Source organism: Tinamus guttatus, unplaced genomic scaffold (genome assembly GCF_059628265.1).
Source record: "Tinamus guttatus ecotype Peru unplaced genomic scaffold, ASM5962826v1 Tinamus_guttatus_pri_ptg000602l, whole genome shotgun sequence".
Lineage (NCBI taxonomy): Eukaryota > Metazoa > Chordata > Aves > Tinamiformes > Tinamidae > Tinamus > Tinamus guttatus.
The window spans coordinates 5861297-5933102 of NW_028289136.1; the positions used below are offsets into that span (position 1 = coordinate 5861297).

General features: G+C 45.4%; 1 protein-coding gene across 1 annotated transcript; it reads right to left on the bottom strand.

The window, feature by feature from the left end:
• Positions 1-11808: 11808 nt before the first annotated feature.
• Positions 11809-24917, bottom strand: TSKU (tsukushi, small leucine rich proteoglycan). The gene is made up of 2 exons (XM_010215854.2): positions 24845-24917; positions 11809-13015 (listed from the first exon to the last, which is right to left on the bottom strand). Exon 2 carries the CDS (start codon positions 13006-13008, stop codon positions 11950-11952), a length of 1059 nt encoding a protein of 352 aa, XP_010214156.1. The 5' UTR covers positions 13009-13015; positions 24845-24917; the 3' UTR covers positions 11809-11949.
• Positions 24918-71806: the final 46889 nt, after the last annotated feature.

Here is a 71806-nt window from a genome sequence, read left to right on the forward strand (position 1 = left end):
GCTCTGCGGGAAGGCAGCTCGTCCCGCTTGGCCCGTGTCAGCGAGCGAGCAGCCAAGCCCGTGTTCGTGCCCGGCAGGCCCCAGCGGTTGGGGTCGGAGCTCCCCGGCGCCGTCAGGAATGTTTTGGTGCACAGACATGCTTGTTCGACACTGCCTCAGCTCTGTGCTAATTAAATCCAAAGGGTAATCATTATTTCATTGAGTTTCCTCCAGCGCTGTAATTCCATCTCTGCTCTGGCAGAAAGCCCTGAACTGTGAAGCAGTTACAGGGGCAGTGTTTTAGGCTGATTTTTTTCCTCTCCTTCTTTTCTCTCTTTTTCTTGCTTCTTTCTAAGGACAAAGAGCAAGAAGTGGTTCTTCATGCAATGAGTAATTTCTTGCTGAGGACCAGTGGGAGTGTGAAAAACTCACACATGGTCACAGGGAGACTGGCGAGGTTCATGGAAGAGAAATAACATCGAGAATTTCTAAAACCTACCCCATCTTTGGAGCTTCTTGATACAGAAATATGATTCGAGATGGAGGAAGTACTCTGATGAAACAGCACCTACACTTATGCTCTTCTCATACTGTTCCCTGGGGTGCTGCTAATGACATAATACTAGGTGGACTTCAGAATATGCTTTTATTTGTCCTTCCATCCCAACAGGACCACGCCAGCTGACATGACATGGTCACCCTGTGACATTTGCAGGGTCCCTTTTGCCCTGTTCTATGTAGCTGAATCAGGCGGTGGGACCAGCGTCTTCTGCAGAGTGGCCTCGCAGCACCTCCAGCCATGCAGCATTATGCAGGAGAGGTTTAAAATGCTGCTGCTGCTTTTGGGAGCAAGGGAACCTGAGACAGCAGAGAAAAGAGTCTGGTCTTAAAGAAAATGCTGGTGAGACCCTGCAACTTCAGCTCTGAAACAACAGGAACCAATGAGATGCCAATCTACACTCAGACTGGCATCTGCACTGTGGTTTTGGGTCATCTCAGTATTCTGGTCTTGCAGTAGGAAAGCAAGGGAATTAATTTCAGCTGAAGTAGCTGGTACCTCCCTATGCATTTCTGATCTACACCAGAAGACATGTCCTCAATATTTGAGCCAACTTTCCTCTTCCCTCCCGTATCCCAGCAGTTTTCTCTGTCCAAGAGGACATGGAGCCGTGGAGCCACCTCGGGACATGAGTGACTCTATAACACACAACATTGTTTGCTGCCTCCTTGCAAACAAATTCCTGCAGGATGTGAGTGTGTGTTGACCAAGACTGCTCCATCCTCACTCTGTTCCTGCCTGGAAAGGGACACATGTTGAGTTTGGGCCTCTGGATCATTAATAACTGGAGCGCTCTGAGAGCCGAGCAGAAATTGGGTTTTTTGGTTCAGTAGCTGAAATTAAAAAGATTTTTAAAACCCCTGCTTTATTTTAAGCAAAAATGGCGTTTCTAGGGGATTTCTAGTGGAATGATATATAAAAAAACAAATCTAAAGTGACTTCATTGTGGGCTAATGCTCAGTGTTTTGTTTCTATCCATAATGAAATGTTTTATTTTAATTTTGTACTATTTAGTATGCTTTAGTCTTTTCTCTCTCTCTCTCTCTCTTTTTTTTTTTTTTAACACTAATCTAGACATTAGACACACTTCATTTCTGCCATGTCTGAAGTGGGACTTTTGACCAGCCTGCCAGAGCTGGAGGCTGCACAACAACCCAGTCTCACAAGTAGTTTTGGTCCCTGTGAAATTCCATTTTCTACTTAAATTAGTTGTAGGCTATTCTAGGTAGATTATATGGAAAGTTGAATTTATTTGTGCTGGGATTCAGGAAAGCAAGACTCTCCTGTAGCTGCCCTGAGTGTCCTGGACAACCCAACCCAGCTACTTCAGCCCCTGGCCTTTCCCTAAACCTCTTTTCCATGGGACCTTCTGAGCATAGATTGCAGATCAGGCAAATCATCTAGCCTTCTTACTCCTGAGGACAACTGTGGGTAAATAAAAGATGTACTAAATGATCCTCACCCTTCCTAGAAGGAAAGATATGGCATTTGTTTGGAGAACCTGAGTACCTCCAGGAAGCGCCATGCAGCACTTCCTAGCAGATACTATCTCAGGACTAACTTTGAGTGATTAGCAGAGTTAATTAGCTATGGCAAATCTCTTCAGTGCTCTGACTTTCTTACTTTAGAGTTAGAGATAATGTGCTTCATGCTGTTGGTGTGTCTCTGCCATATTTTGTCGTAGAAATATGCTCTGTCTGATTCAGTTTCCCGTTTGTGAGAAAGGATTCAATGCCCCTGCATTGGAGAAATGTCTTGCTGCTGTCATCTCTGTGCAATTGCTTCAGTCTGAGCCTCCTCTAGGAATTTTGTAATTCGTCTCAGGAAACTTCAGATGTCTCAGATGTTATTGTCTTGCTTAATCATCCTCAGTTCTCCCTATAGTCACTGCATAAAAACAGACACTTTTAAGAGATGCTTATGACACATTTTGCCCCTTCCCTATGGGGTCAGATGAATCTCAGCCCTACCTGTTGGTGGCTCTTGACCGTTCTGTGCTCTAGAGATAACAAATATCATCCAGCAGTTTGCCTTATTTTTCTAGATCCTACCATTGGCCATGTCCTGCTTCTTTTCTCCTTCATTACCACTTATTATTTATCTGCTTTTTTCAAGGCTTGCCTGTGTTTCCTCCTCTGGTGTTCTCTTGCTCACAGTTGGGCTTGCTGGATCTCACTGAGTTGCTGGTTCACTGCTCTTGCAGCCTGCCACAAACGGGGAGCCCCATGAGTTTTTTCGTGCTTGCCTTGTGTTCTCAGCAAGATTTTAAGCCCTTTTGGGTCAGGAACTGCCTTTCCATCCTCTATCACTTTAGTGCAGTCAGGCCGCATCTCTTTAGTGCTATTGCAATGTAAATACCAGGCAAAACCAGAAACCCCCAAGTAGTTCAGTGATTCAAATGAGGTTTGAAGAAACAGGGAGGCTTATCTATCTTCTAGTAGGCTAATGGGATAAAAGCCAGGAATTTCTGAGCTCTCTTCCCAGCATTGACTGCATGCTCTTGAGCAGGGCTCAGCCTATATTGCACATTTCTCCTTGATTTGCCTGACATGTCATGCACCAAATGAAGATAGATTACTTACACAGATCAGTTTTTGCTTCCTAAATTCAGAGACTGTATGATCAAAAGGCACCATCAGGATCATCTTATCTGACCTCCTCTATAGAGAAAAAAGATTTTTCCCAGAAACAGGATTAGTACATCTCCTTTCAAGATATCTAATCTTTGTTTTAAGATATCAAGCCCTGGTGATTTGGCAGTCTTCCTGATAAGCTGTTCCAGTATTTAATAACCTTCATAGCAGTGAGCTGGTGTCCTCTTCAAAGTTCTAATTGATCTAGTTCTATCTTCTGATCATAATGGCTTCTTCTTCTTCTTATCAGCATGGTATCCATTATTCTACCCTAGTACCAGATAGCAGATACCTTTCTATATGCAAATACCCATATGTAATGATCAGGTCACCTCTCAGCCTTCTCTCTGATGAATAAACTTAGGTTCTTAAAACTGTACATTGACAGGTTATACTTCCAAACCTGGCCTTTTGTGTGACATTCTGCTATTTCTGGTGTGGGCAGCAGAATTGATTCACTACCTTCCAGCAGCCTCCAGTTTACCCAAGCAAGAATCCTTTCTTCTTTTACTGGATCTTTCCCCTTTTTGACTGCCCAGGTCCATTCGAGACCTCTTCCATCACACCAGTTTCTCTGGGAGCACAGGTTGGCCTCTTGCCCTGCCCTATCCAACTGCAGTTGAAGACAGTCTCTCTCTCACCCTTTAGGTGGAATCATTGAGCTTGTCCTCAGATGCCTTAACTTCCTTGAGGGTGCGTAAAATGGCATTTTATAGGTCAGAGATCCATTTAACTGGGCAACATATGCAATATCCAAGATTCCTCATCTATTCCCAGCCTCTATGCTGCCTGCAAGACACCTATGGTGCTTTGATGGCACCTCGATCTCTGGATGCATCTTAATACCACTGGACTGAATTTCCTACTCATCTCAGCCTTCTGATCTGGAACTATCTGTGTCTTTGCAGCCAGTTTGTTTCCTGATCTGCAGCCTCTCCTCTCCACAACGTCCTCCGTGTGTCTTTGTGGCTTTTCCTCCCCAGTCCAGCGCCTCCTGAGCACTGTGAGCCCTTTAATCCTCTGTGCCTTCCTCTGTGTCCATCTGGTTCGATACTGCTGTCTGTGCTAAGCCCTCTCTGCTAAGGAAATGGTTTTAACCCCATCCCTTAAGAAGCATGTTTTAAGATCTGTCAAGGGGCCAATTCTGACACCATTTAATGCATGTTTGGCCAATCTCATATAACGTAGTTTAGGAATATGAAATGCCTTGGAGCGATTGCAATGTATTAAACCACCACAGATGCCTTTATCAGCAAAGACTCAGAGGTTAAAACATAATGAATGCTGATGACGATTTTCTGCTCTGCCACATGACTGTGTATAGATGTATGTTCATTTGTCCAGATTACAGCCCTGTTGATGAAAACCCAAATTAATTGTTCTATTATTTTGCTAAGAACTGATGGCTCTCACTCTTCTGGCTGTCTTCTTTTACTCTATCCATACTGCTGTCACTCTGGCCCTGTGTCAGCCCATTCCATTTCCCTCAGGTTCCCTGAGACTTGTTAGATTTAATGTTAATGGCTCTTTGGGTCATTCCCCGATGGCTCCTGGCAGTGAGTTATCCAGACCTATTGATCTGAAAGATGTCATTATAGCAAATAATTTTCCCTTGCTACATATAGCTGGCTTTCTGCTCCATCCACCTCATCATGGTGCCTTCTTCCAAACAGAGACTGGAGAGGTCTATTAAGGATTTCTGAGTCAATAGTTACGATCCTGCTGCCGCATGCAGTGATCAGGTTAGTCCTGACCTTGTGCTCTTTTTGTTCATATGATTTCTTTTTAAAGATGCCCTTAAATGCAGGCCTGAAGTCTCCAGGGGCTGAGTCAGACTATCCTGTCCCATAAGGGATCTATCAAACCTCATCTGGTTTTAAAGGAATTCACACTCTTCCTCCAGTGCTTACCTAATATTTTCTGCCAAAAAAGGAGTTAACTTGAGCTGTGGGTTGAATCTTAATTGCGATTTATTCTCTATCTCCAGCAAATCAGTCCTCTTTAATAAGATACAGAAGGAGGAGAAGGTTTTTGCCTGGTGTCAGGGCAGAAGGAGTGTGGGTGGGTAACTTCTTAATTTCCTCACTGCCACTGCCTGTATCTGTGGTGGATACTCTCTTCCTCAGTGAAGTCACATTTGTTTTCATGGGTAAATTTGGTGACCACACTACTTCTCTGAAGATGTAGCTGACATGTCAGTATAAAGGACACAGATACAGACACCGCCTGAAGAAGTGATCTGAAGACCTCTCCCACTTCCCAAACACACATTCCCCTGGGAACGCTGGCCAGGAGGACGTGTGCATCCATGTCGTTGCAAGTAAACTGGTTTCCATAATATCTTGAAGTTTCTACTTCAGAAATGCCTGATGACTTGCTAAGCTTCATATTTCCCAATAACTTGCATCTGTGACACTCCTTCAGTTTTGCTCTAGAGTTTCAAACTTGACAGGTTTTGTGGATTTGGGAGGGGAAGATGAGCAGTAAAAACAAATACAAGAGGAAAGCAAAGTCACTTCTCACACAACCAGCACTCCAGAGAAGTCTGTGGGCAAGTTTCCACCAGGCAAGGCTGCATGGGCTGGCCAGAAGACTCCAGCTTTGTCTGATGGAGGGGAAATCTCTGCTCTTGAACAAAGCAGTGCTTTGCAAGGAGTCTTTGAATCTCAGAGTTGTTTTGATTTTTGAAGAGGGATTTTTGAAGAAGGATTCTTCAACGAAGCCGTCTCTATTATATCTGCTTGTTCTCTTCCTGGATTTCCCCTCTTCAGGGACAGCTTTGGCTTTGGATTCTCTCCAGTCAGGGCTGATTGCCCCCCACTTTGTTGTCCAAACAGCCCCTAGAGCTGTCCCTGTTGCTGTCCCAGGTGCACAGACTTATCCTGCCCATTTAAACCAGGAGGGAGGGAAATGTGATGTGGAGAGACCCAAGCTGGTGGGATACCAGCCAGACAGGTCCAGCTGCAGCCAGAATGCCTTGGCCAGGTGTCAGCTAAGCCCTGTGCCAAAGCTAATAAGCCTGCCAGGAGCCAGGACTTCCTTGCTTGGATGAAAATCTGGGCTAATTCTGCTTGGCTGGCTCCAGAGCTCGGCTGGAAACTGCATCGTTGCTCTCTGCCATGTGGAACTGCTGCTTCAGATGGTGAAACGAGCCCCTCCTTTGCAGCAGGGAAGAGGGGGATATGTGGCCTTGAAATGTGCGGATATCACCGGACACGAGAGTTGGGTTGGGCCCCTCTCTTCTTCCATGGCTTGAGGAGACGAAATGAAAAAAATTCCACCTCCTTTACATCAGGTTGCTTAGGCTGTTATTGTAATTCTGATCTCTTCTTGGCCACTGGGTTAGCATGGGGTGCCTGCCCATGGGGACACTTCTATTCTGTTTTGTGATGCTGGCACAATACAGTTTACCCCTGATTTTAGCTTCAGGAAGGGTGAATCTGAAGCAATTCCAGACAGAGCTTTTGCATGTCTACCTTGTTTTCCCAGTTTAACTGGGGGACATTTTTCATGCATATGTCACAGGAAATGCTGCTCCCTTTCCTTACCTTAGACACCCAGATACAGCACCTTAGGATGGTTTCTCATACAACGTTTCAGGTTTTGCAATGACTGAGGAGACAAGGAGAAATGACTGCAATTGAGCATGGGTAAAGAAAAAAAAGCCTGTAGGAAATATGCCAAAGGCTATGCAGCAGACTGATCTATTCTGTGGATAGGACTCAGATGTTTGAACAACTCAATGAGATTTTGTGAGTTACTGTGTAACTATATGCACTTAGCTTCTTGCAACCACAAGTTAAAAAAACCCTTAACTCAGATTTAAAAGAATATGGTCTCCTGCACTACTGCTGAAAGTAAGAGCTTAGAACTGCTTGGTGAACAGAGCTCCATGGACTTTTGGAGCTTTGTAGACCCTCAGTTTATTAAGTGAAGTTGAACAAAATGGATGTTACAGGAGCCCTCCTGCACTTAGTGCTGGACAAGGTGGACAAGGCAGGAGACCTTGACCAGCAAACAAGCATTGCCAGACAAGCAAAATTATGTGTTTCTACCAAACTCTTGGGGTGGACTCCTTTATCTGCAATCCCCTCTGAATGAAATGCAGCTCTACAAGGCCACTTTGCAACATACTGGCACCAATATCAGCGCTGGTGAAATTGTCATGTAATCCCCGTCCGAATGTGCTGAGCTCTCATCAAAAGGGGCTCTGGGAGGAAGAAGCTGTCTGCTTCCTCTAACCTACAATAAAGTGAAGTTCAAAGTTCATGGATCTCTTTGAAATACAAGCTAAAATTCCCAGCATGGCCCAAGGCAGTTACCAGAAAGCTCCATGACATTCATCCACCGCTAAAGAGGAAGCAGAGAGGGGCACGTGGAGTGGAACAAAGCTTAGAGGCCTTCACAGTGGTGGTGGGAAGGTTTCCAGAGGGATGTTTGTCCCTTTGCAAGGCTGACATCCTCCTGAGTTCACCGGTTGTAGAGGCTGGAGACACTCGCCTGTAGCACCCTGTGGCTACCCAAATCCACATCATCTCCTTGCACCAGGCAGGGTTTTCCAAAGGGTGCATAGCACCTAGTGCAGTGGGGCTGCTGCTTCTATGTCGTGTCAAAGCATTTGAACCACTTTCATATTAATATACATTGGTTTTGCTTGTGAAAGGATTATGACCAGCCACGTGGCATTCATTTCTGACATGGCAAGAGTGCATCAGTGCTTTCGAGCCTAACCAAGCTCGTGTGTGTGGAGCAAATGTGCTGGAAATAAAGCCCCCTGCAAAATGGGAAATATATGGAGCAGAAGCCATTTTTAAAAGGGATGGTACTTACTGCTGCTATAAAGTCAGGCACATAACCAGTCAGTGAGGAGCTTCTGGAGAGTGACTACTGGGAGAAAAAACTCCTACAGACCTATGGAAAGGAGAGTTTTGAATACTAGGAAGTGCATCTTTTTGACCAAAGAGGTGCCCTGTGCTGTCCCATAAACCCTGGGCATGAGGCAGATGGAGAAAGAGACCTTTGGTGTCTGCACAGGCTGAGATGGAGCTGGGACCCACCTGCCTCTCCCAACACAGTGGAAAGCAGCGTGAGACGCCGAGATCCCTCCAGGAGACAGTGAGCACCAAGCAAAACACCAGCTCAGCTACTTCTCCCCCCATTCCTAACCCAACCTACTCTTACTGCCCAGCCTCTGCTGAGGTTTTCCTGCTTCTAAAAATACTTAACCTCTAATTAAAGTGTCCATCTCACTTGCCAGCATTTTCATATGGCTGGACGGAGTGTCTCATCAAAATTTCCAAGCCCAGAGTCACTGCCTTTCCCTTTCCCGACGGTTTGTTTGCACTGTTTCAGGTGTCCCGTGGGCACCGTGTTCTGCCATGTCCACATGGATGGAGACTTGCATACTTCTTCCCATGCCAATGGCTACAGATAGACTATTTAAATAATAAACGACTAGCAGGATGAGAGGAGTGGAGGAATAACAAGCGGGACTAGGATCTAAAAAAGCATGAGGGAGTTGTGTAATCAGGACATTTACCAAGGAAATGGGAGAATCCAGCTCAGACCAAGGTGCTTCAGACATTTTACCTCCAGGATAGAACCCTCCCGAAACCACCATCTCTTTTGTCTGTCTCCCTCCCTGTTCCCCTGCTCCACAAGGGAGCGAGCCCCAAACTGGCCAAGTCCCAGAAGAGCTTCCCCACCAATCCAACAAGCTTTGCAGCAAATTCTGGAGCAGGAAATTTGCTCCAAATATTCCCAGGCTGCCTCACTGCCACATGTCCATAATTTCCTTTGAGTCAGTCCGTCTAGACGTAGCAAAGCTGTCACACCATCCTGCCAGCAAGAAGCCCAGGGATTCGGAGGCAGTGGGATAAATCCTGCTCCAACTTGGGGCTGCAATACACGGCACAGAAACAACTCATATTTCAGCTACCACAAGACTTTGGACCCAGCAGCCGCTGCCTCCTTCCCAAACAGTGTTAAGCAAATAAATACAGGAGATCTGGGGCTATTCTCCTCTGAATCACTTTATTACGTTGTGAGTAATCACAAAGCCTTACAATGTGGCAGAGATTTTCTGTAGAAAACAAACTAATACAGCGACAGTGTCTGCTCGCCTTTGCTAAGACGTGCTTGGCGAGCAGCTAGCATGGGATTACACCAGGAGATCTTGCAGTCCTCAATTGGATTGTCACATTGGGTTGTAGATTTACCACAGCGGCACCAAGGCAGTGACTTTGACAGCCTCTATATGAGCCCTGTAATGATTTTATCTACATACAGGCTTATAAAATTAAACATTTTTTTCTTAAAATCGTGTTTTCTGCCAGCAGAAAAGAATTCTCTTAAAAAGGCAAGAGCCACTAAAAAACACCCCCACTTCCAAGCCAACCTGCCCCCCGTCTTGAACTGCAGTTGGTTACTGTTCCCCTCTGTATCTCTGCCTGTAGGCAGTCCTGTTGCCTTTTTAAGAAAATCAGCATTTTTCTTGTGACCGTGAAGGGTGGTTGAGCATTTCAAAGGCTCAATAGAGGGAGGGGGAGAAGTCCTAGAAGGAAAGAAAGGGTTCAAAATTCCACCCTCAGGGCGGTGATCAAACCACAGAAAAAGGAGATGAATGGAAACATGGGGAGAGATTTCAATATCCAAACTAACTAAGGCATTGACTCTGGGTTCAGGCTCCCTGGCACAGGCTCAGCAGGTTTCAGCCATGTTGACGAGGTCTTCTTTGGGCAATGGGATTTCCATCAGCAACAGACTTTTGAGGGTGAGAGGAGGAAGCCTGAGCTTCGATGGGAGGCCCCATCGGAGAGGCCTCCAACACAGGGTAGGACCATAGCACCCTCCATCTTTTCCTCAAGCACCAATCCTGGCTACCCGTGGTCTCTCCAGGCATCGCTTGTGGCTGCCTAAAGGCTGCTGGGCCAGCAGAAGAGACCACATGGGGCAGGTCCCTTCTCTGCAGGTCCCCTCTGCTGCTGAGGCTGCTGATTGTGCATGGAAGGGGGAAGGCCCGTGTCATTCTCATGCTGCGACTGAGACAGCAGCAATAAATGGGTAGGAAGGGCTGCTGCTGTCTGTTAATCCTTTCTGCTCTTTGCAAAAATGCATGTGTACAAATGCTCACTTCGCCTGCTGCGACTGTGCCCATCCACGTCACTTTTGCATGGACCCACCTAAACCAGCTGAGAACATTTCATTCAAGGTCACCCCGATGCAAGCCTGTGCATAGAGACCAAACTGCAGCCTCATCCAAGCAGGATCCCCATGCATAAGCTCTCTTCCCATCTGCAGAACAGTGTGCCAGATTTGGACTGGACATCAACATCCACTGCAGGAGCTGCAAGTCAAAGGCTTTGAAAGCCACTGGGTTGAATTGTGTCCTGCTGCTTCCATTGCTTTCTCCTAACCTGGAAAGAATGAAGAATGAGAAGGGCTACCCTTTGCTTTGCCAGCATTTCAGTGTGGAGAAAAGTAAGGAGAGCTCTGAGGACCAGACTTGTCATCAGATTCTTTTTGGCAGCCAAGGAGCTGTGTGAGAGAAAGAAAAACCACAAATCTGGAAAAAAAAGAAACCCCCAAGATCCTTCCCATGATAAGCAACCAGCTCCAGGGTTGCAGGCGTCAGTGTTAATTCCTCCCCGGCGACGTTCTGGAGAGCATTTCTGCACTAGAAATTGCTTCCCATAAGCCCAGCTGAGTTGCACATGTTCTGTTCAGATGGGAACATCTGCATGAGAATATCTTATTCCAAAGTCGTCTGGGTCTGCCATGGTTTGATAAGGTAATCAAGAGAAGAATCCTTGTCAAGTATTCTTCCAGCTTTCCCAGAAAGGACGGAGAGTTTGATTTCTTTTTTTCTTTTTTTTTTCTTTTTCTTTTTTTTTTCTCCTCCAAACTAGGTGACATGATCTCTTTCATTTGCAGCTCAGTTAATTTGTTTCATGGGAGGGCAGTTCCCAGATGAGCTGTCAGCTGTAGGCAGATTCCTCTCTCGATTGCTCTCTCGTTACTTCTTTTTCCTTGCTACTCATCCTCGCTGAGCAGTGGCTCATGAAGGATAAAAAGACAGGAGGGTGCCACAGTTGGATCTAAAGTCATCTGACACAAAAAGACCATGAAATATGAAAATGGAGAGAAAAGAAGTGGGAGAAACAGTCTACTTAATGTTCATTGCACATTTATGCAAATAACATGTAAAAATCAGCGCATTAGGAGCACCCTGTATTCAGGTTAGTCTGGAAATGCTTCTTCAGACTGAAAGTGCATGACAAGGAACAGGGTGCTGCTAATAGAGGCAACATCCGGAAGGCACTTCTTGAGGAATAATACTTAAAAAAAGGGTAAAGCGTGGGTTTGCAAGCAAACAGCTACAGAGTTGGTACGTTTTGGTGTGCCCTCTGGAGAGAACATAGCTTTGCTCCTGCAAACATAACTGGTCCGTGAAGGTTTGCGCCAGACCAGCTGTTCTGTCCTGGGACCTGCAGAGCATCTTGGTCCCTGTTGTCCAGCAACACTGTTCTTGAGTTGGCAGTTTGGATGTAGGCCCTGAACACCCGGGGTGTAACCCAGAGCCTGCAAATGATGTGGGCTTCGGGATTTGAGAGTTTATAAAATCCACAAACAATCAAGTACTGGCATGTACAAATATATAAATTATTGACAGTTTTACAAAGGCACACTGCAAACCATCTCAGTCCGACACCTGTACATTTCCCGTGGTCCCTCGCCCTCCCAGCTCTTTCTTTCCCAAACCCTTCTTCCCAGCTTTCATCATGAAACATAAGGCGCTGCTGCTACGGACCCATGGCTGTCATGACAAATGAGGACCTCTTTTTTGGTCAGCCCAGTTTGTCGGTGGTACTGTCCTTCTCTGATGGTTTTAAGACATTGTATGTTCTTCCCCAAAGTGATGCTTTTGATGGAAGGCAGGTATTTCAGCACAGTCTTTGGCAAAGATGACACACCTGTCCCAGAGAGGTTAAGCTCTTGCAGGGAGTTGAGGCCAAAAGTAACTTCAGCACTCAATGACTTCAGATTGGGATTGCTGGATAAATCCAGAACTTGAAGGGCTGGTAGTTCCTTGAAACTGTAAGGAGATAACTCTCTAAAGTCATGCAAGCTGCTGAGAGATAAATGAATCAAATCTTTCAGTCCTACGAAGGCCCCTTTCTCAATCTTGACTAGTGGGTTCCCATCAAGATTTAAATATCGTAGAGGAATCCCCTGAAGATTCGGCACAGATGTTAGCCTGTTTCCAGAAAGATTTAAATTCTGGATGTTGGGGACTTTCTTTGCATGGTGCCTTGTAATTGTGCTCAGCATGTTATTGGAAAGATCCACATTCATGGGTTTTCCTTGACCTTTTGGCGCAAAAACGTCCATTGTTATATCCAAAAGTTTGTTATTGCTCAAATCTATATCCCCCAGAGGAGAACTGGAGAAACAGTTCTCTGGAAGGACTTCTAAAGAGTTATGACTCAGATCCAAGGACTCCAGGTACCGAAGCCTGGAGAAGGTTGTGGAGGAAATCTTAGCAATGTTGTTGTAGCTCAGGTCAAGGCTCACCAAGGTGGTGTATCCAGGCCCAGTAAGCATTGATTCATTGATAGTTTCCAGTTTGTTTGAGGATAGATCCAAGTAGGAGGTATCCAGAGGGATGGGGACAGGAACAATGTGTGAGCCAATTCCACTGCAGTCCACCTTGGTCAAGCTAAAGCTGTCAAAGAGGCCAAAACTTTCCACCTCACAATGGCACCCAGGGAAGCAGGTTTTGGTGGTACCAAAACAAGGAAGCAGAAGCAGCAAATTGAGCCAGGCTAAGAACTGCATTGTTGACCTGGAAAACAAAATAAGAAAGTAGAATTAACTGCTTTAGAAATCACTTTATCAAAGATGTGTAACAGTTGCACAGTCTTCTTTTTCTTTCTGAAGAGAGAGATGAAATACACTCCTATAACTCCTCAAGCTACCCAAAAGTGACATATTGAAACAGCTAGTGTGTTTTGGTAACTATTCAAGAATTTTAGCATTGAATATACCATTACAATCTCTTTAAGGTACTGGGTTGCCTTGGTGATGATTAATAACATGAGTGTGGAGAATTGGGGGAAAACAGGTCAGCACAGTCTTCATATATTTAACCAAGTTAACATACAACTGAAAATGAGCCATGAGAACGATATGCTGGGTTAAAACAAGATCTATCCAAAATGCACTGGACGACGCCAAATGACAACTCAGATGTTTCAGGATATTAACAAACTTCAGTACATAAGATCTCTTAATGTCACACCTGGAAGTCAATACACTGGGAGTTTAAGGCCAGGTTTGATAGCCTGGGTACATGATGTTGGCGAAGTCATTTAGGCTCCAGATTCACTGAGAGTTTTAGGTGTTCAAATTCTTAACAAAAGGACAGAAACTGAAACTCAGTGTGAGTTTCCTAGATACAAGGGAGATGTGAATAGCCTCTCTGATAATCAGGAAGTCCTCTGGGGTGAACGGCTAGAAAGGCCAGCTACCTACTGCCCAAATGCACAGCAAATCTCCCTTGCTTAGGCTTTTGGCACAAACATGGAAGTGTTTTATTAGATTCAATCTGTTGCATCAGAGGGTTAAAACCAACACTCTGCTGCCTGGTGACATGTCTGCAGGCAAGAAAGTCAATGGCCATGTGGCTCCTTGGCTGCCAGAGCAGAGGAACCACCCAAAGGCTCGGTCTTCTTGCCTGAATGCAGATGCTGCAGTAAGTCCAGACTGCTGCAAAGGCACCAAGTGGAGAGAACCAATTTGTTTCTTGCAAAGCCCCCGAGGAGTCATTGCTAATTACATTAAATATTCTCTCTCATTAACGATGCCAACAAGCAAGGAGTTCTCTCCACCCTGCAGTTTCTGATCCTCCTCCCTCTGAGATGTTTCTGGCCCTCCATCGTTGCAGCAGAGGGAAGAACGGAGCCAAACTGTGCTTTTTGCTGGAACTTATCAGGTCACAGCCCCTCCATACAACCACAGGCAACTACAGCAGCATGGTCTCCAGAGCAACACACCTCTGGAAATGGTAAATATGAGCACGGGGGCATCCTGCGGGTCAGCAGCAGACAACAGCGATGCTGTCCTTAGCACTTCCCCCTTTGCCGACTGCAGTCAAGGACAAGAGCTCCTTGAGCCCTTCACACGAGGTTTCTCGAACACCAGCAATAAATAATCCCATCAAACCAGGAGAGCAGATGCATTAGCACCACACTACTGGCTATATACAGTTATTCACACACCAAGTGCTCATTTTAGCAAATAAATGAATAAATAACCCCCTTTAAGCTTATGTTCCCATCCCTACCTCGGCCCCTACTGGTCTGCATTCTCACCTTTCCCACCACTTTTTAAAAGCACTTTATTAATATCCTTGTAGGATCGTGGTTCCCACATAACCTTTGGTCTAGCTGAGGAACCTTCCCCACAACACTTGTACCTTCCAGAACCATTTCCTAGAAGTTCACACTTCTTTTCGTCTCACCTCGCCCTTCCCCTTGGCTATAGTTTCTCTTCCTTTTCAGTGTGGTCTTCCTAACCCTGTGCACATTCCCAGGAGACTGGCTGGGGACTATTTGCCACTGTGTAAAAGAAGTGCCAAGGGGAAAATACATTGCAAAAATAGTCCTGATCACTGATATGACTTGTCTGGCAGTAACTCCTGTAAAGAGAGAACAGAGATTGGGACTCTGGCCAAAGAGCCTGCAACCAGAGCATCGCTGAAGACTGACACGCAATTCTCTGGGGTCTATTATTCTACAGAAACAACAAAAAAACAGTAAGACAAGACCTAGTTCCAGCCCATGTTGACTGTTTCTTGAGAAAACACATAAGAATGCAGAGGCAATGCAGGGGGTAGGACTACTTTCTGCAGGCACATGTCCAGATACCCTTTTGCAATGACATTAAGGCTAAAGAAGAGCTTATCCTTTCTCTGTTTCAGCTCCTTTTTGCATACTAAATGCTACTATTTTTTTTCTTTCTTTTTTTTCCATGAAGCTGTGTTTGGAATGAACTAAAATTTTATATTACTGGAGGAAATTACAGCCTTGCTCCACCTTTTTGGAAACAATCTCTCCACTCCTTACTAAATGTGGGGAAGCAGCTTTAGTTTTATCAGCTCGGTCTGTTTTTATCCTTCTTCCCATACTGCCATCCAACGGCTTTTCCCCACGACATTTCAACAGGGAAAGTGCCTTCTAACTTGTCTTTCGAAAGGTCCAGCCCAGTTCCTCATGGTGTCCCCATAGCTCCAGTAGGAACTGGATCTTATTCCAGCAGTTCCAAAGATAAATTGGTGTGACACTTGGGTCTGGGCAAAGCTTCATGTGCTCCTGCTGGACCAAAAAGGACCCTGTTTCTTCCCCATCTCCAAGGAAAAGCAAAATACGGCACTATTGAGAGAGATATCTTCCAAAGCCTGTCTTAACTGAGTGGAGAACCAAAGCTAAGCTTTGGTGTATGGTATTGCATATGGGAATTCCCTTCTTGATCGGCCTCAGCCACCAGAAGCAGGCAGATAGTGACCTCGGCTGGAATATCTATGCCTCACATTTGTCTTCCATGCAGCAGCGAGCCCAAAACACAGTTACTGTCTCTTCCTTCCTTGCAGTCCTGCCCTAAATTATCCCTATCTGGCTCCATAATTTCCTTGCAGATGAGAAGCAATCCACTACTACCATTTAAAAACTCCCTTACGTAGCAGCATGAAGCATTCATTGACTAATAATCCGCTTGGCCAACTGCTCTGATAAAGGAGTTGAGAAATGAAGGCATTTGTCATCTTCTAGCCTGAGAAAGGGGTTCCTGTGTTTCCAGATAAGATAATGAGCTTGGTCAGGTAGGGGCATGATGTATCTTTGCGTGGAGCAATCAATAGCGTGCTCTGAAATGGGGAAAGGAACATGCCACAGGCATTTATGGCTCCTCTGTGTTCAGCATGTTCTTGAAATCACATCAAATTGCCTTTGGATTCCTGCCTGTGAGCTGCTCTGTTGATTGAGGCAGAAAGCCAAAGTCCCCCCTTGTAAAAGGAAGATGAGTTCTCCTCCTGTAGCACCCGGGACGTCCACCCGGAGGAAATGCTTGTCACAGGCCAGAAGCTGCTGGCCTCCTTGCCCGGGGTAGTGATTGAGAGCACAGGGAGAGCCACTGGGAAGGAGGAGTCAGCTTGGGGATTGTTCAGACCATTCTCTTAAATGACTTCTTAATTTCTACTGTTTCTGAAGTGCAGGGATCCCAGGGATACTTGTGCTATGTCCACTGATTTCAGCAGGAGTTTCAGAGGAGATGTAGCACCCCAAAAAACGCTATCATCCACATGTTGAGTGGTGTCACAGCTCTGATCTTTATGTCTTGCTTGATTTTTTTTTTTTGACAAATATCCTTAGGTCTTGAAAAAGGTACCTGGACAACCCCTCTCCCCAGCAGAGTAGATCCAGGAGATCCAGTAGCGGATGGTGGAGTCAGGGATGGACCAAGATTCCAGCGGGGCACCAGCTTTCTCCGCCAAATACCATTCACCCCATATCTCCCCCAACTTTGCAGAAGTCTCAACCCCTCCTTACTGTTCTGCCCAAGAGCTATTCCCTGCACCACAGTGTGGCAGGACCTGGGCAGAAATCGTGCGCTGAGATTTCCCTGCCAAAAAAAGCAGAGTCATTCTGGCTTTAAAATCAGATTTCACAGGAAAGCCAGTCTTCAGCTAATGGCTTGCAGGGGAGTCGGGGAGAGAAAAACCCTGTTATGGTGTTATTGCAAATTCGCACTTTCAATAGCACTTGCCTCCCCTCCCCTTTCTGCTTCCCAAAGACATTTCTCACTAGCAGTCTCCAGCAAGATATAATAGAGACCTTTGCCATCTCCTTCCAGCCTCAGTAAGATGTTCCAGCACATCCCACCCTGGATTTAAGCCTGGTCCTCCTAGGAAACTAAGGACTGGTTCCTCCAGCTTGACAGAGGAGAAGACAATGCCCATGGCTTGCATTGTCATCAGCACATCTGGCTGGCACGACAGCCAGGCTACCTCTGGTTGCCCTGGCAACCACCCAGCTGGAAATCACTGCAACCGAAAACCAACAACGAACACCAAATAGGAGGGGGAGATGTCCAAACGTTAACCATTTGCTACAGTCAGGGAAGGACACCCCTGTTCTCCAAGCTGAGCACCTCGGTCTCCCTGAATGCGCCACTCCGCAAAGTGCTGGTGGCAATGCAGTCAGAGCTGAAGACCCAAAACCACTCATGAAGTTTACGAAACCTAAATAGCAAGTGCAGAAGCCTCAGGTTGTTTCTGTGGGGGGATGGAGAGAGAGAAATTGCTGTGGAATGGGACACAACCCTCCTACACCAGACCCATCCTTTGGAGATGCACCATAACTCCCCTGACTCCATGGGAAAGTAGGATGCACATTCATCCTGGGGTGCTGTTTCCAACCCAACTGGGTGGTCCTTGCTGCCTCTCCAAACCTAAGTCCCTCCCAGAGGGACTGGTGCATCCAGGAGGAATCTGATCAATTTGTTCATTCACCAATTCAGTAGCGGCTCACAGCTAGAGAAGACCAGATACAACATGAAATCTTGCATGTCTACAGTCTGGCAGGTAGGTTGGGGCAGAAGAGGACTTCCCAATTTGCTGCTTCAAATGGAGTATTCTGGATTTTCAGCAAATAAATCAACCTTTGCAGGGAACAGACAAAAGGAAGGGCACATAGTTAGAAATGGCTGTTCCAGGTAGAGTTGCTCTTTTAGCAGAAGCACAGGGGAGTTGTATCAGCCACAGTATTTCATCTGGGAGAAAAACGGGGGTTCTCTTCTGGCTCTTTCATCCTCCAAGCCAACAAAATGTGAAATCTTTATAACAAAGCCCACAAGGCCAGTTTGGCTGAATTTGCTAATTGGGATCGGGGGAAAGGGAATGCTATTGGAAAGAAAAGCAAGCTGCATATGCTATGACAGAAGCCATAAATCCTGCAGACTGCAGGGGAAAGAAAAAAAGAAAGAAAGAAAAAAGATAGTTGGCTTTTCCTCTCTTTAAATACTTCAGAGGTTTTTTCCTCTATTTAAATACTTGGGAAGCTCTGAGACACATGGGATGGAAGATCGATCAGGAGCACCTGGATACTGTGGATGTAAGAGCTGCTTCTCTAACAATGAGAATGCTTCAAAGTGATCTGGTTTTCATTCATTTTTCTTTAGTTATTCTTCAAAAAAAATCTCTCCTCCACACAAACAGGTTTCCAAACTGCTCATAAAGCCCTCCCTGCAACTGTAGGCAAGGCAGAGACCTGGTAACAACTGCTGCTTTCCAGCTTGGACCCTCCATGTCCAAATGACGCCACGGATGCAACTGTGACCCCTTCTCCAGACCTCCTGCGCAGATGTGAGAAGGCAGCAAAACTAGCTCGAACCAGAGACTATTAAATCCCTTAGCTTGCACACACACACAGCCCTAACATGATAAAGAAATGCTGCCTCTGACAGCCTAATCCAGGGAAGGTAAAGGTCATTGAGGCTTTTGCTCTGACCGCTTTGGACTGGTGCTTCCCCACGGGAGCGATCCACAGGGATGGAAAAGGGAGGCCAGCTCAGGGCAGGGTGAGAAGGGACTAGCAGCCAGTTTGGGGGATACAGTAAAGAAAATGCTGCAAGGGAGAGGGCATCACAGGGGGGATGCGGGCTCCACATGGTGCTGTGCCTTTTGCAGGGCCTCACCCACATCCTTGGTTCAGATTCTCCAAACCCAACTTTTCACCCAAATCCTTGCATCAGAATCTCCAGGCTCAGATTTTCACTCTTCTGGCAACAGACAGAGCCCTAAAATGGGGTCTCAGTTCACCCCGCTGGAGGCTCGTTAAAATATTTACTGCCTTTCCAGAGCAGAATTTTGGTGAAAAAGGGAAGACTTTTTTTTTTTTCCGAACCTGTATATATTTTTTGTTATTACCTGTTTCGGGGGATGTTCTGCAAATATTGGCCCTGGCTTTTCGCTCAGCCTGCTTTCTGGGAGAGGACTGGTAATGAAAGAGGTATCTGCTATTTAGTTTGTTTCTGCACCTGTTTTGGGAAGCTCAGTGGAGTTACTGCAGACTGGCTTCAACGAATTAGTCTCTTTGATGCTGCTATAAACTGAGCTGGGCAACATAAACACCCCATCAAGAGTCTTTGCAGAAGTTGCTTTCTGCTGATGACTTATCAGAGACGGCTTTATCAGAGCAAAGCTGCTTAGATATAGAAGAACCAGCTCAAATTACCTGCTGGGAAATAAGTGAGGGGATGTGCAACCCCATCTTCTTGCTGTCCTCACCGAGTTTCCACCACCAGCATGCACAAGCGTGGGCTGTGGGGAGACCCAGCCAACCATATGAGGACCTAAATGGGAGCTCAAATCTCTCTGCAGGTGCCTGGATGCTTTTAGCTCTGTCTTACTGCTCATGCGGCAAAGTCAGAATTAAATACAGGGAAGGAGGGTGAAAAAAACAATAAAAAAGAGGATTTCTCTATGAATTCCCTTCTGCTTTAATGATTTCTAATAACGGGCGTAAAAGCGTCTCCTTTGCATTCAGTCGAGAATCTCACTACTGAAGAGGGAGTCGTTAACAGGTAATTAACCCAGTGGTATCAGGGATCTATGCCACTGGGATATTGGAGAATAATATACAATAGGCACCAACCTGGGGAATGGAACAAAAAGTCAGCTCTCCTCCCTCAATGTGTAATGGGCTATATTAAAGGCAATAGCAGTTTGGTTCCTGTGGTTCTCTTCCCACCTCTGCGTCCAGGATCACCTCCAAAGGGAAGGGGGTTTGGCAAGGGAGGGTGCTCAGGAGGGACCAGCAGTGGGTGCATCTACCCCAGAGCTCCCAGGCTATGGGACCATCCTGGTGCGAGGAGAAGCTCCACCAGCACGTGCACATCCCAGCTTCCTCCTTGGCTCCTGCTGGACCAAGTGCCAAAAGATACTGCTCCCACATGCCAAGGGTCACCTCTCCCTTTTGCAAGAGCATCATCTAGCCAAAAAAGCATGGAATTTGGGGAGGGAAAAGCAGACAGTGCTTCTCCCCAGGGCATCTCCTCATCCATCAGGGAGGGTTTAAGGGATGGCACAAGGGATGGAGCACATAAGATTAGTGCAAGCAAAGACAGACAAATTGCTAAGCGTGAGAAGCGTTTTCACAAACGGAGAGTCCAAACCAAAGGGCCCCTCGCTGGCCCTCGCTGCCTGCATGGGAGACATATGGGACTGATCAAGAGGGAGCCCAGTGCCTCCAAACCCTACAGCAGCTTGACACTGCCTATTTGTTTTGCTGGTTTACATAGCGTCTTTTGCTGGATTGAAGCAGTTTCTGTTGGCTCTTTTTCCCTCTTCCCCCCGCTTTTTTTAAATACTCCCCCAAAAGTCATTATTTTCTTGAAAAAAAAAATGAAAGAAAAAGATAGTGCACCGTTAAAATAATTTTTGCTCCAGTCAGTGTCACAAATCCCATCTGCTTGGGAAGGGGCCTTGGGTGATTTATGGCCCAGGGGTTAAAACAACTAATAGCGTATTCCATTTGTGCAATCCATTCCCCTCATCATCCCCCACCTCCACAAGGAGGAAGTCAAGGTGCGGTTGGGTGTATTTTTGGATTTGACAGAAGGAAACCTGTGCGGGCAGGTTTCCCAGCCTGGAGAGCAAGTCCCAGCTGATTTACAGAGGTGATGGAAAAGGAAAAAAACATCAAAAAAACCCAACAATAAAACAAAACAAAAAAACACCCCCAAAAAGCACTTTTCTGTTGTGCTGGGATTTGCGTGCCTCAAAAAGTCACATCTTGGAAGCAGACCACAGCCAAACTCCTGGGAATTCTGCTTGCTGCAAGACGCGACTGGGCAGCCAGACAGCGGCAGTGGAAGAATTCGGTGTTAAATCCAGCACAGGAAAATTAGGAATTAAATCATAGCGACAGCAGAGGCTAGCACTGAAATCCCCCTTCTCACAGCCTGGGAAGCTCTCAGGTTAGAGCAGTTTCTCTTGGGGAAAGAGGAGAAATAACCTCCAACGCTCTTTGAAATCACAGCAGTTTTGCTCTCTGGCCTCACGCTGAGATCTGCTTGTGCTTGGAGCTGGCATTTCCAGAAGGAAACCAAGTTTTCCAAGGCTCTGGAGCAGCCACAGGCAGGGCGAGGCTGACAGGCATCCGAGACCTTGTCCTAGCTGGGAGCACAACAGGAGAGGAGCTCCAACTCCTTGGGGTCACCAAGGTTTTGGCCAACCCGAATGCATTTTACCCTATCACAGCAGCACCCTTGGAAGGATGAAACCCTCATTCTTTAGGGTCTCAGCCCCCGTCACAAGAGATTCATATTTCAGGTGCTTTGAGTGGTGTCACAGCTCCAATTTTTATGTCTTCCTTGCCTTTTGTTGCCAAAAATCCTTAGATCTTGAAAAAGGTGCCTGGACAAACCCTCTCCCCAGCAGAGGATGTCCAGGACATGCAGTAATGGGTGATGGAATCAGGGGTGCACCAAGATTCCAGAGAGGTGCCAACTTTCTCCCCCAAATACCATTCACCCCACATCTCTCCTCAACTATGCAGATGTCTCAACCCATCGTCACTGTTCTCCTCAAGAGCACTCCCCTGCACTCTGCTGTGGCAGGAAAGCCCAGAAAAAGAAGAATTTTGCCCTGGCATGACTGCAACACCTCCCGCAGAAGGGTTTTGAGAGGATCCCATATAGCTCTGGCTCTCTGAAAGGCAGCAGAGCTTCCAGGTCGCCTTTCCAGCAGGTCGAGGGAGGTGATCCTGCCCCTCTACTCAGCCCTGGTGAGGCCGCATCTGGAGTATTGTGTCCAGTTCTGGGCTCCACAGTACAAGAGGGATGTGGAGCTGCTGGAGAGAGTCCAGCGCAGGGCTACAAGGATGATCAGGGGCCTGGAACATCTGCCCTATGAGGAGAGGCTGAGGGAGCTGGGCCTGTTCAGCCTGGAGAAGAGAAGGCTGAGAGGGGATCTAATCAGTGTATATAAATACCTCAAGGGAGGGAGTGCAGAGGATGGGGATGGTCTCTTTTCAGTGGTGGCCACTGATAGGACTAGAGGAAATGGCCGGAAACTGAAACATCAAAAATTCCATAGGAACTTAAGGAAAAATTTCTTAACAGTGAGGGTGACAGAGCACTGGAACAGGCTGCCCAGAGAGGTTGTGGAGTCTCCTTCTCTGGAGATCTTCAAAACCCGCTTGGATGCAGTCCTGTGCCACGTGCTTTAGGTGTCCCTGCATATGCAGGGGGGTTGGACCAGATGATCTCTAGAGGTCCCTTCCAACCCTAAGCATTCTATGATTCTATGATTCTATGATTCTCCTAACAGCCCTGTGGGTTCAGGAAGGCAGGGAAGGCAAAGTGGGGAGGTGACAGCATCACCCCTGGGGACACCAGACCCAGCCCCACGCCACTGCTCGGCCTCTTTGCCTCCTCCTTCCACCCCCATCTGTGCTGGGCACCCCTTGGTGCTGCCTCCAGCAGCCCCAGGCTTCTTTGTAGCCTTTTTATTTGTTTCTTTTTCCTTTTTTTTTTTTTCCCTTTTTCCATGCACAATAATCGCCGGGCCTCTTTGCCTCCTGCGGCTCTCAGCGTGCAGCTGCAGACCCTCCGCCGAGGAGATAATAAATACAATCCTGGCCGTTATTGTTGCAAGCAGCACAGCTGGAGACGCCCGGCTCATTCCCTTCCCTGCCTTCCCCCTCCGATAACTCTCACAACGTGACTGCTCCAAGCAGTGAATGCCAGCAAAAAAAAATACACCCATTGCAGTGGTGGCTGCTGCCCGATGGAGCATCCATGGATGCACCATCTGGAAAGGAGCATCTTCATCCTCAGCAAAGCTCATGGTGGAAGAAGGGTGTTGCCCTAAACCACCTGCCTAGACCCCAAAGCAGCCAGAGGAGTCAGGGTTAGGCCCCTGTTTATGGGCACCCTGCAGCAGGGGTTCAAATCTCACCAGTTTTATTGGGGTGGCTGGTGGGTGCCCACACACGATGCCACCTCTCAAGGAGTTGCCACCACCATGGCTGGTCTCACTGCAGCTGCTCTGGCCAACGGCCACCACTGTCCTCGTTTACTGCGTTCAGTTCAGGTCCTGGAGGCTCTGGGACACCAGCCCTGCTTTGTCCTGCCAGTATGGGCAGCCGGGCTGGGTGACAGTGAAAGAGACCTCCAGAGGGGTGGTTAAGGGAGAGAAGCATCTAAGATACCTCTCAAATCAGTGCTCCCACTCTCTAAGTGTCCTCTCTGTGGGCACTGGTGGAGATCCTGCTTCTCCAGGGTCATCTGGCTATCCAAGACTCCTCATCTCCACCAATGCCATCCTGTGCCCATCCCTGTTCCCTTGTTCTTGGCACAAGACCTCAGAGCACCCCATGAAACGGTGACATGGCTGTGGGGACATCTGGGGACAGTCCAGAGGAGCGAGGCTTTCCCACCCCACAGTGCATGAAACTGGAGAGATGCAGAGTTATCCTATGACCCTGTAATCCTGCAAATCTGGATCCTAGAGATCTGCTGGGAGACGCCTTAAAGATGTGCAGGGCACCAGGGTGAAAATGAGCCTTTGCACCCATTTCAAAGGGCTTTAGAGGAAGGGCCTGCTCCATCCTGACGGATGAAACTCAGACCACTGTCTCCAAGTCACCTGCTGTCACCTGGCCCTATGGGGATCCATGTCTGGTCCTATAAGCAGGAACCAGATCTCTATGAGGAACTTCCTTGTCTTGAAAGCTCTGGCCATGCTAAGTCTTGGTAGTGGGGAAGTCCTCAATAGTGATGTGTTTCTTCTACACTTATTATCTAATTCCACCTATATTACCTAATGGTGCAGCACATTTTCAAGAGCCAAATTTTTGTCCCGCTCCCTAAAATCCGAGCCATCAACGCGGTCTCCTCTCCCACCCATCACACACGCGGACCGGCATGAAACGGAGCGATCAGGAGGCATCGGCAAGCAGTGAGGAAGAAGCAGCAGGAGGAAGAGGAAGGAAAAGGAAACCCGCAGATGCCCACGCTCAAATATTGCAGCTCGCAGCTCCAACGGCCACATTTCGAGGGTGGCTATTGCAATGCGGGAACATCTCCTGCTAAGATAGATAAGTTGGTCTAACCTACTGCGTTTCCAACCGGGGGGAGATGCGCGGGGTGAATATTTCCATCTGAAACACTCCACGAGGAAACAGCAGCGGCTCCCCATAGCAAAAAAAAAAAAATTAAAAATAAATAAAATTAGTAACTCTAACACAAACACCGAGGCTCACCCACAATGAATGGTGCTGAGCCGTGCCTGGAGAGGCGCGAGTGCCAAGTTCGGATGCAAGAACCGGCTTGCTGAACCAGCCCTTATCTCCTCCGCGTCTCGGAAGTTTCTTTTGATAAATCGCCAGCGCCGCCGCGCTCCCCGCTCCCAGCCGGGGGTCGGCCCCGCACAAGGAAGCCTTGTGTTAGACACAGGCATCCTACCCCGCTCCCTCCGCCGCCAGGAGGAGGAGGAGGAGGGAGAAAAGGCTGAAAGAGGAGAGACAGAGAGAGGGAAAATAAATAAATAAATACATAGGAAGCAGTTAGGGACAGAGGGAAAAGTCTAAACCTCTTGCGAGCGGCGGCTCACCTTCTCCTCCCGGCTCTTGCTTGCACTGAGGTGGCACCCGTTTCTGGGCTGAGAGAGCACAAGATTTTTTTGCCTATTCTGCAAAAAAAAAAGGGGGGGAAATAATAATAATAAAGAAAAGGCAAAAGCTTTTGTGTGGCTTTTGTTTTACGGCTCTTCTCTCCCGGTTCCTTCCCACCCGTTCAACGCTGCTGTCGGCTTTGCATCCAGACGCGAAATGAACCAGGAGCGGAGGGACCTCCCCACACACCCGACTGCGTTTGTCCGCCCTCATCCCCTTCTCCACAAGGATTTAAAGTCCCCTGCGATGTCACCTCCCTGTCCCTGCAATGTCTGTCACCTCCCTGTCCCCGCGCCTGGCGCCGTGTCTGCCAGCAGCAGCTCCCATTCATTCCCAAGCCTTGGAAGTCCATCCCAGCCCCTCTGCTGACTCCCACGGTCTATTCCCGGCTCTGGAGAGAGCTCTGCCGGCTGGGATGAGCCCACGGGAGCTGCTTCACATCTGTGCATGGCTCAGGGTCTCGCTACTTATAACCACAGCTGAGCAGCCTGCAAATGCTCCTGGGGACACTGGATCTATCAGCCTCTAGCAGATCCAGTGCTTTATCCCCAAGGAAAGGCGGCAGGAGCAGGGGCCAAAGCCACCCTTTGCATCCCCGCTCCTCGCTCTGCGCTCTTTCCCTTCCCGTGCAATATTCCAGCGTGATGCCAGCGCCGGGTGCTGGCAGCTTTCTGCCAAGCAACGGCAGAGTGTCCAGCAGGACAAGTTTCCCACTGTAAGTGCCCTGAATGCAGTTATTCAGGAGCACGGCAGCTGGTTTCTCGTGGCAGACGCCCCGGCAAATCGTGGGACTCGGCGGAGTGGTTTTTTGGAGACTCTCCAACATCCCCCCGCCTTACGCTAAGGATTTGCCCCATGAGCATCCATTAACAGGGATACCTTGGGGTGTCCCAGCGTGGGGCAGAGGGAGAGAATTCCTAGTCCCTTTGTTCCCACCACAGACCTGGTCCAGAGAGGGGGGGGGCTCGTAAATCCACCGCGCTCGGTGCATTTAATGGCCCAAGCATGAAGCAGAAGTTTCCATGCAGCTTTGGAAAAGTTTTTGGGGTGGGATTGTTATCAGGAGAACCCGGGGCTTTTTTTTTAAAAAAAAAAAAAAACTCCTGCTTCCAAAGTCACAACCGGCAGCATATTTTTCTCTTTTGGGCAAAAAGGGGAAATGGAGCTAACAAATCAACCCTAAGCTTCTTCCTCTCCCATCCCCTCCTCCCCCAAACGCACCTTCCCGTCTCCCGCTTAATCCACTTAAGAGAGATGGGAAATTCCCAGGCGGGCAGCGCTCCCCAGCCCTTCCCAGGGACGAGACCCGCTCCGCTCTGGGCTTTCCCGATCTGTCCGTGCATCCTGCCCAGCTCAGCACGTCCAAGCACCGCTTTCCTCCGTGGCTGCCTTTCTCCATGCATTTACCTGACGGGATCCGCACAGCCGGGTGCGCAGGGTGCAGCCTCCCCCCGCATCCCCAAAAAAGCCTCTTTCCCGGCTCCAGCCGGGAGGAGAGGCCTTGGGAAGGGCGAGGGGGGAGCGCAGGGGAGACAGGGAGCCCTGTGTGCAGCCGAAGCCCCGGACTGGGCACGGAGGCGGCGCGGAGGCTCCAGCTGCTGCTCAGATTACTTTGCAGCCGTGGCAATCCCTCCGCAGCCTCCATGGCGAAGGGGGAAGGAGTGAGGAGGGATCCCGGCACCGGGACCTCCTGCCTTGCCCGGACAAGGCGTGGGGATCGGGGACCCCCAAACTGCCCTCTTGGAAACGCTGGAGGTGAAAATTCAGAATCAGAGCAATAAATAAATAAAAGTAGTTTTCTTCTCCCTGGGACCTCTCTCCTCCTTCTGCCCCCTCCCCCAGCCGCCACATGCCCAAGGCTTTATTTTATTTTATTCTTTTATTTTATTTTTTTTGAGTAGTTCCCCTACACCGCCTGCCGCTGAGGGCCAACTCAGGCCAAACTCATCACACCAAAAAGTTTCCCGGGGCGGTTGGAGTGGAGGGGGGCGCTGGCCCCGCGGCCCCCCCCAGGGTTCTCCCCGCGCATCCCTCTGCCCTCCACAATCCCCACTCCTTCCCCTACAACCAGCTTCCCCAAAATGGGAATTTTGAGGGGATTTTGGGGGGTTTTTTGGGGAAGGGAAAGGGGAGGGAAGGGGGACACTCACCGGGACCGGTTCGCAGGGCGGAGCGGCCGCGCAGCGCCGGTTCCCACGGCGGGGAGCGGGCGCCGCTTGGGGCTGCGTGTCCCCCTTCCTCCTCCTCCTCCTCCTCCTCCTCCTCACTCTCCTCCTCCTGCTCCTCCTGCAAGCCGTGCAGCTGGCCCGGCAGGCGGGCTGCCCCCTTCCCCGCAGGAGGAGGGAGGAGGGAGCTCAACAGATGGCTGCGCACAAGGGAACATCTGGGAGGAGGAGGAGGAGGAGGAAGGAGGAAGGAGGCTGGACTTGCGCTCCGCTTTGTGACTCTCGAGTTGGCAGTTCCACCCCCCCCGACCCTTTCCCGTAGATGGCGAAGAGGAGGGTCAGATGGGCTGTGCATCCCCCCCTCTCCCCACCCCATCCTTCCCGCTTGCTCCCAATCCCTCCTGGGCAAAACTCCTTTGCTTTCGGGGGGGGGGGTCACTCCAGAGGCACCCCCGGAGCACAACCTCGCTCCTCCCCTGCACCCCCTTGGGCTGCATGTGCAGGGCTGGACCCCCCCGGCACCACCTGTACCCCCTTTTCCAGGGATGTAGGGACACGGCGGGCTCTGGGACACGGAGCAGGACAAAGCCACCACGTGCTGCAAACTGAGGTTAGGATAAAGCAGGGAAAAAAACACAGGCAATAACACGCGGTCTGGGAAACAGAATCTGGACTCATTTGCTCTAAGATGCAAGGATTTTCCCTAGGTGTCTGTGAACGATCATCACTGCACCAGAGCTTGTTATCTGCTAGGTGTAATAATGCCTGGTAAAAGCAGGTTTTCTTTGTGCAGGACTGGCATGGAGACACTAAGGTGACTTGTCACCCTACGTTTCAAAGAGACATTATGCAAGATCCTGGATGCTCAGGCTGCCACACTGCCCGACTGTGTTCCCAAGCGCATTGTGACATAAATGCTGAAAAATGAAGCAGGAGCTACATGATACGGTGGCTTGAAGCAGGGAAAGGGGTTCTGAGAGGTCCAGCATGGCTCTAATACCAAGGGCTGTGGTCAGAGGGAGAAGTTATCAGAGGAAGGAAAGGGCATTTGGGGAAGAGCTCAGTGGTTCCTTTCTCCTCTCAAAGTTTCCAGGGGTGACTTATCTTTGCTCCGCGCCCTGTGTCTCGGGATGTTTGGGAATCACCATCAGGCTGCCAAGCAGAGGATGAATTCCCCCCCACGAGAGGAAACTGAGGAAATCAGTGCCTGTACTCAAGTGAGCCATGCGCTTTGTCGGGAAATCTTGGGAAATTCCCTTAATCGGGGTTGCAATTTTCTATGTAAAGGTAATGGTAATATCTCCCGGCATTAGCAGTCTGGTATGAGGATCAGTTCACCGAAACCCTTTGCTGCTCATTTTTAAAGCTCTGAGCAGAGGAAGTTGCTAAGCTGAAGGCTTTTCTTTAATTTTCCACTGTGCTTATTTTCCGTGCCTTGTGCTAGGCCTTTGCTGTATCAGGGTTAGCCTCAGTAACTCAAAGATGCCAATCTGAGGCTGGAGGAATTAAACTCTCCAGCTGAGATGAAGTCCAGTTGTCAACGCTAGCAGGGCTGGTGATCTGAAAGAAAGAACTAAAAACCTGGGCCTTAAAAGCCCAAAATTCTGTTGAAGAAAGTTTTTAAAATTCTGTTTTCTCAACTGTGAAAGCTTTTTTTTTTTCTGTTCTTTTTTTTTTTATTCAGACTTTTGTTTTTTTTTTTTTTTTGTTCAGATGAAAAAAGAATGAACTGAGAGATATTCTGATTTAAACTTCTAACACTAAGGAAAGATATTTTAATAAAAATGATGCCATTTTGATAGTATTGGCTATATCTACATTAAAAAGCACAGGGCAGAATTTCCATCTCAGAGGAAAAATGGCCTGACATGACTCATGTCTATACAGCCAAGTTTCCATCCTCTAAAACAGGGCGGATGTACCCAAACTGACCCCAAGCATCCAGTCTGGGGTTCATCTTCTGGGACGTTGAGGTCATGCAGGACAACATCATGCAAAGCTAAGACTGAGCTTAGGTTTTAGGCACTATCATAGTCACAGGTTACCCTCCTTTATTTATTTATTTATTTATGAATTGAAAATCCCATGAGGGATTTCCACTAACTCTATTACCTTCTGATTTTTGGCCTAGATATAATACACTTTTGCCATGGCCATGCTGCAAATTCTGGAAATGGAGAGATAGCTCTATATGCTTTCCCTTCCCAGCTTCTTTCTTTCCTCCTTTGCTCTCTCCAGGTCTTAATCTGCATTCATGACACATTTCTCCAGCTCAGCTCAGCACAAGCACAGGAGATTCCTGTGTTCAGTTTGCTCTCTGGGTCTTCAGCCCTGCGTAGCATCACCCCCAATAACTCTCATACGCTGTTGCTGCAGAGACCCAGCAGACCTGGGGGTGACAGGACATCTTCTCCCAGCTCAGTTCCTTCAGGGACACTCTACGCCTGCCTCTGACCTTACACATCCAGACAACGATGACTCTCTTCTATTTCTCAATGTTTGATAAAACCACGCTTGTTTTGGCTTGATAAAAAACAGACGGATTGTAAGCCAAAGGAAGGATATCTGAGTCACTCTGACTTTCTCTTAAATAAACTGTAATAGATGCATAACGGGAGAAGAGAGTTAGCGAGTGAACGAGGATGACATAAGTTGGATTGGTAAGAGGAGCTGCTGTTGCAATTTTGCCCCTACGATGACGTTTCAGTCCCTCCCTGAAATCTCATTTCTCTTTCTTTTCTTATTCAATCCCAACTAAGGAGCCATTCTTCTTGTGCACTAAACCCTTGGAGAAAGTCTCAGAGTCTGATAAGAGCCCTGCAATCCCTCACGCTGGTCTTCTCCTTTATGTATTCCCCTCCTTGGGTATTTCTGTAGGAGAAGGAGCCTTCTCTTTGCTCTGCTGAGCAGGAAATTGCTCTTGAACCCTCTTTCTTTGTGGCCAAGATGAAGCATCTCTCCTAGGATGCTGTCCAAGTTCGACTATGTTTGATGGAATTTCTCAATGGGAAACACCCCCAGCTTCAGTCAGCAGCCTTTGCTTCTCAAAGACTTCACAGTTATTGTAAGAAATCAGAAAAGTAGCCACCCACAGTAGCAGAAAATAACCATCATTAGTTCCCACTGGGAATGCATGAAAGACGTTGGCCTACCAGGCAGCTCTGGGAAGGATTCCCATCCTTGTAGGAGTCCTGGAGTAAGTTAGAACAACAAATACAGATATTTTAAACTCTTAAAACAAGCATGAATTAAAAAAACCCTTCTGCAGCTGTGCCCCTGATATACTGGGGACTTGGCAAATTAGGAAGCACATTGCAGTCTGTTGTACACAGCCTTAGTCAAAAATAAAGGTTGTTCTCTAGCGCCTTCATCATCCCTTGTCACAGTAGTCCAAAGCCTACTGAAGTCCGTCCATCAGTGACTGAGTGCAATCAAGCCCCTTGGTCCACACAGACCTATGGACTTCTGTGGAGCACTGTCACCTCTTCACTCACAGAACTGGACGTGTCTGTCTCATTTGAGGGCCGTTAGATAAAATGCATGTAGAATATTTGGAAAAGGAGCCAAAACCCAATCCGCTGCTGGAAACCCCTTTGCAATAGGCAAAGTCAAGTATCTTCTTGCTTATTCTTCCTGTCTATTCACATGAATTTTGCTTTCCATGGTGCCTAGTGGCCCAGCTTGAGCAAGAGTGGTGGAGGAGTAGCACCTCCTTATTGTTGATCCTCTGCTTCTCCTGGACCCTCACCACAGTCGTGTCATAGCCTGGTTTTGATGCTCTCTTTGATACTCTCTTGAGTAATGAGAACTACAAATTGGACTGGAAAGGTCTTATTTTCTACATTTTGACCACTTCTTTGCAACCACTTCTGTCGCTATCAGGCAGCCAGACTCACAGCCTAGTGTGCAGGAACATGGAGACTTGCCTAAGTCCCATCCAGCCAGGAGAGAAGAAAAGTCCTACTCAGATCCATTCAATCACCCTTAGAGATGATTCCTTCTTTACATGGACTTTGGAGGAGATCTGCGTACTTGTGATTCTTTCCTCCTCACTTTCAGGCTAAGCACCTATATTTTAGGTATTGTGGAGCCCAAGTAACCTGCCCAAGGGGAATGTGGGGTTTCATCTAGCTGACTGTGTTAGCTGCTCCAGGGGAGTGGGTGGTTGTTTCCCAGCAGGCTGCTCGCTACACCATCAGTTTCCTTTCTATATATTTCGAGGATCTCATTGTGGATATTGACTTTCCTTTCACATCAGTCAATATTTACCTCTTGAGTTAATAAATACTGAGATTTACTTGGACAAAATCTGTGTGTCCTAAGCTCTTTCTACTATCTTTCGTGTTTCTGCCCTGGGGTTCATGAGTTGGAAAACCCTGTCAGGCTTTCGAGGCCTGGTTCTACAATGACATTCTTTATTTGCATTCATTCCGTTCACAAAAGGTCAAATCCTCAGCTGCATTCAATGCTACCTGGAGTCATCACGGTTCATAAGATCACAGGGGCACGAAAATAAAACACAAGTATTTTTTTGCTCAGCTTGATTCAATAGCTTCACATTGATGTCAGCAGGTCAGTTGGTGGATTGAATAGGAGTTGGCATCTTTCTGACAGCATATGTCTGAGTTTCTGCCATGTTCCATATCTTTGGTGCCTCAGATCCTCAGAGGTTTCTACACTTCAAGGTGGGAATCTTTGAATATCATACAAAAACAACATGATTCATATTTGCCCCACCATCCCATACTGGAAGTCTGCCTGGGAAGTGCATTCAGTGGTCCGGCGTGGTACATGGATGCTGTAAACTACTTTGGCCATGGCATTTCCCAAAAGAATATTGAAAAATGGGAGGAGATCCTCTCACTAGATGATCAGAGATCTGAAAATCTCCTCTGAAGAGGAGACACTGAAGAATCAGATTAATTTATTTTGACAAGGTGAGAACTACCAAGGAGCAAGAAAAGGACTCTATACCATGCACATAGACAACAAGGGGTAGCTTGAGATACAGTCCCAAAGAAGATATGTTGGAAGGGACATCTGGAAGTCTTTGCTTCAAAATTCAAGATTATGTCCATCTTTCATCCCAGAAAGTACTTAAATACTCACATGACATTTTTACAGTTGATAAAGTTTCATTGACTTCACTTCTGCAGGGGATTGCAAGTTTTGCTAAGCACCTGTGCCCTTTGCTGAAGGTGTGGATACAAGCACTTGGCTGAAACAGGTGCTGCAGTGACAAGCGTTGGGGAGAAAATGGGTAGAAAATAGAAAGATTTTCTCTTTTTTTTTTTCCCTAATAAAAAGATGTATTTTTCTATTTTTAAATGGGTGGTGTTGAAGGAAGCCGTTGACACATTTTCCTGATGTTTGTTGCTCCATAAGCAAAAGAACTAATGAAATATGGTTTCCTAGTCTCCTGCATCCTTCAGTGCTTCTGTTTCCTCACAGTGTTGTCTACCATTTTGGTCTGCAAAAGGAAAAAAATGGTGTTGTTGATTGCGCTCTGGAGTGCCAAATGATGGTCCAGGAGGCATCTCCTGACTGTCCGGTGGACTGCTGCATTGCAGAGTGGGTGAAAGTTTTCATTAGTGGGTCCTTTAAAATTCATGAATTTTCCTTTAATTTACCTCCTTCACTAAGGGTGCTGATACTTGTGGAACTTGTATGAACGTCAAACTTCCACAGTGGCAAAGACATTTTGGTCAAAGTGGAGCTATACCAAGTAACTTACTTCCTTCAAAGCTTTAATACTTGAAGGCTAAGCAGAGTGACCACAGAGATATGGATTTGTTCAGGAAACAAGCTAAGAGAACAAAATATCACCAGACCCAGTAAAAGGAAGCATTTTTCAATTTTCCTGCTCCATTTTCAATTTCAATTTTCAATTCTACTCTTCAGTCAAAGCTAAAAAGGCAATGAAAATATTTTCATTGTTTTGATCTAAAAAATAAAACTCACCCATGCATAGAAACCTTGGGAGTAAACTTTGTAGCCCAAAGCACAAACTGTTACCTGATGAATTTATTCTCCGAGAGGCTAAATTTCAAAAGAAAACATTGGCTTGAGGTGGTTTTGCTTCTCATCGGAGAGGATTAAACGCCAAATGGTGGTTCATAAGGCAAAAGGAGGCCAAATACCAGGAAAACCTTCAAAGTGAAGACTTTTGCTTGAAACGAGTTGCCTGCTGCAGGAAACAAGGGGGGCCCATGTTGTGTATACTTTTAAAGTTAGATTAGGAGAAGAATGAAAACATTTACAGACTAATTCCTGGATCCTGTTTCTTGTGATGTTAATGAAAATATTCCGCCTGCAGAGGGTTCAGCGCAGCCTTCTCCATTATCTGCCTGCTAATCACTCTCTCTCCCCTCTGAAGCTACCTATAATGTCCATTGCTATGGCAACCGAGCATGGTATGTATCACAGACAAGACGACATATGCATCTTTTCCGGCTCTAAGAGCTCGTCTGATTAGGCTGTTTTCTTCCTTCATTTCCACGTTCCCCAAAGGAGGTACCTACGGGGGCATTTGCACCTCTCCATGGGCTGAACCAACCAGCAAAGCAAAACCCTGTGGATCGGCACCCAGACCAGCTCTGCACGGACCATAAATTTGTGATGTGTTCCTCTGAGGTTTAATTAAATGTATTTTTCACTCGGTGGCAAGAAAATATTTTGAAAGAAACAATGTTAAAATGTAATTACCCAACAGCTAAACATGCCTAGAGAAATGGAGGTTATTGCATTCTCAGGCAGGTCAGTCATTAAAATTTAACAAATGAAGGCAATATTTTATCTCTGCAAGTTTGCTAACATTGATGCATTGGCTATTTGCTCATCCTGCCTTTCCAAAATGCATTTCCATTGATACCCTGTAGCCTTGCAAGCCTGAAGGTCGTAATGAAGCAAGCAGATAGTTGCTGGCAGTGCTGAGAAGACTGATAGCATCTTGCAAAGGGTCGGCTATGGGGAAAGCTCAAGGTTTAGTGGTAAAAGCAGAAGCTGGTCTTAATTGCAGAGGGACATGACAAGTCTTTACTGTCATCCATCAATCTGTTCCTCTAGTATCTGCCTTTGCTTAGTACCAATTCCAACCACACTGATCTTGGACTCTTCCTCACCTTAACCAGGGCTGAAAGAATAAACCTGGTTTGATCTCAGGTTCTGCAGAAGCTGCATGATGGTACTTACTGTTGCCTCCCCCAAATACTCAAGGGGAAGTGAACACTGGAGAGGGAGGAGAGTTGTTAAGCTGAAAACTGGGGCTGGAAGGTGAACAACTGGGTAAAACTGAGGCAGGAATATACTAAGGCTGGACATGATAAATATATATACGTACATATATATATTTTGCATAACATCCTTATCCTGCAATATATATATATATATTTATATATATATATAATAAGATAGAGCTAATAGGGCCTAGCTATAAAAGCAGAAGCTTCTGCTTATCTTTTGCAAAAAAGATAGTATTTCTTATTTGTGAGCAAAATCATCCACAGTCGGTGAATTTCGTCATTTTCCTCTTGCATCATTGTACGTTTTCTCCTGCCCACAACAAAGCTCCCCAGGAACTCACTTCCCACCCAAATCCAAAGGCTCAAATGCCATGGTTTTCTCTGAAGCATGTTGATGACTCAGGGCCAGAGAGCTGTGCTACAAAGGGTGGGCTTCACTGGAGAGAAAGGATTTCATTTTTTTTTTTTTTTAAGAAGCAATGAAGGCCCCTGAGGTGTTCTGAGATAAAAGAAAGAGGAAGCTGGGTTTTACTGAGAGGGACTTTCATAGAAATCAACATTGCGATTCCATATAAAAACACCTGAAGTCTTAGCTGGGGTGTAGGGTTTAGGTATATTATTCCTGCTAAGGAAAAAGAAAAAAAAACATAAACAAACAAACAAACAATCCCCCTCCCCAGAACATGTATTTCTGTGTGCCAGATGTAAGGATGTTGGCATTCTCAGCTGATTATCTTTTCCCCTGAACAATAAGATTTTCTGCTACCTATAATTTCCTCCCACTGAGTGTTTCGGCTGCTGGACTCTATATTGCACAAGCTCTTTAGAGACTCACAAGTTATTTTGAGTGAACACACAAAAAGCTGAGCCTTGGGCTTCCCTCTTAAAACGCCCACAGAAATCTAATTACCCTTGAGCCTTTCTGTTGAGGTTGGGTACTGGGGTCATGAGTTATGAAGGGAGAAGGCACAGAGGATGGGAAAAATGATGCAGAAACCTTATATCACAGAAAAACAAGGTGAAGATGCACCACTTGCTTAAGAGCAAGGAGAAGATCTGGCTTAGGGGGGAGATCATCTCAGCCTGTAAGAGCAGCATCCCTAGTAACTTGCTTACTTTTCTTTTACTATCCTTTAAACAGTATGATGAGATTGGAAGGCTTCAGATGGACCATGGCTTCTTCTGATCATTCCTTGACTGTAAATGCAGATATATTCCCACTATTACTTGGAGGCAGCTCCGAAGTCTAGTAGCAAAGGGATCTATCCCATTCCTCCTCCTCCTAAGGCACCACTAGAACAGGTTGGACTTTCTTTCCGCTCGTTTTTTCCTAGTGTCAGTAAAGAGAAAAAATATCTATACAGCACTTTGCCTTTTTACATGATATTGGCGTCTTCAGTACTGCAGCTCCCAGAAGGGTGTGAATATGAGTTGTTTCCTCAGGGCTCACACACAGAAGGTCCAGTCAGAAGAATAAGCATTTTTTAAGCCCAGTCAGATGGATTTTTTTAGATGCTTGCGAAAGTGTAAATGCTGCCTGGGTAGACAACACAAGCAAGCAGATATCACAGGACAAGTAGAACAGGAAGTGACTTCTTGGAATCTTTGTATACCCCGGGCGTAGTCCTTCCATCCACCCATTCCCACCCCAAAATCCAGATCACCTAGAGGAGCTGGAGTCATCACCAAAATAAATTTTTTTTCTCAGTGACGACAACCTTGCAACCAGTCCTTGGTCCAGTCCTGTTCAATTTATTCATTGATGACCTGGATGAGGACACAGAGCGCTCCCTCAGCAAGTTTGCTGATGACACAAAACTGGGAGGAGTAGCTGATACCCCAGAGGGCTGCACTGCCATCCAGAGGGACCTGGACAGACTGGGCAACTGGGCAGTGAAAAACCTCATGCGATTCAACAAGGCCAAGTGCAAGGTTCTGCACCTGGGGAGGAATAACCCCAGACACCAGCACAGGCTGGGGACCGACCTTCTGGAGAGCAGCTCTGTGGAGAAAGACCTGGGTGTCATGGTGGACGACAGGTTGACCATGAGGCAGCAGTGTGCCCTCGTGGCCAAGAAGGCCAATGGGATCCTGGGGTGCATTAAGAAGAGTGTCTCCAGCAGGTCGAGGGAGGGGATCCTGCCCCTCTACTCAGCCCTGGTGAGGCCACATCTGGAGTACTGTGTCCAGTTCTGGGCTCCACAGTGCAAGAGGGATGTGGAGCTGCTGGAGAGAGTCCAGCGCAGGGCTACGAGGATGATCAGGGGCCTGGAACATCTGCCCTATGAGGAGAGGCTGAGGGAGCTGGGCCTGTTCATCTGGAGAAGAGAAGGCTGAGAGGGGATCTAATCGGTGTCTATAAGTACCTCAAGGGAGGGAGTGCAGAGGATGGTGATGGTCTCTTTTCAGTGGTGGCCACTGATAGGACTAGAGGAAATGGCCGGAAACTGAAGCACGAAAAGTTCCACAGGAACTTAAGGAAAAATTTCTTAACAGTGAGGGTGCCAGAGCCCTGGAACAGGCTGCCCAGAGAGGTTGTGGAGTCTCCTTCTCTGGAGATCTTCCAAACCCGCTTGGACGCAGTCCTGTGCCACGTGCTCTAGGTGACCCTGCGTGTGCAGGGGGTTAGACTAGATGATCTCTAGAGGTCCCTTCCAACCTTAAGCATTCTATGATTCTATGATTCTGTGAACCAGTGTATGCAGTAAGGGGGTAAAGTGCACTGAATACCTCAAGCCTGCTTAAAACTTTTATTCTTGAGCTGTGCTCTGTGCTCTGGTGCTTAGGAAAACAGAGTTTATGTGTAAAACCAATCTGTATAAATACTGTGTGGTTGAAAAAGGAAGACAGGGTTCCACTTGGTAGATGGTCATATTTGAATGCTCTTATGTGTTATTAAGACGTGTCTTTGTTTTCTATCTTGCCTTCACCAACACAACCTTTCAGCTCTTCCAGTGTGTTTTTCCCCTTGATTTTTTATTAATCTTAAAATCACTTTTCATCTACTATGGCCCAAAGACATCTGTGATGCTCTCAGGAAGTTGGACCTGATAATCTTAGAGGTGCCTTCCAACTCAATTTTTCTGTGATTCTGTGATTATGTTTGCTTCCTTGCTCCATTTAAGGCAGATGGTCCTGTTCTCTCTTTTTCTTTTTATTTTTTCTCTCTAACAGTCGGTCCTTTCCCAATTGGTCACTTTGGTGTTTATAGGAAGTTCGCGTTGACCAGAATGTTTTTTCTAATCAATAAAGATGTGTCTGGGAATTGCATGCTGTCCTTTGCATAAATTAAGGATCTTCATGCTATAAAGCCTATTGTCATGAGATGCATCTCAAATAGTCTTCTTACTACACTGTATGGGAAGATGATGACATTTTAACAGTTAGTTACTCTATGAAATTTTCTGACGTGAGGTGGTTGCTTAATTTTTGCTATGTCCTTATTTCTCCACAGGAACAATTCTTGTTACAATGCTCTTATCTGGAACAAATGTAATTTTGCTACATGCTGTAAGATCCAAATCAATGGAAATACTCTCAAAAGTACTTTTATTCTCTTCTCGCCCATTCTAAATACCTCTCTAAGTATTCACAATTAGAGCATCAGTATTTGATCTGACCTGCTCACACACTTTCCCATATTTAACCCATTACTTCCTATAAAATTTAACTGAGTTAACTGGCAATTAATTTTGCCGTGATTTTCCCCAGTGACCCTGTAATACATAACTTCATACACTTGTGGCAGTAGCATGAATATTATTTTTAGAAGATTACCTGATGACTCCCCTTGTGATTAGAAGGGTGGTCCCTAATGGTGAGGGGGCATGCGCTGCTAGGAGGAGGAATGGGACCATTACTACTGTGTTGTCCTTTCTTTTTCTTCATTGGATGTTGGCTCAGGTTGATGGCTTTTTTATTTTGCACGCTACCCTGTAAATGTTGGTCTAGCAGCTTGTGTCCACTGTTTAGCAAAGTACTCCCTCCATGGCATCTTTTCATTTGTGTTTGCTGCCAATCTACCACGAATTCTCTTTTGGACTTCTCCTAGCATTGACTCAAAGGTTGTCCGGTGGAATGTAACCTTCTTTTTTCCCCATCTCAGTTTCAGACCTTGTTATCTTGGTGCTTCTTTTAGTTATTGAGCCTTTCTGTACCCTGAAATGGTTCACTTGCCCAACCTTTGGATTTTTTCCTCTGCTCCTCTCCTCTATTGTGTTTTTACTTCCACTCTCCTGTGATCCTTGGCTCAGTTTGCATTTTCCCTGCAATGTTCTTGTTTTGATGTTTGTCCAGCTTCTCCTTGTTTGCTTAGGCCTCCCAATAAGCTCCCTGCTGTGTTTTCTATTGCTTCCTTAAATATTTCCCATCTGGTCTGCACTGAGATTTCTTTATGATTCCAGATTAATGGCCTGAAACGCTCTTCAAGCATTACCTTCTCGTTCTCTGTCACAGACTTGCCTTTTAACTTTGCAAGATCAAATTTTGCTTCAGTGTCACCCATCTTTCCCTTGGGTTTTAATGTATTTGTCATCTTTCCCATAAATAATTCATGATCACTGCTGCCCTTCAGCATTCCAATGGACTTTCACATCCATCTGTTGGGACTTTCCAAGATAATCATGAGGTTCATCTGATTTTTATTTTTTTTTCTTTTCGGTGACCATCTGGTGACCTCTCATAAATCCACAAGGGAGACAAATACCATCAGTGATCCTACTATGCACCTCCCGGCAAATTCCCAACTTCTCACCATTACCATTTCCTGTTCCAGTTCCAGGGGCAATGGCTTGTTATTTCTGCTTTCATCCTCTGCATTTCCAGCTTTCACCTTCAGAATTGCCTCATAAGATGGGGCCTCATTTTAGAAGCTCTATTGATAAAATTTATCTTTCCACTTCTCTGCAACTTGCTTTGGTGCATAACAACAAATCACACTAAGGCAGGGATTACTGCAGGCTGCACTAAATATTGCTGTGACAGTCCTCTCACACATCAGCTTCCAGTTGTTCACAGAAGTCCCTATGCCTCTTGTGCATGGAGGCCATATTGCTTCTACGTTTTACTCATCTGGAAGAAAATCAAGTGTAATATTCACGTATCAGCTCTGTTATCATCTGCCCCTCTGCGGTGTCTCCTGCTTGGTTGCTGTGGATGCACAACTCAGCAGTGCTGCTTGCTGTCCTGGGGTCAGAACAGGTCCAGGAGGCCATCTCAGCATCTCTGTGATATGTTCAGCCATTCTCCACCCCCAGGATTATTTCCACACAATTGGGTCAAAAGCCACATCTGTCAACCCGAATTGCAAAATGTTTCTTGCAACAAGTTTTGGATATAATGACTCTTTTGGACAGCTCAGTTTATGAGAAATTGTTGCCATTCTTTTGTACCTCTTGGCACAAATAGCAGTGCCATGTTCATATCTTGGCTTCCAAGCTGGTTAATTTGGGCTGCTGTAAATTAAAATCTGGATTTTTCCTCCAAATACATGGTCTGTCCAGCAAGTTGCAAAAAAGCAAGTTTCCTTTTGCTTTAGGTGACACAAATTCCTGACATTTTATTCAGCAATAGCTGATGTGACATTTCCAGGTTACTGCCACCCACCACATAAATAAGGGGCATCAAAGTGTCTGTATCCCAGTGTGGGAATAACCTGTCTTCCTTTAACTTTTAGGATATATGATGAGATGTTTATAAAAATATTTTGAACTAGGAATAGCTGTGAACAAAGAGGGATCACATAAAAGAAAGGAGTTTATTTTGAAATTAAGATACCTGTGTTTATGCATCTACATATAAGGTAGGTGTCTAAGCTCCCATTTCAGTGAATGGAAATTCAGTTGCCAGCTGAACACAGTCACCCAGTATTACCTGAGATAGTTGCTGGGCAACTCGTCTTGTCTACAGCTGTTAGTCCCATAAGGCATGGACCCGAGTTTTGTGTCGTATCATACAGTTCACACACCGTAAAACTCAGCCATCTCAGTGGATGTGGAGGAGAGCTTAGATGCAGTGCTGGCATTTGGACCATGGCTTCCCATGCTTGAAGCATTGGACCATGGATTTCAATACCCAGAAGATGCCTAGCAAAATTACAGCAAACATTACCAAGGGACAAAGCATAAGTAAGTTGGTGACACCATGCTGAGTTGCTTGTGATGGTGAATTGGGGTAGGTTCATGGTTTCCATTGGAAGTGACTTCAGAAACATTTTCAGCTTCCAATTCCATGAAAAGATTCTAATCAGGATAAAGTTAGCACTCACAGGAGAGGTTTCCATGTTGCCTTTGGGCATCTGAATATGTGGTTCCTATTAAAACAGACCTCCAAATAAAAGCCAACTTGAAAAATTCTCATCTCTTTCCAGAAATAGAGTGAGTGGCCTGAAGTCATAAGAGAAATTTTGTTCTCTGGGCTTTAAGCAATTAATTCTCCTGTATCAGATTGCCTAAGACTGATCCACACTCTTCTGCATTAAAACATTGGGATGACTCTTGCCCCACCAGTAAATTTAGACTATCTCAACTTTGGATCATGCTACCCACAGTTACATACATAGAAGAATGACATCATGAAACAACTGAGAAACCTGGTAGAAATGCTCATCTTATGCTTAAACACTGTACCCCTCAAGAGCACCTCTATATCCATGCGGTGCCATCATCATTGCAACACGAGGACAATCTCCAGCTGGCAGAAGATAAAAATATTATCGCATGAAAAGTCTGAGAGATCAGGACATGCTTTTCCATTCAATCCATTGCATTCGGCTCAAAATTCCTCCAGCCTTAGAGATATAGGTGGGAAAAGAGTGTAGATTTAGAAACAGGATGTCAGCATTCATATATTCACTGATTTCAAAATTGGGAGAACACTTAAGATCAACCTTCCTAACCTTCCCTGGAACCTAGAACTTCCCATGCCTTGATGGGAGCTAATTGCCAGCACCTAGGATGCTGTTATGTTTCCAAATAAGTCGACACAGCCACTTGCCCTTTTTGAAACAGGAAAGCAAGCAAGCAAACAGCAACTTCCCTTCCCTCTCAACCTTCCCCAGAATGCTTATACAATTGAAAATGAAATTGCTCTTCTGGGCTGAGTTGCAGCCCTGCTCCTCGGAGGCCCCTTCAATCCAACTGGCAAAGGAGGGAGTTGGCCGGGTTTATGCAGTGCGTGTTTGCAAAACAGTTTAGAAATAAAGACTGCTGTGCAGCACTGAGTCATGCAGCTGAGACTATGGAAAGTGAAGCCCGTGGAGCCTAGGAATATGCCTGGATCCCTTGTGGAGGGCAAGGGGGTCTGTGAGCATGTGTGAGTTGATACTAGCAGTAATAACTTGGGAGTGAGCTTCAGAGACCTCAGCATTTCCCACTGCCCTAGGAAAAGTGAAGTCTTGGAGGCTTTTGCAGGCAGAATAGCCTGTTTGGGATCCATATGCATTGTAACTTGGAGCACCTTTTCTGATTCACATTGCGATGGATGATCCACCTGGTCTAGCTTGAGAGAAGTCCTGCTGCTCTGGATAAGCGTTAATCTCAAGTAGAGAAAAGCTCAAGAAATTGAGTTTGACAAACAAAACTGAGTTTAACCAGAGAAAAACAAGATTGCATAATTTTTATATATCCGGAATAACTCTCACTGTTGGTCTTGAGTGGCTGTATTGCCTGGTTGCCATGGTATATGGTGAGCTCCCACTCTCGTTTGGTCATTGCCATCTTGGCAACGACTCTCATCTGATGGATGATGAACCGGGGCAAAAAGGTCCTTGTCCAGATCCCCAGCTCTGTTGCTGCTGTTCGAGGAGTGAGAAGCTCAGCCCTTTCAGAGCTCACAACAATCCATGGATGCCTTCTTTTTTTTTTCTTTTTTTTTCCCTTTTTTTTTTTTCCCAAAAGACCTAACTTACTTAAAACTCCTAAAACTCACGTGATCGACTGGAATCAATCCTTTAGGGGATGCTGAATGTCAGCCCTAAGGTGTATTTTCACCCAGTTATGTGCCCTGTTTTTTGGAGAGACAGAAAGGCCAACTGAGTTTGGAAAAGGTAGCAGTATTTGGAAAAAAAAAAAAGAAAGAAAAAAGAAAACTTGTTTTTGCTATTTGATTTTGGCATTGTGATCAGAGCCAAGCTAACCTCCATCTGCAATATCAATTTGGGTTGGTTTTCCTTTCCTCTGTCTGCAGGGAGAAGTCTCTGTTAGCCAAATGATCCTTCTTGGAATAATAAAATCTTGCAGCTGGAACTGAGACCCTGGCTGACTCAGACCATAAAACCACGGGAAGGCGTGCGGAGGAAGAGATCACGTTGGCTTGCCAGGCTCAGAAATCTCCCTGTTTCTGCAGCACTTGCCCTTCTCCAGATCAAACCCTTCAAAACTGTCCGAGCTCATGGCATGGGATAAAAATGGAGAGGATGGGAAGAAAAACTCTGCCTGAAATAGCAGTGATACCATCAGGGAGGGGAGAAGGCATGTAGCTTGCAGCTTATAGTCCACATATAACATAGATAAGATGGAATACAAATAGAAACAAGGAAGTAAATACTGCCCTGTATTACTCTGCAGATCTGAGGATCTCCTATTTCTGAGTGAATATTGTCAGCTACTGCCATAGCTGAACTGCATCCAAACAACAGACTGAGATGTCTTTGGCACGCATTTAAGCCCAAAATTCCTTTAAGCATGGGCCTAAGTCCATTCCCTACTCAGCAAATCAATATATGCAGTGTATCCAATCAATAGATTCCCCCCACTCACCACAAAAATGGCACTTCTCAGCATTTTTCAAACATTAATATGACAAAATGTGACACATCAACACTTACACGATGTACAATGCACTGCTGACCAGCTGAGTTGATAGATACACTAATAAACTGCAACCCTGTGATGTGCTGTCACCTCAGCTCATCTCTAAAGCTGATGGAGGTGAGAGCCCATGAGTCTCATAGCAGAAGATGCAATTTGCTCATCCTGTTTGAGGATTAGGGAATCACACCTGAACCTAAGGGAATTAGGTACCTGACTGCATTTAGGCTGTCACTTCCATACTGGAAGCAAGAAGATGATTTTATCTTAAATTTGATGTTGCCCAAAGTTTCAGGAGATATTCTGGTTAAGATTTTGATCCAATGGCCTCTTCTGATCATTTTATCCTCCCTCTTAGTTGCCTCTAACAGGATTACAGCTGAGTCTCAGATGGAACCAGAAATTAGACTCTGCTTGTGTCAACAACACAGGGAGGTAATTGGAACAAAAGATTAGTGTTTCATTTGGCATCTTGGAAATTTGGAAAAAAGGAAAGAAATTTGGATCAAGAAGGAAAAATCTTCTCTTAGGTCAAATGCAAGAACCAGCAAGCCTAACAGAAGGCCTAAGATAGATAATTCTTTTTTCCTGTCCTTGCATCAGTTTACCTATCTGCAAAGTACAGGCTTTGTAAAGTATTTTGAATAAAATTTGCATAAGTTGCCCAAGTTACTATTTGTCTGATGCAAAGCACAAGGCACACAAAATAAGGAGGCAAGGGAGCACTCTATATTTTCTTTTTATTTTTCCACTAAACTGGCATATTAAATCTTTTTTCTTCCTGCTCGTTTCACTCACAGTTCATGGACAACAGTCCTTCAGGATAGAAATGTCCACCTGCTCCAACATTTGATAGTGTATGTTTTCAGCTTAATATTTCCTTCCAGGTTGGGCTAGCCCTGGCTCTTCTCATATTTAAGATTTTTCAATAAACAGGGAGGGATTCCTCCAAAGAAAAACATCAAGACCCTGGGGTAAGACATTCCAAGCCTTTCACACAACACTTGTGTAGCTATATTGATCAGTGAAGTCTTTTGCCCTTGTCTTACACCGAATCTTACTAATGCAGCTGAATGCAAATTAAAGCACAGATCCTTGTTTTATTATGTATTTATCTATCCAGTGTCTATCTACATGTTTGTCATCTGTGCCATCTTTGCAGCATCTGAGTACCTTCTCCATTAACTCAGTGGCAATCAAGAGAGCCCTAGTGAACTTTCTGGAGTCTGTAGAAGTGCTGACTGGATTAAAATGCTTTTGGGGTGAGGTTTAGGGCTCAGATTTGGAGATCTAACTTTATTATTTTCTTGAGAGGTTTTTACTGGGTAAAAGCAACTTATGGAGTATGTGTCTGTCCTCCATTGTATAGACCACTGGGGAACTTCGTCCAAGATCCTAAGCCACAATCAAGTCTGGGTAAAGTGGGGTCTGGCGATAAGTCCTCCAGGCCTGCACCTGAGGACCTTCCACGCCTCTCTGAGATCCTATTCCCTGGTGAATTTCCACTGCTCTTTCAATAGTTTGAAACTACTTTCTAGTTTGAATTTCTCAAACTTCAGTTGGCAAAGGCAGCTGCTTAAGTGAAAGAAACTGCTTTAGTTTATCTAAACATTCTAGGGTAAAACTACACATTGTTTGGACATTGGGAACAACATGGACTGTTGCATGAGAAGCATCAAAGCAGGGAGGAAAGATGAACATTAGCTCATTTTTCTCTCTCCCATTGAGCAATAACATTTGGAAGGATCTGTAAGGGAAGATGTGGCCTGATATGTTGTGTTCAGAGAGCTGTGCCAAACCTGGAAATAGAGCTGAGGAGCCTCTGAGGTGCCCTAAGGGAGGTGGACTTGGTCCAAGTTCTGCGACTTAGCTCTGGAGCCTGGTTTTGCAGAGGGATCCAGTTCCCAGCTCTAGGCTTGTGGCTTGACTTGTTTTAGTGATAGAAGCTATTAGCAAAGTCCAGATCCCGATAAGCCTCCAACCCCTCATGCTCTGAGACCTGTTTCTGCTTGATCCCAATGAGGAAGACATCAGACTTAGCACACTTCAATGCCGAGGGAGATGCCACTGTGAGTAGTTCTTCTGTTCCTGCAATAGAGAAACAGTGACTATATAAATAATTCTCTTTAGATTCAACCTAGCAGCTACCCTCCCACTCCTTCTAATCTCCCTTTCCCCTCTTCTACCATCCTGTTGGCACTGCAACTATTCCCATCTCAGATCTTCCCATCTCTGGAGCAAGGGATGAAGAAGTGGGGAGGAAAACAACACTGGGAACGTGATACCAGTACTAGGATGAGGCAAAGAGAGAAGGAAGATGAAGGGCTAAAGATTTAGTTCCTCATTAAAACATAGTGCTTTAAGAGATGGTTTACACCCCCAGTAGTTCTGGTCCCAAGACGGGAGGAATCTGGATTGAGTAACATACTTCTCCCTGCTCTTCTGGGCTTTGCTCCATGCATGTCCCCAAGAGGCCAATATGTGCATCTGGCATGCCCATAGGGTGCTGGGGCTGTGTTGGGGATATGCTTTGCTCCTGCTTTTTCTCTCTAGCATGGGGACAGGAGGTCAGTTGGACAGAGAATATCATGTGATGAACCAGGGAGTCAGAAGGCACAAAGGGGTGTTAGGGGAAGTGCAAGGAATTCTTTGGAAACCGCAGGATTTTGTGGTTTCAGAAGCAAAACAGCTTTGTTTGCATTTGTCTCACTAACAAAATGAGAGTGACTGTTTCTCCTTTATTCCTGATTTGGTGCCCGGTGGCAGCTTGGCTCAGCGAAGAGCTGGGAGCGCGTTACTGCTCCTGGTATGTGAGGACGCACTTGTGGTCGAGGGCCAAGCCAAGGAATCTCACTCCTCTGCCAAGCCTTGCTGCAGGCTGACTGTCTCACCCACGTGGCATTGAAATGCACATCATTGCAGCCCGAATCATCTAAGCATCAAGGCATCTCTGAAAGGACCAAGAAAGGCATCCAGCTCCTAGCCCCATTTCCCATGAGGATGCCAGTCATCTGAGCAGAAGGAAGGGACAACTTGTTCCAGTTAGTTTAGGAAATGCAGAGGAAAGGCCAAGGGAAATCTTTTGCCTGGTGATCTGGGCTACCTTTTCTGACAGGCACCCAAAACTTTGGGCCCAGCCTGTCCTTTCCCAAAGGCCAGCAGCTTACAGGTCTACATGCCCAATGGGGATCAGTTTCAGTGCAAGTCCTTTTCAGAGGAACCCACCTTTTCTCTGTCAAGACCAGTTTAATTGATAGTTTGAGCTGGTGTTATCTCTTTTCTCATTGAATGTGTTCGACTTGGCTTTGAATCATTGCTTCATATGCACTGCTCTACTTGCACATGTTTGTGATCTGGTTTCCAGATCCTGCCCCAATTCCTTTCCTTTTCCTCTCCTTTCTGCATGCATGTCTAAGCTACAGAGTTATCATCTCCAACTGTTGAGCACGATTCCTGCATATCCCACTTCGGGGTGCACCTTGTGGCTTGGAGAGCCTGCTCTAGAAGGCAAGCTGGACTGGGCACAGGTAGCCAAGGATCTGGGAAAACACCTCATGCTAAGGATTCTGAAAGGCCAAGGCACGGATTTCAAGGCATCAAAAGAACATGGAAACCACCTTTCACTCCACAGAATCTACATTCTGTCTGCGGCTATCCTGGAACTGAGACTGCTTAATCCACACAACATCAGCAGCATTATCTGGGCAGGGAAAATGAATTGCTGGGAAAGGTGTTGCTGTTTCACCCTTTGGATTCACTTCTAACACATTTCTCAAGGCAAAAGAAGGACCAAGTGCAGATGACTAGAGTTGGCTGGTGGGTCAGCTCTTTGCTTGAGAAATGACTTGTAAGCTGGGGTCTTTGCTTATAGAGCTGCAAAGCCTGACTGGTCTCTGGTGCCCAGGACATGGTCCTTGAAGGCACAGGTGAGAAACAAGCTGACATCTAGTCTGGATGAGAATGGGTCAGTATGTGAGCTATTATTAGCTCACAGAAAGCCAATCGTGTCCATTGGTCTTCTCCTGTACCAGTTTCCGGATGCATAGTTTAAAGCACCTATGAATGCTTTCGATCTCTCCAAGCTGTAGCATGTATCTCATCAGAGATACTACCCTGAAGCGCTGCACAGAAACCTCTTCTTCCGTTTGGGCAAGAAACGTAGTTCTGAGACAGTAGAGCAAAGAAACAATGGAAGCAATGGAAAAATATTCAACTTTGTGGTTTTGGCTGGAATGGACAGCACTTCTCTCATGCCAACGGCCTTTCAAAGCAGAGTTCAGTGAGTTGTCCAGCCTCGCCACCCACCCATATCTTGATAGGATCTTCAGCTCTGTCAAGAAACACATTAGAGCAATGGAAAGGCGGCATTTAACATTAAATGGGAGTCAGTAAATGGGAACATGAGTGTCTAATTCTCCTAAGGAAGGTTTCGGAATCCCTCCAACCCCTCTCTGCCTCTCAGCACATGACAAGTCTAGTAGTCTACAGATCTCAGAGGATGCTCTACAAAGCGTGTCATAAAAATGCCTTTATGCCTCTCTCCTCAAATGATGTCTCATCCCTGGGAGGAGAGCTTTGGTTCCTGCCCAGATAACAGACAATCAAGGTAGAGTCCAAGTTTACATTTGAAGGTCAGAAAATACTATCTTTTATATAATCCTGGCATTCTGTCTTTCCTGCCCTGCTCCTTCATAAGATAGTTCCATATTACAGCTCCTGTTAATTATTTATCACTGCTTGTATTTGCTTAGCTAGCAGTTCACAACATGAACTCTCCTAACCTGCCCAGGCTAATCTTCCAAAGTTGAAAATTAGCTACCGGCACGAAAGGCAGGCAATTTTGATGAGAGGCAGTGACATGAACAGGCCCTTTTTACTTCTTTCTATACACAGTCATCCTGACTTTGCAAAATTTCAAAGTATATCTGATATTTGCTTCTCATTTATACCCTAAAGTGCCTGGCCAAGGGATCAGATTCTGCACCTGGGGAAAGACATCCAGAGATGCTCTTTGGGCTTTTCTTGCAGATCCATCTGGTATCTGGCAGAGGCAGCATGGTCAAGAATAGCAGACGCATCAGGGCTGCTCAGCAAGGTTTAGGGTAGATTTTGAGGGACTGTGAGCTAACCTCCTGTTTTCCTGAATCACATTTAACTCCCCAGGAATCACATCATCCCTCCTTATTTAAACAGTTTAAGCAGGAGTAATGTCCTTGATTTCAATGGAAGTGTACATGTGGAGAGCCAGCATAGACAAACTGAACGAGTCCAACCAATAGAACAGCTGGGCTAATGGATCCAAGAGGGAAACATCTGTTTTACAGGAAGAAGGTCTAAAGTGGACTACTAGCCAGGAAAAAAAATTGGGATCATGGTAAAAATATCCGAAATGTCTGAACAGACCATAGTTAGGAGCAAAAGAAACAGCTAGAAACTCGGATTGCCTTTCTGTGGTAATTCAATGTAAAATAACTGCTTGGTACTTGCAACTATAGACAGCCCTGGTTAGTTCCTGCTTGGAGGAGCCATTTGAAACCACAGGAGTGATTGTGTGGTTGCCCTGTAAATGATGGCAGTGCTTCTCCGTCTTTTTCCAAGTTTGGAGATGCAAGATAAAGAAGCATCGGGATTGCGGCGGGGAGCGATTTCCCCCGAGTGAGAGGTGAACCACAGCCAGCTGCTGTTTTAACCAGCATTGACAGGAATGTAGGAGATTAACATTAAGAGCAGAAAGATAGCTCAAAGCGTGCCTGCATGCCACTCTAGTCCACAGGCTGGAATTTAACTCACATGCAAATCTGAGGATAAGGCTGCACAAAGGATGTGGCAGTGCAGAAGCTGGTTCCAAGGTTGATTCTCCTTCAGATAAATTAATGCAAAAAAAAAAAAATGCCAAACTGTGTTGGCTCAGCCATGCTAAGCCTCCTGCACCACATTTATCATCCCAGACACAACTTCTGGGCTTGGGCTCTGCACTCCTTCCACTTCCCGTGTCGACAGCAGGGATAAGCAGGGATTGCGCGATGCTCACTGCTCCTGGGCTGCTCCGGACCCTTTATCATGTTTTCTCAGCTATGACCTTTTCCACTTGGAATATCCCCCCAGACAGGAGTGGTTTCCTTTCTGCCCCTGCCCTGAAAAGGACGGCACCTATTTAAAGAGGTAGGTAAAAAAGAAAGAGAGGTTTCTCTGCCTAGAAGGTGAGCAAACACGCTGCTGTGAAAGGCTTTGGACATGCTAACAGTTTGATTAAGTGGCTTAATTTCCAGTCTACGGCACCTGACAGCTTAGTGCCTTAATGAGCAGTTGCAGAGTAGTTGGCAGATAAAACCCAGCATAGAGACTGAGCATCTCTCTGCTCCCATCCATGCTCCACAGCCATCACCTGGCTCTCTGCACCAGCAGGCTCCTCTTTGCCTTTTGTATCCTCTTAGACCACCAGTGGGACAATCTTGCTCCTTTGTCCAGATTGGCCTTTTCCTCTGGTCTTCAACCAAGGTGTAGGGTCATGTTTGCAGGCTCACTCTGTAGCCCATCAGTGTGGACCGTAACAAACACAGGGACAAGGGACTGGGTCCTTCTCCTTTCTTCTCACCCTACTTGACTGCTTAGAAGAGGAGGAGTCACAGAGATCAGGAAAATGGGGAAAAAATGTCAGGAGGGAGGAGAAAACATCTGCTAGGTTTGTGTTAATAAAACTGACTTTTTCCTTTTTTTTTTTTCTCTCAATATAGCATAAAAAGTTGGAGAACTGTTAGAATCAGATACTGGTGATGAAGAACATGCAGTATTTTTGTGGCTGAGAACAATAGGTTTTGGAAAGGATCCTAAAACTCATATGTCAGGATAAAAACCAGTATTACTTATACTACTCCAGCAGGCAGATTTCCTCCCTGTGCCCCACACAATGGGGTTATCCCCCACCTCATGAATTACTGGAAAAGCTGGGCATGGAGATATAAAAGTCAGCCGGGCCTTGCCAAGAAATACTTCTAATAACATTTTCCTATGGATATTTTCATTCTGAAACAGCAAAAAGCATCTATCAGAAGGGTGAAGCAGAGGGAGTTCATCCATCATATAGATGCGTGGGGAGAGCTGTATTTTAACATCTCTGTCCCTTACACGTCCCTGCATGGGAAAACACTCAAATAGCCTTAATGTGAAGTAGCCACGTTTTATCCTGCTGGGAGTTATTGCTGCAGGCCAGGTTTCCAAGGGTTCACAGTGCTGCAATCTCTTCCAAAAACGTGCCCCCTTGCTCTGGGAACACCTTCTGTCTCCAGACTCTGGAATCATTTTGCACGTGAAGAAAAAGCAAGAAGCAACAGCTGCAGAGTCACCCAAACCCCTATGGGACAAAACGGGCTGCAAGGAATCTACACAGCGGTCACATCTAGTGGAGTATTCAATTTTTTTTTTCTTTTTTTTTTTGCTTCTCCTTTCATTTCCTCCCTGCATGGGAATAGCGTGGCCAGATGAAGAGGGTCCGATAAACTGCTCCCTGCTCCAGCAGTCTCCGAGCACGCGATCCCTGCCCAAGCAAAGTGCTCGTTGTCTCGATTTTCCAGAGCTTTTCAGGGAAAGTTTCCTCCAAGTGCACGCTCAGGCACGCTGCCAGCAACGCCAGCCCCTCCGGGCTCATCACGAAAGACCTTGTACTACATTTTCCACTATAGTTATCTCATCTTGGCCAGAGTCCACCGAATGTTTGTGCAGTAATTACCTCACTAGGCAAAACAGTTCCACTGCCTAATTGTCTTCACTCTCAGGAAATTGTTCCTAATAGCCAGCTAAATTTAATCTCCCTTCCTTGCTCCATCCACAGCAGCAAACCTGCACAGCTCCTTCTCTCTCTGCTCACGGTCCTATACATGGGGTGGTTGCAGAGCACGATCTGCTCTGACTTCTTCAAGGTCAAACAAGACCAATGACTTTCTAGGACTCATGAGTCACAGCCATCAACCTTGACTCATTTGCTCTGGACACGTTAAAACATCTTTCTGCAATGTCTCAATCACAAACTGAAGTACAACCTACTCCCAAACATTGAAATCTGCTATTATAATGAACCAAGCTACCGCAAAATAGCCTTTTCCTTAGAAAAATCAGGAATTTAGAAAGAAGGAAAGGATATTTTAAAGTTTCTTTGCCTTATAGATTTTGAGTCTTGAGAGTTTTCTTGGAACTTTTTTTTTCCCTCCAGTGGCTTTGAAACATTAAAAAATCCTTAATTTTCTAAGTAGAAAGTAGGCGCTCACAGGTGATCATATGACTGCAGAAACTGCAGCTTTAAGTAAAGTACCACCTATTAAGAAACTCCAAATTCTTCTGTATAAGTTGGCACTGCTAGAACACAGCAAGCTTAAGGGTTTAACAGTACTGAGGAGTCACAATACAAATTCTCCTGTGAAATGAAACTGCAAGAGCAGTCCAGTTTCACTTCTAACCTCCCACAAGCTTAAGTTTACAAATATTTTTGGCTGGATGTTTTCCAGCCAGAAAGGATCTACAGATGACAGAGTAATTTCCTGGTAGTTTCTCACCTTGGAGGTTTTCCCAAGAGCCTTGAAAACTGCAGCAGTGAAAACCCAAATGCCCTAAGTCCACATTTTGGACATGGGGTCTGTAGAAGACTGTGACCATTGGATGCATCTCCTCAAGCATCATCCTGCTGGATGGGAGCAAAGCTGAGGGGAGGGGAAGCAAGGATCAGCTGGGTGTTCTCCTATGATATGTCCTACCTAGGAAATTGAGAGGTTGTTTTATGCTGATGGAAGTGATACAAGTGAATATTGTATTGGGCCTTCGGGAAAGCTGATACAGGAGAAACAGCAGGAGCTCTGCTTCCACCTCCCTTTCCCTGAGAGAGCTGATGTCAGCCCCCTGCACCCCTCTGCATCTGAGAAAAGCTGCAAAAGTTGCATTTAGTTTTCACAATATCTACCCTTCCACTACCATCTACCTTCCCCTCGAGTCAGTCCTCCTCTCCAAACTTGTGCACCATAATCCTTCTGTAGATTATGGAAGTTGCTGCTTCTCCCCAGACAGCGCTCAGGTCCTGGGTACAAAGTATTTGTACAGGCACCACGTGCTCAGGATGCTGCCCACGTCTGCCCTTGGGTTTTGCTTTGCAGCCCATTGCGTCTTTGCAATATCAGGCACTTACAGGAACCCCCATCTTGAGCTGTCTGTCCATCTTCTGCTCAACAGAGCAGCAACAACAAGATTTTGGGTCAGCCAAGCATCCACATCAGTGCTGGACTGGCTGAGTGCCTGGTTTCTGCTATCTATATATCCTGTCTGCTCCAGCAAGCCCTCCAAAACCTGTCCTTTGCTATGCAGAGTTCACATACACACAATGCTAGCAGGCAGCTAGCTGCTTTCCAAGAACTCCATATAGCTCTGCTGCCTTCAGCATCTTGGTTTCTCCCCAAACTCTCTTCCAAGAGGTTTTTAATTACTATTTTCCAGCTCTCGGGTATATGTGACTGGCCCAGCCTCATGATGGGAAGAAAAAGGGTTATATTGAGCTTGGCAGATTACACCATCCTGGTAGAACCCGTTTCCCCAGTGATTTGTGTGTTGATGATTTGCACCTCTGTGTTGGCACATGCCAGTGTCTCATTTCCATGCTATTCCCAAACCCAGCTGGGAAGACGGTTCTTCTTCTCAAGGAAGCCTTCAGAGACTGGAGAGCAGAGGTCTCAGCCTAAACCTCCTCCTGCCTGAGCCATCACCTGTCATCTACCTGCTTCAGTATTGCATGAGCTTCCTTTGGAGACTCTACCCTAAAACTAAAGACACCTTCCATACTTACCTGGTGGATGCTGACCGCAAAGACAGGAGCTAAGGAGAGATTGCTTCCACCTAGCTCCAAAAACTACCTTTAGGCTTCTAAGCATTTGAGCTCAGGGACCGTCTTTTCATCCGTATCTGTGCAGGACCTAACACACCAATTCTGACTTGTGCCTGTAATAAAGATATTCCATATTGATAAAGAGGAGGGTCAAGACGCCGAAGGAGTGCAATAATCAACATGTCCACCGAAATGTTGGAAGAAAAAGTTATAAACAAAAAGGGGAGAGTTCCTGTGTAAACTCCTCCAATCCGCAATGAATTTTCTGTCTCAGCTGCCAGTGGAAAGACCATTTGCCCTTTTGAGACCAAACAACATGCACATAATATTGAAACCAGGGGATGGAGCCTCATGGGGCCGTTCTTGAATAAAGACATTTTTCAAAGACTTTAAAACAGAGCTATGGCTTGTGAAAAGACTGACTCTGCGTACTGAGATCTGCTAGGCTGAAGGAAGAAGCCGATTCTGATAGACCTCTGACTACTTTTCCCTAGCAAAACTATCCACAACCATAGGGAGAAAAAAATCCCCATGGCTTTTTCCTAATGGGCAGGAACAGAGCAATCAAAATTTTGGCCCTCTTAAGACCTCTTTGAAGTCAGAGGCCGAGGTTTTGTAGTTGTGTATTCTAACGCTCTCTGTAACCACTGACATATGCTGCACATATGGTTTCAATGCAATCAGACTTCCTATCTGTTTTTTTTTTTGTTTCCTTAACCTGACAGAGTATCTACCCACAAGCCACATTTCAATGAGGAAAGGACTTTTAATCAGATTCCCAGAAAGAAATGGACTTCTGCAGAATCATTAAACAAATAATGTTACTTAAAAAAAAATATTTTCCTCTCTTTGCAGTATGTAGGAATTTGCCCAAGGGAAGGAAGCTTCAGGCTGGACCATGCTGTATTTCCTCAAATGCCCTTGGGAAAAGTTACTCAAGAGTAATTAGACAAGTCTCTCAGGGATGCACTGAAACACTTGGTATACGTTAGGAGGAGGCTGTGTCATTTACAGCATGGAAAATATTTGGAGGCTCCAGTGATTAATGAGATGCCTTTGGGCTAGGTGCTATTCACGGTGCAGGGGGAAATGGAGCCCCTCAGTGTAAAGCGGTACAGACTGTCCCCTGATTCAATTGCAAAGATTGCAATTGCAAAGAACATGGAGTACAACACAAATCTTCTCTAGGACTTCTTCCTAAATTCCACTTACGATGTTGAGGCAGCTTCTTGAACACCTTCAGGGTAACAGCAGCTGGTTGCGACCTTCAGAATTGGAGGACCACCTCTGATCTCTGAGGGTCCATAGGTCAGATACCAAGGTCTGCCACTTTCTTTAGGTTCTTCTGCTAAGGATTTCTGCACCTGAATAAAACTTGCCCCTGCTCATGTTAATAAAGGACCAGTGCTCAGCCTTGTCCTGTCTCCTGGATTGCGGATAAGGCCAGATGCCTTCAGGTGGAACAGAACATGTGCAGGGTTTGCTCCGTAGGCAATTCCACTACAGTTTGCCCACAGAGCGGATCCTGCAGCATGGAGGCAGTTAGTGGTAAATGAAGTATCTTGAGCCCTACAGTGCTTGTCAAAGTTTGTCTTTTTCAATCTCTTGAAAATCTCAGTTCTTGTCTTTCTAGTGTAGGAGCTATTCCTGAATTACTCCTGTGGCAATGAATTCCCCAGGTTGATGAGACAGGAGGCAAATTAGGAAGAGCTGATGTGAACATGTTGCCTACCCTTTTCAGTGCATGCCCCCTGCACAGCTTAACACCATGGAGTTAAAAAGGAGTCTCTTTTCCTTCCTTTCCTTTTCCTTTCCTTTCCTTTCCTTTCCTTTCCTTTCCTTTCCTTTCCTTTCCTTTCCTTTCCTTTCCTTTCCTTTCCTTTCCTTTCCTTTCCTTTCCTTTCCTTTCCTTTCCTTTCCTTTCCTTTCCTTTCCTTTCCTTTCCTTTCCTTTCCTTTTCCTCAGGAATCTTGTTTTATGGTAAATGCTCTCTTCTAAACTCTGCCAGTCTTTTCATTGTTCAGCTGGGTGAACTTTGCATTTGCACATGGATGTCAGCAGTCATGAACTTGCCTGACCTGCTGCCAGGGGTTATGAAGTTCATGAGATGTAAGATTAACCCCCAGGCGGGGAAGCTTCTAGACTGAAGTCAGCTGATAAAAGCCAAATGCAAAATCTTTGCTGCGTTTACATTACCAAGGGAAAAGGTTATTATCTGTGAGTTTGTAAACGCTTGCATAATGCTCATGTAACAGAAGAATAAAGGTCATGTAATTACCTAGGTAGTCACGAGAGATGAATCAGTAGGAGTGAGATCTACAGAACATTTTGATTAGTCCATAAAGCCATTCGATAAGAAAGCACTTGTGTTACACTCTAAGCCCCGGGATGAACGAGATGGGATGAAGGAAAGGAAGCACTGAATAAAATCAATCTAGCCCTGAGATTTCCAGTGGAAATATGTCTTGTTCCATCATGGTACTTTGTGTAACACCAGCTGCCCTAGCAATGCAAAAAGCATTTTTAAAATGGGACAAATGAATGATCTCTGTTGTCCTCTGCACACCTTATAAACTACTTTTCTCTCCCTATCCCTTGGAAATAACATGTCTCCATTAGCATTTGCTTTACTTTACTTTTTGCTTTACTTTTACTTTTGCTTTACTTTTACTTTTATAACTACTTTTTATTCTAACTGGTGTAAGTGCAATTAAACCCAAAGCATAATTAACCCAAAGTCTCAAAGTTTGCTGCTCTCACTTTAGCCCTATAGACAGGCCCAAAGTCTTGCTTGCTTTCTCCAGCTCTGTCAAGTGTGTAGTAAAAGACACTCCTGCTGACTCATCTAACCTCAGTTAACCTGTGATTTCACACCCCTTATTTGCCTTGAATTGTGCTTGTATAACTCAGATTAGAGTCTGTAAATCTTCAGGTCCTGCTCTCGTGACACCTTGAATTCAAAGACGCCCACTTGGATTCAGAGGGAAATTCCTAGTCCAGGAGAAAGGAGGAAGGCCAGCACTTTGAGGCATGAAGAGCTGGGGTTACTGGGAGAAGGAGCATCCCACTGTCAGTGCCAGAGTCGGGTGACTTGGGTTCGCGTGCCTTCACTCGTTTCTTCCTTACATTAATGGAAGAAATGATTCACTTGGCAAGCCTCATCCTGTTCAAGAGTTTGCCTGGCCTTTGTGACATCTGGGCATACTGAAGGTTGAATCGTGTTGCTTTGACTGAGCAACATCTACTTTGCCTGAGAAAAGGTGATGAATCAAGGGTTTGCCTGATAACAGAAGGAGCTTTCTCACAATTTACAGTGCAATTTAGACGTTTTTACAGTACTGCTATTTACTTCCTCTGAAGAGTGCCAAGTACTTTCCACCACCTACGAGCTAATAAGCTCCAGGGCCACTAAATGAGTATCAAACTATCATATTACAAAGGTTAAGGTGAAAAGATAACAGCTGTAAATACAGCGCTTTGCTCAAGGCTGCAAAGCTGCAAGAGGTCTGAGTGTGCTGGGCTAGGTGCTCTCTGCTGGGCAGCTCTGTTGATTTAGTGTCACGCAATGATTTCTTTCTTTGCAAAGTCATGCCGCAAAGTTCTGTTTGTTTAACAGGCAGCTACTAGTTCATTGACCACAGGCGTATCACCTGAGTTCACACGACATTCCTGTTCTTTGGAAATCAAAAGATAAAATTTGGAACAAGTATTAATTTAAAGGTGAGTAACATGCTGGCCATTAGCAATGCCAATACACCAAGACCTTTTTAGCCACTAGCTATGAGGTTGTGAACCTTTCTTTCAGTGTAAAATGTTTCATGTTTAAAAAAAAAAAGAAAAAATAAAGGAACAGATTAGAGGGAATGTTCTGCAAAGTGCTTGTGTCCTGTTTTGAAGTGCTTTATGCCAAAATGCACCAAAAATGGGACCCTAAGTTAAATGTCAGAGGATGTCTGCAGAGGTCCTTACTCTGTAAATGCCTAAATACAGAGACTCAGTAACCTGTGGGTTGCCTGCAGAACTATGCAGTATACATGAGTCTATCTGAATTAATCTCTCTGGGTTCTCCTTGCAGTCATGTAAGAGGGGGTTTTAGGGGTTGTTCATATACTGGACATCTCAGTCAGGTGAGACCGCAGCTGGGGCTGGAAAGGACCTCTGGAGAACATCTGGTTCAAACCCTTTCTCAAGCAATGTCACCTGGAGCAGGTTGTCCAAGACTGTGTACAGTTGGGTTGTGAATATTTCCAAGGATGGAGGCTCTACAACCCCTCTGGGCAACCTGGTTCAATGTTCAACCACCCTTGCAGCGAAGCAGGATTTTCTTATGAGATGACCTGGATTCTGATATGGCCATTGGTCTCCTCACTGCCTACAAAGGGAGGCAAGCATGACTAATGCAGATGGGACAAGGTGATGTGAATTGCACCCAAGTGCAAGGCCAAAACTTTCACCAAGGCTGTGAAGAACCATAATCTCATGCCTTCTCTGTAGGCAGCAGGATCCCTCCCCTTCCTTGGTGTCTTTGGGACATGCCCGACTCCCACCAACTGTGTGCATGTGCACGAAGAGCACAAGGAGAGATGCTTAGCATGAGGAACCCATCTTTCACAGGCTCATAGGATAATTCTGTCTGGAAGAAACCCTGGGACGTCCCAGTCTAACCTCTCATTCCAAGCAGGATCAGCAATGGGCTCAGACCACGCTGCGTAGGGATTGCTTCTTCCTGGGAGTGAGGGGCATGGTGCATGGGGCATTCGCTTGGGAATAGGTGGGTGTGTATATGCCTGCCTGGGTTATTTCTGAGGTTCTTTTTTCCCTCTTTCACTATTTGAAGGACAGGGACCAACCCAGATCCTCAGAGAGTACATCTCCATCCCTAAATTTACTAAATGCAGCAAATCAGCATTAATCCCCTCAAATCTTAAATCTTTTTAGCTTCCAGTTAGGGATCCTGCCCTCCCCTTGGGGTCAGTGGGAATTTCCCTGCTGGCAGCCCGTTGTTTTTGCTTTGCCGAGGATGCAGTCATACAGCAGACAGGCTGCCTGTGGTGCACTAAAATTGGGAGATCTAGGTCTGATTTATTAGTAGGAATTTGCTCATTAAAGACCTATAATTTCCAGGAGTCCTCATGCAGGCAAAGAACAGATTCCATGGACTCTCAAGGGAAAAAGAATCATTATTACAAGAACCCATGTGGCATCTCCCTTAAATTCACTAGCAGCACCTCACAGCCTGACAGCCAACATTACAGCTAATACTTCGTTTCAGCCAATTATATGCTGCAAATGCAGCAAACACCCATGGTCTAATGCTCGTTTAATGAGATCTCCCCAGAGGGGATTCCAAGAGGGAAAAAAAAAAGAAAAAAAAAGAAATAAAAGGGATGGATATAGAATATCTGCCCTAACGAAGTTGTTAACTTTGCACTGACAGCAAAGTGCTCTTTGCACTGACAGAGACATTCATTATTCCTGGCACAAAATTGTGATGTTCTTGTAGCTTTCAAGGTCCATTGGGCTTCCTACATAGAAATGTCCTTGAGGGGAGCGTTTGCTTTCCCATGTTTCTGGCAGGTCAAGGACTGAGGCCTAGAAAGTTGCTGAGATTCACGTCACCAGGCCCAACGAGGTAAAAGGAGTTATTGTGTGAGAAAGCTTTGATTAGAGGAGGTTTTGCAAAATCAAACCCTAACCAACTGCAGTTTATGCTCGCCCAGGACTCCTGGATATGAGGGTGTCAACCGATACAAATAGAGTGGGGAGAACTTGCTGTTGAATTAGCTTTTATCTCAGATTACTGCTGGGCATGGTCAGATTAAATCCTTGTATAAGGGTCCAGAATTTAGTTCAAAATGCCCTTTTCCCTCTAAAAAATCAAATCTGACTCTTATGCTGCTTGGAAGGGAGCACTGAGTGTTTCCACTTTTCTTCTGGTGAACATGCATATCTTTTGAAGGTTCCCATCTTTCAGGTGAGCAGAAAGGACACTTTCTTCCACCCATCAGAAAGCAGAAGCGGTATCAAATTTCCTGCAGGTTCATGTCAGAAGGCCTCATTAGATGATGTCATATTCTCCAGTTAAACACAATTTGCTTAAGTGGGTTTTCCAAGGAGATGCTAACTTTTAATTTCCAAAAGGAGAGGCCACCACCAGGCCGTATAGTCCGGGAGTTTACCCACCTCTCCGTGACTTTTGAGTCGTTCTTCATTTCAGTGTACTCTTTGCTCCTGGATTCCTCCTGGGAGGATTTCAATTTCAGTCTCACACCTGTAGTTTCCCAGCAAAACCCCTTTCCTGTTGCAGTATCAATGGCCAAGGGAACTTTCCTAAGTCTTGTCCAAGTCATTAGATGGAAAGTTGGCCTCAAGCCCACAGTCTTGCTACTCTCCCTGTCGTTCCTCTGTAGCCTTTGAATGCATGATCTAATAATCCTGTACTAAAAACACAGAAAGAAGAACGTGACTGTGAGGACATTGTGGGAACAGTGGGAGCTCAGGAAGGACCATCTTCCTGCATGGAGGAACTGGCTCTTGCAGGGAAAGCTGAACCACAATAATGAGTGGTCCGACTCCAGAAAGTGGGAGAAAATACTCTTCCTCCTGCTAATCCTCCAGCTCCACATCCCTCTTGTTCTGGGCTCCACAGTACAAGAGGGATGTGGAGCTGCTGGAGAGAGTCCAGCGCAGGGCTACAAGGATGATCAGGGGCCTGGAACATCTGCCCTATGAGGAGAGGCTGAGGGAGCTGGGCCTGTTCAGCCTGGAGAAGAGAAGGCTGAGAGGGGATCTAATCAGTGTATATAAATACCTCAAGGGAGGGAGTGCAGAGGACGGTCATGGTCTCTTTTCAGTGGTGGCCACTGATAGGACTAGAGGAAATGGCCGGAAACTGAAACATCAAAAATTCCATAGGAACTTAAGGAAAAATTTCTTAACAGTGAGGGTGACAGAGCACTGGAACAGGCTGCCCAGAGAGGTTGTGGAGTCTCCTTCTCTGGAGATCTTCAAAAACCCGCTTGGATGCAGTCCTGCGCCACGTGCTTTAGGTGTCCCTGCGTATGCAGGGGGGTTGGACTAGATGATCTCTAGAGGTCCCTTCCAACCCTAAGCATTCTATGATTCTATGATTCTATGATTCTATGATTCTATGATTCTAATCCACCTCAGCTGAAGCAAACTTTCTTTTCATGCGAATGGCTGTTATTTGCCATCCCTTTCCTCAGCCTTGCTTGCACCATCATGTTGCACACAGTATTTAGCCCAGGCAACTTCCTTTTCATACCTCCATTTCACATATTTAGAAAACATATCCTGTTTATTCCAAGGGGACAGAGCTCCTCGGCTTAGCTTGCTTTTATATCCTGCCCATGGTCCTGTGGAGAAGCGGAAAGAGGCGACACAGGAAGAATTCCCTTGGAGGCCAGATCAGCAAAGTTGGCACCACCATCCCTGCACAGCATGTGGCAAAACACAAAGGTCAGCAAAATGATTCCACTTGGATGGCTGCGGGATGGGAAAAGTCTTGATTGGTTTGGCTTGGGATAATTTTCTGGGCCGGTGCCCTGCGCAGTTATTACTGCAATATCCTTCCAGATCAAACACAAATATTCACAGGAGCCCATTTTCCTGTTTACTGTTCATAGAAACAAGACCAGGAGCAAAATGCAAGCATCCAAGGCATGGCATGAATGTCAACCTTAGTTCTTTTGAAAGAGGGGCTTTGCCTTGTATTTTGCTTGCTAGTCTCATTCCTGGGTTCAGATTTGCAATTTTAAAACCATTCCTAAGATTTGGAAGTGCCTTATTTGGGGAGTTAGTTCGTGAACATCTCCGAGGTGGAGGTCATGGGAAGAAAGGAGGTTTTAGAGAAAAAAGAATCTTTATTTAATGGATCACTTTTAAAATCACCTGAGTGTAGCACTAGTTTTTCCTAAATGGGGAATAATTTTGATCTTTCTCCAGCTCTAAGCATAAAATCACATTCTTTGGAGAACTACAATTTGTCAACAAAGGGGAGCAAATTGGTCAAATTCAACCACAGCTCCTTGTAAGGTGGAAAATAATCTGATTACAGAAAGCAAGGCTTGAGAATATGCCCTGCATGTATTTTATTAGCTTCATTTGTAAATGCTTTTAAAGGATCAGGGCCAAATTCTTTGGCTTTTTAACTTCAGTGCAAATCTGGATTAGCTAAATGAAAGTAGTGGAATTATTCCTGATCAGGGCTACTTTAAAAGAGCCGTGTTTGCATCTCAATCTAGTAATTTGTTTTCTTCCCACAATAACTGCTGGGGAGGCTCATTTCTCTGTATTGCACCAGAGGGACTGCTTTGCAAACCACCTCTTCAGGCTGACAGTTAATAGCTGTGTTAATATTTTCCATGCCAGGTTCAAACCACTAGGAAATCTGGCCTTCAGATACCTCATCCAAGGACTGAATTTTCAGAGCTTACTTACAAAGAAGTTCTTTATTTGTATGTGGGTTTTTTTTTTTATGGGCATTTCCTGCATTTTTCTTTTCCTCTTCTGTCTTTGTCCTCCCTAAGTAACTCTCATCCATCTTGGCCCTCAATGTGGTGCTGCCACGAGCATCTTTCCAAGTCTGCAGGTCTCTCCACTCTCAACTAAGGGACACCTCAAGGGATTTTATTGACCTACTGCCTGACAGAAAGGCTTTTCCCACACTCCTGCTACCTTGCAGTAAGCAGAAAGCCCTGCCCAGATGAAAGTCAAGCAGTTCAAAGCAGAACTAGTGGAGGTAGCATTGAATGAATGTGCCTTAACCTTGGCTCTACCTGAGATGAAGCAAAGTGAACCTTAAGTGATCTAACAGCACATTCTGGGGGGAATACATGAAAGATGGGGGCTGTCTAATCTAAAGAAGGGGGTCTGGAGGGGAGATGTGCAAAGAGCACATTCCAAGCAGCTGCAGAGAGGAAGTAAATGTCTATGGAGCTCAGATTAGAGGCTAATTTAGACTAACTTTCATCTGGATTTAGTTGAAAAGGGAAAATCACTGTATGCCATCATGCACAAAATGGCATAAGAAGCAAGTTAGGTGCTTTTTTGGGCTTTTAAGAAGAAGAAAAAAAAAAGAAAGCAAGCCTGCTGTGCTGTATCAGTGGAGAGTCTCTCGAGGTTCCTAGCAATGTTCTCCACTGTGATTTTGTGAGCATACAAAATACATCAACCAGCATCACATCACCATGCCCATTTCTTACTTCAGTATCCCAAGTGTGAGAATGATATTGGCTCTGTTCTGAGAAAGGAGAGACTCTGCTGTCACTCCACAAACCCCTATATGTCTCCCCTTTTCCCACCCCAGTCTCCCTCCTTACACCTTTTGTTCCCACTTGCTTCGATGTTCAGAGCTCACAGCAGGAAGGAGAGATGAGGATTAACTTCATCTCCACATGAACCTCTGCTTTCCTGCAGTCTTTTTCTTTAAGCAACGAGACCAGAGAGCCTCTGCTGTCATTCTGGGTTGGATCTAACTGTTCCACTGGGCCTGTAACTTACCTGTAAGGTTTTTCCTTCTGGGAAAACAGTCCAAAGATCTGTGGTTCACAGATATCGGCCAGCGTGAGCAATTACTGGGTTGGAAATGGCTTTTCCATCAGTTCATATTTGTTTGAGGCTTTGCAGAAGTGGCCCTGACAGGCTGAACAATAGATGCTGAAGAGCCATTGTGTTCAGGTCCTCTTTAGTTGAACGTGGAGCAGGAAGGAATTGACCTGTATTTTGCATAGATGGGCAGTTTCTCCATTTCCACTTTTTAACTCACAAGGAAATTTTTACCTTCTATACAAGAGGGTGGGAGAGGAAGAGGATAAACTGCGGTAGTGAAGTCACTCTTGTTGAGCTAAGTTGGCTTTATGGGAGCACGTTTCAGTTAGTCTTTTCCCTTGTGCTTGTTTGGCTAGTATTAAATCTCTTCACCCCAAATTATCCATCGATATTGGCCTAAAGAGGATGGATGGAATGAGGATGATGAACAGATGAAGAGGATGACATTCAACAGCTGGTAAGTCCTGTGGGTGCCCCTGAACATCCCCTACATGATCCTTATATGATCCGAATTGCATTGAGCTTGGGAAAGCCTTTCTTGTGAAAAGGGCACAATGTCGGGGACTCCAGACTTCTTATTGGACATGGTTGTCACTGCTGCAAGAGCTGGGCCATTGCAGAGAGACAGGAAAAGGCGAAGAGCTGGGATGGACACCTGTGCCGGGGAGCTGTGCTTGCTGGTCAGAAGACTGGCAGTTAATGAGATGCTGTTGAATCCTTTTTGCTCCACTTCTGTGGGTTCTGGGCTCCATGGTAGGCATGAACTGGATTCCAAATCAAAAATTCTGCATCTTGCGTAAACTTGCAGTAAACAACTCTCTCTGCTAGAAAAGTCATTAGGTTGTACTGACAATGGAAATACCGCCGTGCAGATGGGCTCTTGGGGAAAGTGGAACATTAGAGGAGGTCTTTCTAGCTTTATCTCTTTTTAAATTAGGGCTGTAAGCTGGCACTCAATTCCTACTATGATAAAATAACACACACACACAAAAAAAAAAAAGAAAAAAAGAAGTGTGAGAACCTAATGTCTGAGAGCTGCTGGTTTTGATCATATAAGAAAGTAGCCCTCTGAATAAAAGTCAAGGAAAAAAATCATACACACACTGTAATGTTCTTGGAAGACACTGTTTGCAGGGCCAGTATCTGTCTCTAGTGAAGAGGGGAGGGGAACAGAAATACGGATTAATATGGACAAAAAGGTTGTGGACTGAGTGCACAGCAAGGCACCCAACCTCTGACTAGGGAGGAGGCAACAGTTCCCATCAAATATCCAAAGACATGTCCAAAGATGTTTTTCCTGAGGACTTCAGCTGATTCCCTTCCTAAGGATGCCTGCCATCCTTCCACAGTTTAACTCCCCTGCCCCCCCACCTTTTTTTTTTTTTTGGCTGTTTTTAGCTTGGATCAGTTAACAGTTCAGTTCATGAATTTCCCCAAGACACCCTAACAGCTGCATGGATACAACTCAAAGGGGCAGCATGCAGCTAGGAGGGAGAAAGTATTCTGGTGTGGATAAGAAGTGGGGAGGGAATAATTACACCCGCTTTGCCAACAAAAATATGGCTGATGTTTCCCCTGCAGCTGAGGAGATGCAAGATAAGTCCTCCTCCTCTCTTGGGAGACGTGGTGAGGAGCAAGGCAGACGGGGGACATGAGAGAAGCAAGGGAATCATCTCCTTTCCAACAGCAATTCAGATAATCAGTTTCACGTGTTGAACTGGAGTGAAACAGCCCGCAGCCTGTCCTGAAACATCCCAAAAGTGGCCTTACTGACTTGATATTTACTCTACCCAGCTGGCCTGCAGATCAAAGGGAGTTGTAAGGGCCAGTGCTGGGAGTTTCCTTTGATTTCTTAGGGATGCATCATTTATCTCCCTCAGCCTTTTAATTTTATGCTTTTCTTGCTGATGTTGAGAAGGATACAGAATGGAGGTGTCTTTGACATTTTGCATACGTTTACTTAAATTTTGTTTTCCCATTTCACTTGATTAATCCTATTTGTGTTTGCTTTATTCAGCTGGTGATGGAGTAGAGGATCATGTGCATCTGAAAGATTCTGTAATTGCATAGCCTGTTTTTTGGTTGTGCAATTAATCAGGCATATTAATCATCACTACTTTCCCATTATTGCTTTCCATATTGATAGATGGTCCTGGAAATTCAAGCACTGACCTAAATCTTTACAGACTTACTCCTATTAACAACAGTTACGGATGTCATAACTTCCTTCACAACCTCCAGGCAAGGAGCGTCCTTTTGTGATGAGTTATTTATGCTGACTCCATTTGAAGACTCTGCTTATTTACGTGGTTTAATCAATGGAAGTTATTTCCCTAAAGCTTTGAGTCTCATATTTGATTTATTTCCTGAGAATAGCAATCTGTTTGTAGACAATCTGGATGAAGGGTGTGGAGTGATATTTCTGTTATTGCTCGACTCCCTAAGAGTTTACAAAAGACTATTAAAGGTTTTAAGTTGCTTATTAAGAGGAATCTTGAGTAATATATGGTTGGGCTAATATGACCTACATGGATGGCAATATAAACCTGTCAAAGGGCACTTTGGTCTTTAGTTATGTTCCTTGGCAGGAAATAAATGCCTTTCCTCTATGAGTTCTATTATCTTAGGCACATCCATGCCTCATCTGAAAGGAATTATTAAGATTTATTGCCTAGCATTTGACCACTGTGATACTTCAAGGAGTCTCCTATTGCTGCTGTTGAATTAGACGAGAGGAGGTCCCTGAGACCAGTAGTATCTACAGAATATGTAATTTATTCAGAATTCAGCTTAGAAGGGTGAAATTTTGCCGAGCACCATTTAGAGAGAGAGGTTTCAGGCTCTGTGACACTCTCAGATCCTTTGCAGTGATGTCCTAAAGAATTACAGCTCATAAAAGTTTTACAATAGATGGGAATCCGCTGCTGGAATTATGCCGGATCATTTATAGCTTTGAAATGCCTTTCGCAAGTGTATGGCTGGGGAACATCTATGTGGCCCTTAATGTGAAGGCAATTTTTCTATTTTGTGCTTAAGTATTAGAAGGTCGAGGCTGGACATAACGGCTGCTGGACTTGGCCATTGGCACTGAGGGTCTGTGATGTACTTCCATAAGCAGCAAGTCTGGAACAGGAAAGTTTTCAAACCAGAGAATTTCCAAAGTACTGAAAAACAGCCTCCTCTTAGATGCAATGGAAATGGTAGTAAATAGCTCATTTTGTTAATTATGTAAATGATCCTATTTACATTGATCGAGCTGAAGGAGACCACTCAGCTTAGTCTGATCCACACAGGTGTAGCTACAGGTATAAACCTAGTGTCTCTTGAATCTATCCTCTATCTTGGTTCAGGACATTTATAGACATGCTAAGCCCATAGCTGATCACAGATCATGCTCTAAAGCCTGCCCTCAAGGACAGAAACATTGTTCAGAGCTCTTTTAGAGGGGGCAGGATCATGACAAACCCTATATTACAGCTGTCATTGGGGTACAGAAGCTATTTCCCTCTTTGCTATCCATTTTATTAACAACAGTTCTCATTTCCCTAATTTAATTAGCTAGCGAAAGACCATTTACATTCATTAAACAAATCAGCATTCCGGGTCATTGTGAAGCTAATGATCCAGCCTCTAATTTGTGTGGCTACAAGGAACTTGATAAACAAAAGTAGCTGCTGCCAGCAAGTGCTTGCTCTGATGAAACTCAGCTTTTCTAAGCCCATGAACTCAAAACTGCCCGATGGAGAGCCCTGTCCCCACACTGCTCAGTCCCTTTCATACCTTGGTGCAGGGTTTGACAGGTGATGTGTGTGGCTTTCCTTCTCTCCCTCCTCTGAGGGCAGTGTGACTCCTTAATCTCTGCAGTATGTGCAGAGGATGGGTGTTGGGTAAAGGCATGCCCGTAAAGGCTCGGTATTTAGCTCAACATATGGTGTTCGCAGCTTTGCAGGCTGTTGGTTTGATCTTTGGTACTGTGAAGGCGGAAGCTCTCAGACCATTTGCAGGAATTCAAAAATATTCACAGTTTGGATTTCTCAGGTAATTTAAATGAGCTGAAGGTGGTCAACTAAACTTCATGGGTGTGAGATCCAGGGTGGAGGTTCAGGAGAAAGAAAAAGGTTGCATGAGGCATGGGGTGGAGCATGTTGCGAATTTTGTCTGTTTGTGAAAAGAAGGGTGAGCAGACTGTGATCCCAGACGTGAACATGGTATTGAACTTAAGACACTGGATGTGGACTCTTAAGGAAATGGTTTTCACTTCCTCATCACCGTGGAGCTGCAACTGGTTCTACATTGGAAACTATGAGGATACAACCAGAGTCTAATTTAATTTACACCAATCATGCTGGTGTCACTGGAGTTGCTCCAATTTCCAACCAGAATAATCCAAATTATTGAATGAGTCCATGTCCATCCCCTCAAGATCAAACATTCAGATGTGGGTAAACCTAAATAAATCACTTCCTGCTTTCTGCTTTGCTTTCTTTCAAGCATTGGGAAGTCATGCTTTGAACTCTGGAATCCCGGTTTCATATCTGTGGGTGACTCTATCGGATGCACCAAGATATCAGTAAAATAAGGTTGCAGCTTGACTTTTTTGTCATTCCCTGGAACATTCTACCTATAGATCTATGGAGCTTAACCACATTGACCTCCTAAGCAGACCCATTTTTAATTTCTCTAAATTCTAGGGAGAAGAGGTACTTTGCAGACCAACTCGAAGGCTTTCAAGCTTAGCCACATTTCCTAGTTTCTCTTTTTTTTCTGAGGGACTTGTTTCCATGCAGACTGGTCACTCTGTCTCTGAAGTCTAATAACTGCTGAGTGAATTTCAAATGATGAACAGAGTAACAGAGACAGCTGACAAAAAAAAAAAAAAAAAAAAAAAAAACAGGATTAACTTCAGCATTATTCCAAACCATGAAAACCTATTATCTTTTCATATTTCTAAAGCAATACCCCTGCTGTTTCCCCAAAGTCTTTGTTTTGGCCCATGATTAGGAACAAAGCCTATCTACGTTTATGCACAGAGCAATTGGAAAAGAGAATTAGTCTGAAAAGTAATGTAATAGCTTTCTAAGCACTCACAAGAGATAAAAGTCCGTGGAATGTAAAATACTGGAATAGAAAATATGTTTGTCTTTGAAAGACTCTGGTTTGAGTATCTAAGGTTTCTTTTCTAGTGAGTAGAGAGACAGACATTTACGTGGGTTGATTGAAACCATCTAACATGCATGTCCAGAGTGGTTTGGATGAATAACGCTCTGCAAGTCTTTTCCTTCATGACAGAGGGAATACTTGACATTTTTAAGTGTGTAGACTTAGGAGATAAGAATGATACCAATGTCTATTTGGGAAAAAAAAAAAAAAGAATAGAGAACAGAGATTGCAGAAAACAAGAAGAAATCTCCTGATGCATCAAACAAGCAACTTCTTCTGAGTCCTGCAGGTGCCGAAGCACAAAGCCTTGTTGTAAACTCTTCTGTTGCCCACTTGAGGAGCTTAGTTTGTGTGCTCAAGCCAGGAGGAGAGTCACCTAAAGCCCTGCATATAAGCCAGGGAGAGACAGAGACCTTCTCACAGGGTAGCTCAGAACAGGAACATGAGCTGGCTGGATGATAGGTGTGCTGATAGCGCTGTCACGATAGGCATTAATCTCAGCTTGTTAGGATAGGAATAGCATCTTCTTTTATGTCCGTCCATCAGGAACACCCGGGCTGTTGCCAAAACCAAGTTTTCTGAGCAGGCAATAGCACCCCCCAAATGAAGGTGTAATTGTGTTTCAGTATTAATGTGTTCTGTAGCTTCAGTTTTGAAATCAATTTGTGTTGAAAACATAAGGCAAAGGAAAATTTCTGTGCCAAAACAAATTAAAAACAAGGCATTTTTTGAGTTACAAGATTTTTTTTTAAAAAGAAAGAATCCTGAAATGAAATTCGGGTTCTTTTCCCCAGTATGTCTTTGTTTTCTCTCCTCAAGCTATGGCATCACAGTGGAATAATCTCTGAGCTTAATGAGAACAATGTGTTCCTGTTTCAGAAGGAAACATTTTGGTAGGGAAAGATATTAGGTAATTCCTAGTTATTTGGATAAATTATTGCATTTTGCAAAGGACCTCCCTGACAGTGTGTCGACACTGCTGTTGCTTAGCATATTAAACTGGATTTGGAAACAAAATGGTTTGGGTTTGAAGTAGGTGGGGTGTTGCAATTCGATTGAAGTCTCAAATACGGCTGTTACTATTACGTTGAAAAGGCTGGAGGAAGTTCTTCACTGTACAGACCTTGGTAAATAAATGCAATTTTTTTCCCTCCAAGGAAGCTAATGTTCATGAGCCCGGTGCTGGCAGCTCCAAGCATGCAAGATAGCTTGAAGCATCTACTTGAGGATCAGCTTCTCTACCAAGGCCCCATCTTTCCTGCATTTTCTCCTTGGCAGCAAGCTCTGTTGGCCCCTCCACATTCTAGTGTGCTTCCATGAGGACCTGCTTGTAGTTGTGGTCCAGTACATTAAGGGAGGCAAGCAGCAGAATGAGAAAACCATACCTTTTTCGGGTAAGCAAACCATCATGGCTGAACTTGGTGATGGTGGGGTATCTGCTCTGGTGGTGTGGAGATGCAATGACTCCCATGGAGTCAACCTCTTATGGCCATACTTGAGGTCTTCCCTGCTGCAGCTGTGCTGCAAAACACCATGGATAAGGTTGTAAAGAGGCCCAGGCATATTTCTTTGGACAGATACACAGAAACTTCTCCCACGCCTTCTTAAGCCCCTTCTGCTTTGAGTCCTTTGCAACTTCAGGGCTTGAGTTAAGCAACTAGCCCCTGGCTCTGCAATTTCATTCCTGGGGTCAGGAAAAGGACTTTGGGAACTCCCTAAAACATGGCTCTTAAAATGAGCATCACACAGCTTTGGACTCCCAAAGCACATGGGGAGATGTGTTAATGAGTGTTGCAGGTCTACCTCACCCAGCTTACTTCTGAATCTGGCCCCATATAAAACATGCCCATGTGCATTCAGCCCAAAACCTTGCATCCAAAGCTAATTACCTTTCTTCCCGTAAAGAGAATCGTGCACTGTTGACATTCATCATCAGGGTGTCAATCTCGCCATGCAAAGATGGATTACGCTGTGTTCTCCGCACAGAGCCTGGAGTATCCCGGCGGCGTTTTCTGAAAGTCATTTTGAGTAATCATCCCCAGAGGGTCCCCTAAGCGCAATCAGTGCCATGTCGGAGAGCCTCACCTCGGCCTCATTAGCTCCCTTCCCCCTCCTGCCCTTCCTGCTCTTCGCTGAGTCAGGCAGAAAGTCCTTCCCCTTAGATAACTCTGCTGCTGCCTTATTCATTTTCATGCCTAGGGCAAAGTTATCCATGTGTTTGCAGCATGCTGCTATTTTTCAGTCTGCTGTGGCCCCTACTTGTTCAGAAAAAGGCACTTTTTCACCCATCATATGAGCTCATGGTAGCAATATCAGAGCCTTCTCCTCAGCAGCTTCTACCACCTCTTTTCCCCATTCTTACTGATGCATTTCAAGAGTCATAACCACTTCTAAGCTGTGTGTATGAGCCTGGGAACATTTCCATGGGACTTTCAGTATCCATCACATCTACCCGCATATTCTGCCACATATTCTTTTACATATACATTATTCCAAAGTCTTTATTAAATCTAGCATTTGGAAGTGGAGACGTGGCTGTGGAGTCTCCATCTTTGGAGATTCAAAAGTCACCTGGATAGAGTCCTGGGCAATGTTCTCTGGGTGGCCCTGCTGGAGCAGGGGGAATGGATCTCCAGAGGTCCATGTCAATCCATGCCAACCTCAACACTTCTATTATTTTGTGATTTTTTTTCCAAACTTTCTTCTAACAAAGTATTCCTGTCTCGACTCCTTATCCTTATGGAACCTGGAGGTAGAGAAAGACCATGCACTGACACCAGGCATGACTCTGTGCTGGGCAGGACACAGATCTGTGTGAAACCACACCATGAAACAGCTCTAGGAAAACCTGAGAGAGGATTTAGGAAATGCATCCAGGTTAAAAGCAACATAGCCAAGACAGATATTTTTATTTACTTATTTATTTTTAATTTTGTTTCCCTGATCCCTTTTATCCTATCTTATTCCTATTCAACCACAACTCTACAGCACTACGCCAAAATATGGCAAGAATGAGCAGTTGGGAAGGGTTAAGGGACAAGGAATGAGAGGCAAACATTGAAGCTAATGGTGCTGCAAAAGAAAACGTATCAAGAAACCACCGCCTGAGGTGAAAGGCTTCTAAGGGAAATAACAGAGGACTAGTGTTACGTTCCTTTAAATCCCTCAAGGAATTTGACTTTCTGGTCACAGAGCCTTTCTACAGAAAAAAAACAAAAACAAAAGCAAACAAACTAACAACCCCCCCTCCCCAAGACAAAAAATCTCAGCCCTTTCTAAATCAGGAAAATACTTATTATCTCCTTCACTCTCTTCTCCTTTCTATGCCGCTTCCTCTCAAAGTTAGAGTCATGAAGGTGTACAGACATGAAGAATAATTCAGTAAATAAACAAGTGCTCCAGAGTTGAGTTTTGGGTGCAGATATTTTGGGCTTGTGTGGATTTGCGCAGGCACCGTAAGCCGCATGGCAGGATGAAAGCCTGGCTGCGCTCATAGCTCCAGCCTCCCGCTGAGAGCTGTTCAAATATACCTTTAAAGAAAAAAGAAAATCATGAGAAATGCTGAAAATCCTGCCATAGTTCCACCTCTCTCAATCTTCATTTTTTGGGTCAGCATATCCTAAAGACATTTTGTGCAGGTTAGGATGGGTGCTTTGAAAACCTACTAGAATAACATTTTCTCTTCTTGGTGTTCAAGCCTCCAGCTTGACCTCTGAATAGAGCTCTTCCAACTTCTGGAATGGGTCTGCACCCCACGCTATGTGGGGAAGGAAGGAGCAGGGGTTATTTCTACAATAGGACTCTGCTGTTTCCATGAGTTTCTGAAGCAATTGAGAAATTTAATGTTGAGTCTTTCTGGAAAGTATTTTCACTTCTCCTTCATTAGCTTAGCCTTCTACTATTTCTTTCACCAATAAAAGTAAGTCAAATTCCTGAGGACTATGGGGTGGGACATACCTGATTTTCTCTGCAGTTAAAGGTGGAATAAGCACCTACGGAAATGGCCACAACCATTCTTTCCTATTGCTAGACTGATCCTTTGTGTACAAAATGTCCCTGCACTTGGACCATCTCCAAACACTCACTTTCTAGTGATGCT

Excerpts from the sequence above, each read along its gene's own strand:
- TSKU (XM_010215854.2), bottom strand. The coding sequence starts at position 13,008 with ATGCAGTTCTTAGCCTGGCTCAATTTGCTGCTTCTGCTTCCTTGTTTT.